Here is a 72,089-nt window from a genome sequence, read left to right as displayed (position 1 = left end):
AAACATTGCCTGCAAAATCCCTCTAAACCATCCTGTCCTGTCGTAGCTATGGTGGAAGTTCCTGAATCATTGCCCAATTACTATCATGCCTTTTGTGATGTGTTTTCTAAAAAAGAGGCTGAGACGTTACCTCCACACCGGATATTTGACTGTCCTATCGAATTGTATTCAGGGGCTCCTCTACCTAAGGGAAGGACCTATCCCCTCTCTCGTCAAGAAAATGTCTCTCTTGAGAAATACATAAAGGACAACTTAGCCAGAGGATTTATTCGTCCTTCCTCTTCACCTGTGGGTGCAGGTTTTTTCTTCATTGGGAAAAAAGATGGAGGTCTTCGTCCCTGTATTGATTATCAAGCCTTGAATCAGATTACTGTCAAAAACAGCTATCCTCTGCCGCTCATTTCTGAGTTATTCGATCGTCTTCAAGGTGCTTCTATTTTTTCCAAGTTAGATCTCCGTGGGGCCTACAATCTGGTCAGAATCCGTAAAGGAGACAAATGGAAGACGGCATTTAACACTAGATTTGGTCACTACGAGTCTAGTAATGCCATTTGGATTGTGCAATGCACCAGCAGTATTTCAGCACTTTGTTAACGAAATCTTCAGAGATTATCTAAATCAATTTGTTATCATTTACCTCGATGACATTCTGATCTATTCGAAAACATTACAGGAACATGTACATCATGTAAGACTGGTTCTTCAGAGGTTACGAGACAATTCCCTGTTTGCTAAATTGGAGAAATGCTCCTTTCATCAGAGTTCCATCCCCTTTTTGGGGTATATCATTTCTGAATCAGGTTTTGAGATGGATCCTGCTAAACTGTCGGCTATCAAGGACTGGCCCAGACCAACTACTCTCAAATCCCTGCAGAGGTTTCTTGGCTTTGCCAATTACTATAGAAAGTTTATAAAGAACTTTGCTGACATCACGTCTCCACTCACTTCTCTTACTAAGAAAGGGCAAAATTGTAAGAACTGGTCCTCTTCGGCAGTACAGGCTTTTGAAATGCTAAAATCAGCATTTTCTTCTGCACCTCTTCTCAGTCATCCAATTCCTGATTTCCAGTTTATTTTGGAGGTTGACGCTTCCTCTATAGCAGCTGGAGCTGTTCTCTCTCAACGTGATCCGACTACCAGCATGATACATCCTGTGGCGTTCTTTTCGAAAAAATAAAATCCTGCCAAGTTAAATTATGATGTGGGCAATAAGGAGCTTTTGGCTATAAAATTAGCTTTGGAGGAATGGAGGCATTGGTTAGAGGGTACCAGTCAACCTTTTTTCATTCTGACAGATCATAAGAATCTTTTATACCTCCAAACAGCTACACGTCTCAATCCTCGTCAGGCTCGGTGGGCCTTGTTCTTCTCCAGGTTTAATTTTGTACTTTCCTATGTTCCTGGTTCAAAACATTCCAAGGCAGATGCTTTATCTAGGCCAGTGGTTCTCAACCTAAGTGACCACAAGGCCCCGTAAATTTTAGCCGGACCTGTCCAGGGCCCGGTAAGCATCGGCGGTGGGTTGGAGTAGGTTTGGAAGAAATTACAGCTAGACATTATGTGACATAAACCTTTATTAATACCAACAAGGCTATAGAAATATTACAATATCAACAGGCATAAAAAGAATAAATATTATGCCTAAATGTATAACAAAAAGGTTAATTAATGTGACTTTTGCTGACACTTTTCCTTTATTAGTTTGTCCAACTGCGGTTTCAGATTAGTAACAGCCAGTCTCAAACAATCCTGAAGATGAAGCCTGTTTCTTTGTTTTGTTTTTAAAAGGGTCATGGCTGAGAAACCAGTTTCACACAAATAAGTAGTAGCAAAACAGAGAAGAAACTTGATGGCTATTTCATGTAAGTGTTTATACTCCTCCTTCACCTTCATCCAAAACTTGGTCAGACTTTTGTTCTGAAAATCTTTTTCAAGTTGTTTGTCACATGAGAGTTCCAATAGAGTTTCTTTGGCTTCATAAGGCAAGCTGCTGTCATGACCAATAAATGGATTGACTATCCACATATTCTCTTTCCTGGGATCTTTTTCTTCAGGAAAATAGCTTTGGAATGCCTTCAAAAGTGCTTCAAGATGTTCTTTTATATGTTTTTTTACAACTTCTAAGTCAAAGCCAGTGTCTTCTTGGTGAAACTCACTGAATGCTGCAAACATTTCAAAATTATTTCTTTCAATCATTTCAACCCACAGAGATAGTTTCTTCTTGAAACCTTCCACTTTTTTTGCTGCTGCGAAAATATTTGTCATTTCTCCTTGCAGACCCAAGTTTAACTCATTTATCTTTGAGAAAATGTCACTCAGGTAAGCAAGTCTAGCCACGCATCCTTCATCTTGAAATAAACCAGCCATTTCATGTTTTCTGCTCAGTAAGAACACTTCTACCTCCTTCCTCATTTCAAAAAGCCTCTTTAACACTCTACCTCTTGATAGCCATCTTACCTCTGTATGGTACAAAAGGTGTTGGTAATCTGATCCCATCTCTTCACAGAGCACAGCCAACAATCTGGAGTTCAGAGCAGAGTTTTTTATATAATTTACAAGTTTTGTGGCTTGTGTAAGAACATCATTGAGTTCAGGGGACAGTTTCTTTGAAGCCAGGTGCTCTTTGTGAATAAAGCAGTGTGTCAGCATTATGTTGGGATGGGACACTTCTTTTATCTTAGCACCCACTCCTGAATGGATACCTGTCATATTAGCAGCGCCATCAGTACATAGGCCTACACAGTATTTCCACTGTAGACCTGCATTCTCAATGTACTCATTTAATATTCTGAATATTTCTGAGCTAGTGGTGTATGTTTGTAATGTACACACACAAAGTATGTCTTCTGCCACATCACCCATGTCATAATCTGCATACCGTACATAGGCTATTAAAACACTGTTGTCTGCAATATCAGTTGACTCATCTAACTGAAGTGAGAACCATGTTGATTTCTTTCATGTAATTAGCAAGAGTCCATGAGCTAGTGACGTATGGGATATACATTCCTACCAGGAGGGGCAAAGTTTCCCAAACCTCAAAATGCCTATAAATACACCCCTCACCACACCCACAATTCAGTTTTACAAACTTTGCCTCCTATGGAGGTGGTGAAGTAAGTTTGTGCTAGATTCTACGTTGATATGCGCTCCGCAGCAAGTTGGAGCCCGGTTTTCCTCTCAGCGTGCAGTGAATGTCAGAGGGATGTGAGGAGAGTATTGCCTATTTGAATGCAGTGATCTCCTTCTACGGGGTCTATTTCATAGGTTCTCTGTTATCGGTCGTAGAGATTCATCTCTTACCTCCCTTTTCAGATCGACGATATACTCTTATTTATATACCATTACCTCTGCTGATTTTCGTTTCAGTACTGGTTTGGCTTTCTACAAACATGTAGATGAGTGTCCTGGGGTAAGTAAATCTTATTTTCTGTGACACTCTAAGCTATGGTTGGGCACTTTATTTATAAAGTTCTAAATATATGTATTCAAACATTTATTTGCCTTGACTCAGAATGTTCAACATTCCTTATTTTCAGACAGTCAGTTTCATATTTGGGATAATGCGTTTGAATCAATCATTTTTTCTTACCTTAAAAATTTGACTTTTTTTCCCTGTGGGCTGTTAGGCTCGCGGGGGCTGAAAATGCTTCATTTTATTGCGTCATTCTTGGCGCGGACTTTTTTGGCGCAAAAAATCTTTTCTGTTTCCGGCGTCATACGTGTCGCCGGAAGTTGCGTCATTTTTTGACGTTCTTTTGCGCCAAAAATGTCGGCGTTCCGGATGTGGCGTCATTTTTGGCGCCAAAAAGCATTTAGGCGCCAAACAATGTGGGCGTATTATTTGGCGCCAAAAAATATGGGCGTCGCTTTTGTCTCCACATTATTTCAGTCTCATTTTTTCTTTGCTTCTGGTTACTAGAAGCTTGTTTATTGGCATTTTTTCCCATTCCTGAAACTGTCATTTAAGGAATTTGATCAATTTTGCTTTATATGTTGTTTTTTCTCTTACATATTGCAAGATGTCTCACGTTGCATCTGAGTCAGAAGATACTTCAGGAAAATCGCTGTCTAGTGCTGGAACTACCAAAGCTAAGTGTATCTGCTGTAAACTTTTGGTAGCTATTCCTCCGGCTGTTGTTTGTATTAATTGTCATGACAAACTTGTTAAAGCAGATAATATTTCCTTTAGTAATGTACCATTGCCTGTTGCAGTTCCCTCAACATCTAAGGTGCAGAATGTTCCTGATAACATAAGAGATTTTGTTTCTGAATCCATCAAGAAGGCTATGTCTGTTATTTCTCCTTCTAGTAAACATAAAAAATCTTTTAAAACTTCTCTCTCTACAGATGAATTTTTAAATGAACATCATCATTCTGATTCTGATGACTCTTCTGGTTCAGAGGATTCTGTCTCAGAGATTGATGCTGATAAATCTTCATATTTATTTAAAATGGAATTTATTCGTTCTTTACTTAAAGAAGTACTAATTGCTTAGAATTAGAGGATTCTGGTCCTCTTGATACTAATTCTAAACGTTTAGATAAGGTGTTTAAATCTCCTGTGGTTATTCCAGAAGTTTTTCCTGTTCCTAATGCTATTTCTGAAGTAATTTCCAGAGAATGGGATAAATTGGGTAATTCATTTACTCCTTCTAAACGTTTTAAGCAATTATATCCTGTGCCGTCTGACAGATTAGAATTTTGGGACAAAATCCCTAAAGTTGATGGGGCTATTTCTACCCTTGCTAAACGTACTACTATTCCTACGTCAGATGGTACTTTGTTTAAAGATCCTTTAGATAGGAAAATTGAATCCTTTCTAAGAAAAGCTTATCTGTGTTCAGGTAATCTTCTTAGACCTGCTATATCTTTGGCTGATGTTGCTGCAGCTTCAACTTTTTGGTTGGAGACTTTAGCACAACAAGTAACAGATCATGATTCTCATAATATTATTATTCTTCTTCAGCATGCTAATAATTTTATCTGTGATGCCATTTTTGATATTATCAGAGTTGATGTCAGGTTTATGTCTCTAGCTATTTTAGCTAGAAGAGCTTTATGGCTTAAAACTTGGAATGCTGATATGGCTTCTAAATCAACTCTACTTTCCATTTCTTTCCAGGGTAACAAATTATTTGGTTCTCAGTTGGATTCCATTATCTCAACTGTTACTGGTGGGAAAGGAACTTTTTTACCACAGGATAAAAAATCTAAGGGTAAAAACAGGGCTAATAATCGTTTTCGTTCCTTTCGTTTCAACAAAGAACAAAAGCCTGATCCTTCATCCTCAGGAGCAGTTTCAGTTTGGAAACCATCTCCAGTCTGGAATAAATCCAAGCCTTCTAGAAAGGCAAAGCCTGCTTCTAAGTCCACATGAAGGTGCGGCCCTCATTCCAGCTCAGCTGGTAGGGGGCAGGTTACGTTTTTTCAAAGAAATTTGGATCAATTCTGTTCACAATCTTTGGATTCAGAACATTGTTTCAGAAGGGTACAGAATTGGTTTCAAGATGAGACCTCCTGCAAAGAGATTTTTTCTTTCCCGTGTCCCAGTAAATCCAGTGAAAGCTCAAGCATTTCTGAATTGTGTTTCAGATCTAGAGTTGGCTGGAGTAATTATGCCAGTTCCAGTTCTGGAACAGGGGATGGGGTTTTATTCAAATCTCTTCATTGTACCAAAGAAGGAGAATTCCTTCAGACCAGTTCTGGATCTAAAAATATTGAATCGTTATGTAAGGATACCAACGTTCAAAATGGTAACTGTAAGGACTATCTTGCCTTTTGTTCAGCAAGGGCATTATATGTCCACTATAGATTTACAGGATGCTTATCTGCATATTCCGATTCATCCAGATCATTATCAGTTCCTGAGATTCTCTTTTCTGGACAAGCATTACCAGTTTGTGGCTCTGCCGTTTGGCCTAGCTACAGCTCCAAGAATTTTTACAAAGGTTCTCGGTGCCCTTCTGTCTGTAATCAGAGAACAGGGTATTGTGGTATTTCCTTATTTGGACGATATCTTGGTACTTGCTCAGTCTTTACATTTAGCAGAATCTCATACGAATCGACTTGTGTTGTTTCTTCAAGATCATGGTTGGAGGATCAATTTACCAAAAAGTTCATTGATTCCTCAGACAAGGGTAACTTTTCTGGGTTTCCAGATAGATTCAGTGTCCATGACTCTGTCTTTAACAGACAAGAGACGTCTAAAATTGATTTCAGCTTGTCGAAACCTTCAGTCACAATCATTCCCTTCGGTAGCCTTATGCATGGAAATTCTAGGTCTTATGACTGCTGCATCGGACGCGATCCCCTTTGCTCGTTTTCACATGCGACCTCTTCAGCTCTGTATGCTGAATCAATGGTGCAGGGATTACACAAAGATATCTCAATTAATATCTTTAAAACCGATTGTACGACACTCTCTAACGTGGTGGACAGATCACCATCGTTTAATTCAGGGGGCTTCTTTTGTGCTTCCGACCTGGACTGTAATTTCAACAGATGCAAGTCTCACAGGTTGGGGAGCTGTGTGGGGATCTCTGACGGCACAAGGAGTTTGGGAATCTCAGGAGGTGAGATTACCGATCAATATTTTGGAACTCCGTGCAATTTTCAGAGCTCTTCAGTCTTGGCCTCTTCTGAAGAGAGAATCGTTCATTTGTTTTCAGACAGACAATGTCACAACTGTGGCATACATCAATCATCAAGGAGGGACTCACAGTCCTCTGGCTATGAAAGAAGTATCTCAAATTCTGGTTTGGGTGGAATCCAGCTCCTGTCTAATCTCTGCGGTTCATATCCCAGGTATAGACAATTGGGAAGCGGATTATCTCAGTCGCCAAACGTTGCATCCGGGCGAATGGTCTCTTCACCCAGAGGTATTTCTTCAGATTGTTCAAATATGGGAGCTTCCAGAAATAGATCTGATGGCGTCTCATCTAAACAAGAAACTTTCCAGGTATCTGTCCAGATCCCGGGATCCTCAGGCGGAAGCAGTGGATGCATTATCACTTCCTTGGAAGTATCATCCTGCTTATATCTTTCCGCCTCTAGTTCTTCTTCCAAGAGTAATCTCCAAGATTCTGAAGGAATGCTCGTTTGTTCTGCTGGTAGCTCCGGCATGGCCTCACAGGTTTTGGTATGCGGATCTTGTCCGGATGGCCTCTTGCCATCCGTGGACTCTTCCGCTACGACCAGACCTTCTGTCGCAAGGTCCTTTTTTCCATCAGGATCTCAAATCCTTAAATTTAAAGGTATGGAGATTGAACGCTTGATTCTTAGTCAAAGAGGTTTCTCTGACTCTGTGATTAATACTATGTTACAGGCTCGTAAATCTGTATCCAGAGAGATATATTATAGAGTCTGGAAGACTTATATTTCTTGGTGTCTTTCTCATCATTTTTCTTGGCATTCTTTTAGAATTCCAAGAATTTTACAGTTTCTTCAGGATGGTTTAGATAAAGGTTTGTCCGCAAGTTCCTTGAAAGGACAAATCTCTGCTCTTTCTGTTCTTTTTCACAGAAAGATTGCTAATCTTCCTGATATTCATTGTTTTGTACAAGCTTTAGTTCGTATAAAACCTGTCATTAAGTCAATTTCTCCTCCTTGGAGTTTGAATTTGGTTCTAGGGGCTCTTCAAGCTCCTCCGTTTGAACCTATGCATTCATTGGAAATTAAATTACTTTCTTGGAAATTTTTGTTCCTTTTGGCAATCTCTTCTGCCAGAAGAGTTTTTGAATTATCTGCTCTTTCTTGTGAGTCTCCTTTTCTGATTTTTCATCAGGATAAGGCAGTGTTGCGAACTTCTTTTGAATTTTTACCTAAAGTTGTGAATTCCAACAACATTAGTAGAGAAATTGTGGTTCCTTCATTATGTCCTAATCTTAAGAATTCTAAGGAGAAATCGTTACATTCTTTGGATGTTGTTAGAGCTTTGAAATATTATGTTGAAGCTACTAAGTCTTTCCGAAAGACTTCTAGTTTATTTGTTATCTTTTCCGGTTCTAGAAAAGGCCAGAAAGCTTCTGCCATTTCTTTGGCATCTTGGTTGAAATCTTTAATTCATCTTGCCTATGTTGAGTCGGGTAAAACTCCGCCTCAAAGGATTACAGCTCATTCTACTAGGTCAGTCTCTACTTCCTGGGCGTTTAGGAATGAAGCTTCGATTGATCAGATTTGCAAAGCAGCAACTTGGTCCTCTTTGCATACTTTTACTAAATTCTACCATTTTGATGTATTTTCTTCTTCTGAAGCAGTTTTTGGTAGAAAAGTACTTCAGGCAGCGGTTTCAGTTTGAATCTTCCGCTTATGTTTTTCATTAACCCCTTAACGACCGAGGACGTGCAGGGTACGTCCTCTAAAAAAATACCCTTAACGACCAAGGACGTACCCTGCACGTCCTCGGTCTGGAAAGCAGCTGGAAGCGATCCTGCTCGCTTCCAGCTGCTTTCTGGTTATTGCAGTGATGCCTCGATATCGAGGCATCCTGCAATAACCTTTTTAAGCCATCCGGTGCAGAGAGAGCCACTCTGTGGCCCTCTCTGCACCAGAGATTGTTGGCTTACCGCGTTGGTGGGTGGGAGGCTGGTGGGAGGCGGGTGGTGGCCATCGATGTCCTTGGTGACGTGCAGGGGGGGCGGGATCGTGGGCGTGGATGATCGGGGGCGTGCACTGACGCGCACGCGTGCACAGAAGGGCGGGGGCGGGCGCGTGCACGGGGAGGGAGCGGGTGGGAACCGCTACACTACAGAAAAAAGTAAAAAAAAAATGCAAAAAACAGGGAATAAAAGTTTTTTTTTATAAATCAATTAAGGTGTTGGGGTTTGTCTGTGGGGGGGAAGCTACACTACAGAATTTCTATTTTTGTTTAAAAAAAAACGTTTTTTTCTTGAAACTGGGTACTGGCAGACAGCTGCCAGTACCCAAGATGGCCCCCAATAATGCAGAGGGGGAGGGTAAGAGAGCTGTTTTGGGGGTGGATCAGGGAGGTTGGGGGCTAAGGGGGGATTCTACAAAGCAGCATATGTAAATATGCTAAAAAAAAAAAAAAGAACAAATTAAAAAAACCTTTTATTTTAGTACTGGCAGACTTTCTGCCAGTACTTAAGATGGTGGGGACAATTGTGGGGTGGGGGAGGGAAGGAAGCTGTTTGGGAGGGATCAGGGGGTGGGATGTGTCAGATGGGAGGCTGATCTCTACACTAAAGCTAAAATTAACCCTGCAAGCTCCCTACAAACTACCTAATTAACCCCTTCACTGCTAGCCATAATACACGTGTGATGCGCAGCAGCATTTAGCGGCCTTCTAATTACCAGAAAGCAACGCCAAAGTCATATATGTCTGCTATTTCTGAACAAAGGGGATCCCAGAGAAGCATTTACAACCATTTTTGCCATAATTGCACAAGCTGTTTGTAAATAATTTCAGTGAGAAACCTAAAATTGTGAAAAATTTAACGTTTTTTTAAATTTGATCGCATATGGTGGTGAAATGGTGGCATGAAATATACCAAAATGGGCCTAGATCAATACTTGGGGTTGTCTACTACACTACACTAAAGCTAAAATTAACCATACAAGCTCCCTACATGCTCCCTAATTAACCCCTTCACTGCTGGGCATAAAACACGTGTGGTGCGCAGTGGCATTTAGCAGCCTTCTAATTACCAAAAAGCAACGCCAAAGCCATATATGTCTGCTATTTATGAACAAAGGGGATCCCAGAGAAGAATTTACAAACATTTATGCTATAATTGCACAAGCTGTTTGTAAATGATTTCAGTGAGAAACCTAAAGTTTGTGAAAAAATTTGTGAAAAAGTGAACAATTTTTTTTATTTGATCGCATTTGGCGGTGAAATGGTGGCATGAAATATACCAAAATGGGCCTAGATCAATTCTTTGGGATGTCTTCTAAAATAAAATATATACATGTCAATGGATATTCAGGGATTCCTGAAAGATATCAGTGTCCCAATGTAACTAGCACTCATTTTGAAAAAAAGTGGTTTGGAAATAGCAAAGTGCTACTTGTATTTATGGACCTATAACTTGCAAAAAAAGCAAAGAACATGTAAACATTGGGTATTTCTAAACTCAGAACAAAATTTAGAAACTATTTAGCATGGGATTTGTTTGGTGGTTGTAGATGTGTAACAGATTTTGGGGGTCAAAGTTAGAAAAAGTGTGTTTTTTTCCATTTTTTCCTCATATTTTATAAAAAAAAATTAGAGTAAATTATAAGATATGATAAAAATAATGGTATCTTTAGAAAGTCCATTTAATGGCGAGAAAAACGGTATATAATATGTGTGGGTACAGTAAATGAGTAAGAGGAAAATTACAGCTAAACACAAACACTGCAAAAATGTAAAAATAGCCTTGGTCCCAAACGGACAGAAGATGGAAAAGTGCTGCATCATTAAGGGGTTAAACTTTATTTTGGGTGTGGATTATTTTCAGCAGGAATTGGCTGTCTTTATTTTATCCCTCCCTTTCTAGTGACTCTTGCGTGGAAGCTCCACATCTTGGGTAATCATTATCCCATACGTCACTAGCTCATGGACTCTTGCTAATTACATGAAAGAAAACATAATTTATGTAAGAACTTACCTGATAAATTCATTTCTTTCATATTAGCAAGAGTCCATGAGGCCCACCCTTTTTTTGTGGTGGTTATGATTTTTGTATAAAGCACAATTGTTCCAATTCCTTATTTTTTATGCTTTCGCACTTTTTTCTTATCACCCCACTTCTTGGCTATTCGTTAAACTGATTTGTGGGTGTGGTGAGGGGTGTATTTATAGGCATTTTGAGGTTTGGGAAACTTTGCCCCTCCTGGTAGGAATGTATATCCCATACGTCACTAGCTCATGGACTCTTGCTAATATGAAAGAAATGAATTTATCAGGTAAGTTCTTACATAAATTATGTTTTTTTAAGTTTTTCAATGAGTTGAGCCTCCACATTTGCTGACATATCACAAACTCGGCGAGCAATGGTGTCATTTGAAAGTGGTATTTGCTTCAGTTTATCTGCTGCAGACTGACCAAAGACTGTGCTAGCTACATCAATGAGACAAGGCTTAATAAGGTTTTCACCATCAGAATATGGTTTTTTACATGTGGCTATTCTTTTGGCAACTAAATAAGAAGACATTAAAAGTGACTTATCAGTAGTACTAGCCTGAACAAGCACACGTTTTTCACTATGAAGTGCTTTCTTTTTTCGAATAAAAAAGTCAACTGACTTATTAATAAACTCTGGATGGTTTGTAGTCAAGTGTCGAGATAATCTTGAAGGCTTCATTGCCTCATTTGCCAGGACTCTGGCACACACAACACACTGGGGTTTTGGTAATTTTCCGGGGACCTCAATAAATCCATATTTTAAATATTCCTCACTGTACATTCGTACAAACAAGCCTTTTTTCTTTACAATTTGTTCTTGTATGGTTTCTCTATCAGAATCATCACTATGGGTCTGAGATAATGATGACTTACTTGTGGAAGGAACTACTTCAACACACTGCTTCTTTGAAACAAAAGATAATAAAGTTCCTTGGCGTTTAGCGCTCATGTTTTTAGTGTTAAATGAGTACTATATATGTACAGCTTTCTAGACCTTCCTCACTTTCTTCTCCAAAGTGTCAGCGGCTATACAGAAGAGTGTCAGCTGAGGCAGAGTTAAGCACTGATGGAAAAAACAAATTTTAAGTTTGGTGCTCAGATTAAAACAACTACTTAAAAGGAGGATTTGAAAACAAAATACTAACACCAATGCAAAGGGGCGATATTTACACAATGCCTTTTATAGTGGTTGACAAAAAAGTTAAACTTTCCTGTTACTTTAGATCCAAAAGAAAGAAAAAAAAAACACTTGAAGCAATTATTAGTTGTTCCTCAAGAAATGAAAAAACATTTTTCTTTTTTACTCCAAAGTGTCATATGTCCTTGAATTTTTATATGCAGTCATATCCTTGTAAGACGCGATTCTTCCAGTATAAAAAAATTGCAGAATTGCACCCTTTCTTCATCATTCAGATGCTCCATTCTTCTTACCAAATTTGACGTCATCTTGCGTAACCCTGTGTTCTCCACAACAAATTTTGACAGCCGATGGCATTATAAAGTAGCCAGGTGGCGGAAATTTAATATTTTCTAATATTATAACATTTCTGCTATCAAAAGCAGAAAATAATTGCATCATTTATTATAAATGTATTTATGATAATTTGAGCAATAAACATTTAAAAATGTTAATATTAGCTCATCATAACTTTTTAATATTTTAGTCAGGTAGCCAGTAAAATCAGCCAGGTAATGCACCCATTAAAAAGGTCCTGGGGACAACACTGTCCCACTTATTTTTAATAACCTCTTTTCATATATATATGCATTGGGGTTGGTATAAATGAATTTCTATCTATCTCTATATATGTATATATATATATGTATATGTACATATGTATATCTATATGCATATACTGTGTATATATATATAAATATATATACAAACACACACACATATATATACTGTACACACACGCAAACACACATACATATATATGAGTATAATATATCTATATATATATATATACATATATATATATATATATATACATACACATATATATATACATATATATACATATATACATATATATATACATATATATATATATATATATATATATACATATACATATATATATACATATACATATATATATACATATACATATATATATATGTGAGTCGAAAGAGAAATTTCTCAATAGTGAATAGGCGCACTGCTATACAATTATGAATATTATAATAATAATATGCTGTAAGGTGTATACATAAAAAAAGTTCAAAACCAATGAGGTGGTACAGGTTAGTTCTTTCCCAGCAAAATTCTGGTATAGGGTAAGTGATAGCGCTTACCAGAGCCAACCTCAATCCTATGAGGTAAGTGATCAGCAATGGGGTATAGATGGTCCCTTGGAAACTGTATGCTCCCTTGGCAATCTCTTGGTATCTGTTTATCCTTGAAAATGGAGATCCTGGACTCTCTTATGAAGGCAAGAATGATCCTTTGGTTCTCTCTATGGTATTTGTTGAAGTACTGCAGTTTTTGGAGGAACTTGTTGGTGAAATGGTAATCTTGGACTCTCTATAGATTTCTTCTTCTTTCAGAAGCTTGGATGTCCAATATTCTCATAGATGTATAGAAATAAAGAGAGAAAACAAAAACATAGAGTAGTACTGCAAAGTGATATAAGCAGAGACTGAATGTTTATCCTGGTATAAAGTAAGTATATTGTGCTTACCAGAGCAAACCTCAATCCTATGAGGTAAGTGATCAGCAAGGGGTTAAAGATGGTTTTTTGGATGTTGAGAGTAATACCTAGTCTTTTTTCCTGTCAGTGGGAATGGCAATCCTGGACTCTCTTACTCCAGCAGGGATGGTCCTTAGGCTCCCTCTGATCAGAGGCACAAGCACTGTTTGTAAAATAGAAGGGGCTGCTTCATTGTAAGAGAGAACAAATACTCAGAGAGCCCAGGATTTCATTGTTACAAAGGTCACCCAAGACATTCTTTAAGATACCAACAAAGAGGGAGCCTAAGGATATATATATGTGACAGGGGGTTAATTATAACAAACAAAATGCATTGGTGTCGGTGGGTTCATAATAATAAAATATAGTCATTGGTGTCAGTGGCCTCCCTATTTGCCTCCCTATTAATCTAATTATGCATTGGTGTCAGTGGCCTCCCTAACTATGGCCTAGATTTGGAGTTTGGCGTTAGCCGTGAAAACCAGCGTTAGAGGCTCCTAACGCTGGTTTTAGGCTACCGCCGGTATTTGGAGTCAGTGATTAAAGGGTCTAACGCTCACTTTTCAGCCGCGACTTTTCCATACCGCAGATCCCCTTACGTCAATTGCGTATCCTATCTTTTCAATGGGATCTTTCTAACGCTGGTATTTAGAGTCGTTTCTGAAGTGAGCGTTAGAGCTCTAACGACAAAACTCCAGCCGCCGGAAAATAGCAGGAGTTAAGAGCTTTCTGGGCTAACGCCGGTTCATAAAGCTCTTAACTACTGTACCCTAAAGTACACTAACACCCATAAACTACCTATGTACCCCTAAACCGAGGTCCCCCCACATCGCCGCCACTCGATTTAAATTTTTTAACCCCTAATCTGCCGACCGCCACCTACGTTATACTTATGTACCCGTAATCTGCTGCCCCTAACACCGCCGACCCCTATATTATATTTATTAACCCCTAATCTGCCGCTCCCGCTATCGCTGACCCCTGCATATTTTTTTTAACCCCTAATCTGCCGCTCCGTAAACCGCCGCAACCTACGTTATCCCTATGTACCCCTAATCTGCTGCCCTAACATCGCCGACCCCTATATTATATTTATTAACCCCTAATCTGCCCCCCACAACGTCGCCGACACCTGCCTACACTTATTAACCCCTAATCTGCCGAGCGGACCTGAGCGCTACTATAATAAAGTTATTAACCCCTAATCCGTCTCACTAACCCTATCATAAATAGTATTAACCCCTAATCTGCCCTCCCTAACATCGCCGACACCTAACTTCAATTATTAACCCCTAATCTGACGACCGGAGCTCACCGCTACTATAATAAATGGATTAACCCCTAAAGCTAAGTCTAACCCTAACACTAACACCCCCCTAAATTAAATATAATTTAAATCTAACGAAATAAATTAACTCTTATTAAATAAATTATTCCTATTTAAAGCTAAATACTTACCTGTAAAATACATCCTAATATAGCTACAATATAAATTATAATTATATTATAGCTATTTTAGGATTTATATTTATTTTACAGGCAACTTGGCAATTATTTTAACCAGGTACAATAGCTATTTAATAGTTACCTAGTTAAAATAATAACAAATTTACCTGTAAAATAAATCCTAACCTAAGATATAATTAAACCTAACACTACCCTATCAATAAATTAATTAAATAAACTACCTACAATTACCTACAATTAACCTAACACTACACTATCAATAAATTAATTAAACACAATTCCTACAAATAAATACAATTAAATAAACTAGCTAAAGTACAAAAAATAAAAAAGAACTAAGTTACAAAAAATAAAAAAATATTTACAAACATAAGAAAAATATTACAACAATTTTAAACTAATTACACCTACTCTAAGCCCCCTAATAAAATAACAAAGCCCCCCAAAATAAAAAATTCCCTACCCTATTCTAAATTAAAAAAGGTAAAAGCTCTTTTACCTTACCAGCCCTGAACAGGGCCCTTTGCGGGGCATGCCCCAAGAATTTCAGCTCTTTTGCCTGTAAAAAAAACATACAATACCCCCCCCCAACATTACAACCCACCACCCACATACCCCTAATCTAACCCAAACCCCCCTTAAATAAACCTAACACTAAGCCCCTGAAGATCTTCCTACCTTGTCTTCACCATCCAGGTTCACCGATCCGTCCTGAAGAGCTCCTCCGATGTCCTGATCCAAGCCCAAGCGGGGGGCTGAAGAGGTCCATGATCCGGTCAAAGTCTTCATCCAAGCGGGGCAGAAGAGGATCTTCCATCCGATTGAAGTCTTCATCCAGGCGGCATCTTCTATGGTCTTCTATCCGGAGCGAAGCGGCAGGATCCTGAAGACCTCCAGCGCGGAACATCCATCTGGCCCGACGACTGAATGACGAATGACTGTTCCTTTAAGGGACGTCATCCAAGATGGCGTCCCTCGAATTCCGATTGGCTGATAGGATTCTATCAGCCAATCGGAATTAAGGTAGGAATTTTCTGATTGGCTGATGGAATCAGCCAATCAGAATCAAGTTCAATCCGATTGGCTGATCCAATCAGCCAATCAGATTGAGCTCGCATTCTATTGGCTGTTCCGATCAGCCAATAGAATGCGAGCTCAATCTGATTGGCTGATTGGATCAGCCAATCGGATTGAACTTGATTCTGATTGGCTGATTCCATCAGCCAATCAGAAAATTCCTACCTTAATTCCGATTGGCTGATAGAATCCTATCAGCCAATCGGAATTCGAGGGACGCCATCTTGGATGACGTCCCTTAAAGGAACAGTCATTCGTCGTTCAGTCGTCGGGCCGGATGGATGTTCCGCGCTGGAGGTCTTCAGGATCCTGCCGCTTCGCTCCGGATAGAAGACCATAGAAGATGCCGCCTGGATGAAGACTTCAATCGGATGGAAGATCCTCTTCTGCCCCGCTTGGATGAAGACTTTGACCGGATCATGGACCTCTTCAGCCCCCCGCTTGGGCTTGGATCAGGACATCGGAGGAGCTCTTCAGGACGGATCGGTGAACCTGGATGGTGAAGACAAGGTAGGAAGATCTTCAGGGGCTTAGTGTTAGGTTTATTTAAGGGGGGTTTGGGTTAGATTAGGGGTATGTGGGTGGTGGGTTGTAATGTTAGGGGGGGGGGGTATTGTATGTTTTTTTTACAGGCAAAAGAGCTGAAATTCTTGGGGCATGCCCCACAAAGGGCCCTGTTAAGGGCTGGTAAGGTAAAAGAGCTTTTACCTTTTTTAATTTAGAATAGGGTAGGGAATTTTTTATTTTGGGGGGCTTTGTTATTTTATTAGGGGGCTTAGAGTAGGTGTAATTAGTTTAAAATTGTTGTAATATTTTTCTTATGTTTGTAAATATTTTTTTATTTTTTGTAACTTAGTTCTTTTTTATTTTTTGTACTTTAGCTAGTTTATTTAATTGTATTTATTTGTAGGAATTGTGTTTAATTAATTTATTGATAGTGTAGTGTTAGGTTAATTGTAGGTAATTGTAGGTAGTTTATTTAATTAATTTATTGATAGGGTAGTGTTAGGTTTAATTATATCTTAGGTTAGGATTTATTTTACAGGTAAATTTGTTATTATTTTAACTAGGTAACTATTAAATAGCTATTGTACCTGGTTAAAATAATTACCAAGTTGCCTGTAAAATAAATATAAATCCTAAAATAGCTATAATATAATTATAATTTATATTGTAGCTATATTAGGATGTATTTTACAGGTAAGTATTTAGCTTTAAATAGGAATAATTTATTTAATAAGAGTTAATTTATTTCGTTAGATTTAAATTATATTTAACTTAGGGGGGTGTTAGTGTTAGGGTTAGACTTAGCTTTAGGGGTTAATCCATTTATTATAGTAGCGGTGAGCTCCGGTCATCAGATTAGGGGTTAATAATTGAAGTTAGGTGTCGGCGATGTTAGGGAGGGCAGATTAGGGGTTAATACTATTTATGATAGGGTTAGTGAGGCGGATTAGGGGTTAATAACTTTATTATAGTAGCGCTCAGGTCCGCTCGGCAGATTAGGGGTTAATAAGTGTAGGCAGGTGTCGGCGACGTTGTGGGGGGCAGATTAGGGGTTAATAAATATAATATAGGGGTCGGCGAAGTTAGGGCAGCAGATTAGGGGTACATAGGGATAACGTAGGTTGCGGCGGTTTACGGAGCGGCAGATTAGGGGTTAAAAAAAATATGCAGGGGTCAGCGATAGCGGGAGCGGCAGATTAGGGGTTAATAAGTGTAAGGGTAGGGGTGTTTAGACTCGGGGTACATGTTAGAGTGTTAGGTGCAGACGTAGGAAGTGTTTCCCCATAGGAAACAATGGGGCTGCGTTAGGAGCTGAACACTGCTTTTTTGCAGGTGTTAGGTTTTTTTTCAGCTCAAACAGCCCCATTGTTTCCTATGGGGATATCGTGCACGAGCACGTTTTTGAGGCTGGCCGCGTCCGTAAGCAACTCTGGTATCGATGAGTTGCATTTGCGGTAAAAATGCTCTACGCTCCTTTTTTGGAGCCTAACGCAGCATTTGTTTGAACTCTCGATACCAGAGTTAAATTTATGGTGCGGCCAGAAAAAAGCCCGCGGAGCGTTAACAGCCCTTCTACCGCCAAACTCCAAATCTAGGCCTATGGAATTATAATGCATTGGTGTCAGTGGGTTACTAACCTGTCAGCTGCCCGTCGCTGAATGCCCGTCCTTCACGCACGCTCCTTCACGCACGCTCCCCGCCGCTACACAGCTACACAGCGCACAAGCGGACATGCGCAGTGGTGCCGCAGTGGGCCTGTCCTGTCAGCGTTAGAGTGGCGGTCGGGTCGCGGCCCGGCTGTTGAGAATCACGGATCTAGGCAGTTCCAATCTTCTGAACCTTCTCCATTGGATTCAGAACCTATACTACGTCCAGTCAAAGTTTTGGCTCAAGTATCCTCTTTTTCCAGTACAGGCTTTACATGCTGCTCAAGTCCGGGTACCATCTTCTTGCAAACTACCTTCTGGTATCCTGTATGTACCCAAAGGATTACGTCTTAAGCTCCTACATTGGGCTCATGACAACATTTCATCCGGGAATAACCAATACATTGTGGAAACTGAAGCAGCATGTTTGGTGGTCCACTATGAGGAGGGATGTTAAGGATTATATTGCTGCTTGTAGTTCTTGTGCTTCGAACAAACAAACTTCTCATCGACCGTTTGGTCTATTACACCCTCTTCCTATTCCTCATTACCCTTGGTCTCACTTATCCATGGACTTTGTTACAGATCTTCCTGTTTCTGCTGGAAATACGACCATTTGGGTAGTGGTGGATCGGTTCTCCAAGTCTGCTCACTTCATACCTCTTCCAGGCTTGCCTTCAGCTCAAAGACTTTCTGAACTCTTTGTTTTACATATATCTCGTTTACATGGTTTTCCTACTGACATAGTCTCAGATCGTGGAGTCCAATTTCTTTCCAAATTTTGGAGGTCTTTTTGTAAGCACTTCGGAATCAACATATCACTTTCTACTGCACACCATCCTCAATCCAACGGACAGACTGAGCGTGTAAATCAAGCCTTGGAATCTTTTCTTAGACATTATGTAGACCATCACCACTCCAACTGGTCTCAGTTATTGCCTTTGGCGGAATTAGCTCACAACTCACGTTATAACGCCTCATTACAGACCTCTCCCTTTAAGGCAGCTTATGGATTTGAACCTAGAACCTTTCCTATGATTACCAGTTCTACTGAAGTCCCTGGAGCAGATCGTATAGTGAAAAATCTCAGTAATCACTGGCAACTCATTCGTCAAAATCTACTCTCTTCTTCCTTAAGACATAAGAAATATGCTGATCGCAGAAGGTGCAAGGCTCCTTTACTTTGTACTGGAGACAGAGTATTTTTATCCACCAGATTCATACGTCTAAAACAACCTTGTACCTTGTACCAAGTTGGGTCCTAAGTACATTGGACCTTTTCGAATTGTTTCCAGAGTTTGTTCTTCTGCATACCGCCTGGCCTTACCCAAGACTCTCAAGATCCATCCAGTGTTTCATGTCTCCCTACTCAAGCCAGTCATCTACAATCAGTACTCTATCAAGAGTAAACCACCTCCTCCACTTTCCGTAGAGGGAACTTCTGAGTTTGAAGTCAGCCAGATTCTCGATTCCAAGCTACGGGACAATCGGCTGTACTACCTGGTCCATTGGAAGGGTTATCCTATCTCTGAACGATCTTGGGAACCGACCTCTCATGTTCATGCTCCAGCTCTTGTCAAGTCTTTTCACAAGAAATACCCTGCCTGGGAAGCTCTGCAGTCCTCTCTGTGTGCTTGATTGACAGGTGTCTGAGCCACCCCTTCCTGATGATGTCACAACCAGGCTTTTTATTCTGAGCTTCCTGTTTCTCCAGTGCCCGTTTGTTTGTTTAACTTTGTGCTTCTGATAGAAATTCGCTGAGGAATCTCTCCAACTGCTGCTTTTCTGTTGCCAATCTCTTCAAGGATTTACTATGCTGGATTAACCTTCAACCTCCTGATTACCTGTCTCCAAACAATGCAAGTACTGTTTGTTTTGTGAAACTTTCAAACTTCCTGTTTACCTGCTGCAAATCTGCAAATACTGACTACTCTGTGAACTGCCAAACTATTCAAATACTGTTATTTCTGTGAAACCTTCAATCTGCATGTTTACCTGTTTCCAAACTCTGCAAATACAATTATTCAGTGTAAACCTTCAAACTGCTTAATATCCTGTTGCCAATCTCAACAAGTACTGATTAATCTGTGTTAACCTTCAAACTACCAGCTTACCTGTTGCTATCTCTGCAAGTTCTGACAACACAGTGTTAACCTTCAAACTACCTGATTACATGTTGTTAATTCTGCAAGTTCTGACTACACAGTGTTTACCCTCAAACTGCCTGATTACCTGTTGCATACTCTGCAAAGACTGTCTACACAGTGTTAACTCTCAAACTGCCTGATTACCTGTTGCATACTCTGCAAAGACTGTCTACACAGTGTTAACCCTCAGACTGCCTGATAACAAATTACCTACTCCTGCATTATTAACTGTTTCCTGTTTTACCCTTCTGTCTGAGTATAAGTGGACTATCCCTGCTCTCCTGATTCTGTGGAAGACATTTCCTGAAACCAGTTCCTTATTCAGAAGTCTATCTGGCTGATATCATGAATTACTTTGGCACAGGCTAACCCTGCTCCATATCGTGAGTACTTTGTTTTTTGGAGGTTGTCGTGGGGTCACGTCCTGGATTAAACTCAGAGTGCAAGGGTGTTGTTTAAGTTCGCCCTAGCATTTGGGTCTTCTTCTGGACATTTCCTAACCTGACAATATCCTCTAAAGAAGTCTCGGTCTTCAGAGACTCTTCTAAGGCGTCAAACCAAAAGGCAGCTGCAGTTGTGACTGGAACAATGCAGGTCGTCGGTTGTAGAAGAAACCCTTGATGGACAAATAAATTTTTCAGAAGACCCTCTAACTTTTTATCCATAGGGTCCTTGAAAGCACAACTGTCCTCAATAGGGATAGTAGTACGCTTAGCCATGGTAGAGATAGCTCCCTCCACCTTAGGGACTGTTTGCCAAGAATCCTGAACGGTGTCAGCTATAGGGTACATTTTCTTAAAAGTAGGGGAAGGAGAAAACGGGATAACCGGTCTTTCCCATTCCCTTGTAATAATTTCCGAAATTCTCTTAGGAACTGGGAAAATATCAGAATAAGAAGGAACCTCTAAATATTTGTCCATCTTACACAAGTTCTCTGGGGGTACTACAATCGAGTCAGCAAAACCTCCCACAACAACAGACGGAGGTGTTCAAGCTTAAATTACATTACGTCCGAATCTGTCTGGGGCAATGCACTTCCTGAATCAGACAATTCCCCTTCAGATAGAATCTCTCTACCTCCCACTTCAGAGCGCTGGGAGAGTATGTCAGAGATCACCATCAAAGAATCAGAAGTCGCCTGGACCATCTGGTCCGCCCTTCTACTATGTTTGCCTTGTAACACTGGCAACTTGGACAAAACCTCTGTAAGAGTAGATGACATAACTGCCGCCATATCCTGCAGAGTAAATGAAGTGGACGCAGTTGATGGCGCTTGAGCAAGTGTTAAAGGCAGTGATACTTGGGGAGAAAGAAGTGGCATACCCTGAGTCTCTTCAAGCTGAGAAACATCCTTAGGGTTATTTGCATGAAAGAAAATTTGTTCTTTAAACTCTAAAGCCCTCTCAGTACAAGAGGGACAAAATGTAAAAGGAGGTTCCACATTGGCATCTAAGCACATAGAACAAGTGTGTTCCAGTAGATCAGTCATGATAAAAAGAAAAACAAGGGGGGCGGAGCTAACTAGCAGAGAGAATGGACGCATCTCTACAGAGCTCCCACAAATAATAGAATTTAGAAGCTATAAGCCTGTAATTAGGGGCGCAGATTGTCTTAAAGATGCAACTGGGACATCAATAGAATTATGATTAGCAAGAATTCTAATAGCTTCGTCTCTCCTGCCACCCTTCTATTGCTGGACCGTGTCCTACAGGGAAAGCAAATCTAAGATGGCGGAGGGCGGATAACAATTGCCACAGTTTAATTTGGACCCCCATACGCTCTAAGGATATTGCAGACTTGCAAATCATTACTCAACAGGAGTGACATATTTCTGATAGAGCCGTGCTGGCTCAGGATTAATGACCAGGTGATAGCGCAAAAACCCTCATTACTGCAGGTGACGTCACAATAATTGGAGGAAACGGCGGCCTACTTTAGCGCAATAGATTACTTTTAGGACCGTAACGCAGATGGAGTACATCACTTTGCTATTAGAAGAACTGTCTGCTCGTCTGGACTGGCACCACGCGGCTTGCATCGATGCTCTACATGACAGAACTGACTCACCTTTTCCTGCTGTGCTCGATCCCAGTACTGATGCCTTTGCTGCCCGGGGAGCTGTAGTAGAGCCTCGTTGTTGTTCCCAGACAGCTGGCATTTTGAACTCTCAGTACGCACAGTGGAGGGAGCCTGAGCCTAGCGTGGCCCACAAAACGAAGTTGGAAGGGCTTGAAGAGACCTCTTCTACTACCGGCATTACAGAGGCGCTAGTGAGAGCAGAAGCAGCTTGCACATTTGGGACAATACAGCAGCCGGATGCTTATTTAACATTGATGGTCGCTGTTGCTAATTTTGGAGGCCTGAAGCCTTATACAATCCCACCGCTATCCCCATGGGCTCTGAGAGATATTTTTTCTCAATTTTCTCAGTGGATTTCTACACTTACAGCTAGATCTGGTGTGGGTTAACCTGTTTCTAATGTCTTGGGGATGTTGACACCATGCTCAGACTCTGACTCACACACAATAGATCTCCCGAATGATGGCTTAAGGGCCTGAGATTAAGGGTCTACCTACCTTCAAATGATTCTATTTTTGGCTCTCTCCCTAGTTAGGAGTAATACTGAACTTTGGCCTTGCATGATTCTATAAATTGTTTTATGGTTTTCCCCCTGCATTTATAGTCCCTGTTTAGTATCTCCCCCTATTGCACACCTTACAAGCAGTACCTCACAGTTTAGAATATAAGATATTACAAGGAAGAAACTAGTGGTACTATTCTAGGGTTTACTCACTTAGGAAGTTTAAATATATATTTGCAATTTTTCTAACTACTGTCAGAAGGTTTGTGATACATAAATTTGCACTGATCATATTGTTGATACTATATTGTTGATACTATATATATCCCTTTTCACAAAATATAGGCATAAAATAGTTTCCAAGCTAAGGTGGTAAAGTATAGGAGGGGACATATTCAAACATATATACTGTTGTTTATTGTGGGCTGTAAATAATTATAGTTTTCCCTACAAACTAACTACATGAGCGGGTTGGTAGATATGTTTTAGATAGGGCACTGGCTTGTCATTTTGTTTTTTTAGCTCATTGTGCATAAGTGACGTGGACCAACTATTAGATCTATATTTATGGAAGCCTCTATTATGCACTATACTTTATTTAAAATATTAGCCTATATAGACATCTGTCTCCCCTGACAACAAGTGTAGATTCACCACCAGCTAGGCTATTGTTCTGTTTATGTGCCTCAAGTTACATAGAGTACTATATGTGGGAGGGTTATATTGGCCCCATAGATCTATAATGGTATTGTATTCTATACATGTTAGTATAAAAGCTTGTTATTGTTTATATACTGCACTAGTAATATATCTTGTTAGATGTTTGAGTATTCAACTGATTTTTACCACATGGACTGAAACCACAAATATGGTAGTCTGAATCACATTTACTGACCTTGGGTAAGGCTTTTATTATAGTCAACCTATTTCAGGAAATATAAGTACTTATTCTACTTGGTTACACCCTATCTCACTGAGCATTACACATTTACCCTTTTTAAGGACACAAAGGGGAAGTAGCATGGTCAATATTACATACTATTTACTCTAATGATTACAAGATCCTACATCTAGTAAGACACATCACAATGTGTTTAGTCCTCGCCAGGACATAGCTCCCAACATTCATTCTACGGGATCCCAGCCATAACTGTAGTTAATATTTTTCATCAGCCTAAGTAGTGCTACATCACTTTACAATCAGTCATATTGACTATTTCAACCTAGCTCACTCGAATCGGCCAAATCTCAGTAGTTTAGACACCTCTTTCTATATATTCCATAAGGCGTGATTTTGTCTCCAATAGAGCAAATGGCATCCCAGTATTCATGGTTAGCTGCCATGGGTGTAACTTCTACTACCCCATGCTGATCCTCTCTTTTACCAGATGATTGATTATGCTCCTATAGGGTGTCTATAAGTATCTTTTTACGGATTTTATTACGCACAACCCACCTCAAGTTTGAAACACGGTACTTTTATCACTTCTATTGCAACATAACCGCTGGAGCATCAAAATTTTGTGTCACACTAAACAAACATTATATATTAATGTTTGTTTAGTGTGACACAAAATTTTGATGCTCCAGCGGTTATGTTGCAATAGAAGTTTAACTGTAAGCTTAGCTTTCAGCTACCATGATGCAATACCATCTACAATCTAGTCCCAGGGAAGCTACTCCTTGTCTAACATCTCCCCTCTTACACCAGGTCTTATGTGATAAGGTGGATATTAGCATAATAGTCTCATATAACCTCAATAATGTTTAGATTGCAAATACTTAACATTTACAATAAGTAACAATTCGCACACTATCCTATTTATATAAACATTATTTGTTCTACACTTGACTGAGTATCCACACTAAGTAGCACACAGTATGTATTGGTTTATCCCCCTATACCTAATCTCTTCAGGAAGTTATACCTAGGGACCCAAAAGCCCCTCCAGATTCTTATCCTACTAGACTCCACCCCCCCTTCTCCCCTCTCTCATTTAGAGTGGCTCTTGCCCGCTGAACTTCCCTTCCCCCAAATAAAACCATCATACTAACCCCCATTTTACTCCAACTTACTTAGAATAGTCAAATTACTATATGATTTCCACAGTAATATGGGGACCATTCTTATCTTCACTCAGACAAAGGTTATAAAAAGAGGTTTCGTTATTATATGTCCCAGCTACACATATTTTCCACACACAAGTCCTTTCTATTATTCTCAATCCTATATGTCATACAGCTTATGTTCTACACTTCAGACATACTCTTATAACTTTCACCAGAAATAATACCCTTACTGGTGATCTTATTATTCCGCCTGGTTAAAGCCGTTTATATATATATATATATATATATATATATATATATATATATATATAATTGAGGCTTTTTGAAAAACAATCACTACTTAGCTGCTAATAACAAAAATAATTTGTATCCCAGGGGAATTTAACCCTTAATAGAGTGGAGATTATATAAACCCCTGCACCAAGCCACAGGTCCGCTGTGGCGCCTTCCTCATACCAGACAGGATACGCAACAATCACAGCCTAGGTCCGCTTGCTATATTTCAATGACTTAGACCAAGCAGACCTAGGAACAGGAACCTTCCGTGCAGGAACCGAAATAGCAAGTGCGCAACAAGATGCGTGAAACGGAAGCCCCGCCCATCGTGGGCGGATACAGTAAAAAATGCGCAGCATAGAAAATACGTCGGACAGACTCGACTTCGCCAATGTGACCCTCAATCCATCCACACATACAAGAATAAAGGATCCTTCATTGCCACATAGTTCCCCAGCGTCAGCCTTAAAAAACATTTGACCCTTATGCAATGCACACCTAAAATTTTGCAAAAAACGGGTCACATAACACCCAGCTTCCTTACTTAACTACTCACTGAGTATTGAAATAGTGTGAGAAAGGAATAAATACAGGGAAATAAACTTATTTTGTGCAAATTAGTTACCCCTACTTGTGTTGCAGCAGTTAACGTCATCATGCTCTGAGTTACATCTCTCCCAGAAATGAAAAAGACTGTACATACCGTAGTGCTGATTTGAATCTGTCCCACACAATTAAGAGGACTCTTTACATCACCTCCTGTAGATCTGTGGGGACAAAGAGGGCCTTATGTGATATTCCTATAAGACCATTAGCAGGACAGAACCAGCATGGGGAGTGAGAATATAGAAAAACTCCTCAGTTCCCCTTGTTGAAACAACTGATGCTCCATCCCTGAGAAAAATAGCACTCACTGGCACTATTTAAAAAAAACAAACTCTTGATTGAAGAAACTAAACTAACACCTCACTTTACCTCTTCCTATCACTAACACAGGCAAAGAGAATGACTGGAGGTGGGAGGGAAGGGAGGAGCTATATATACAGCTCTGCTGTGGTGCTCTTTGCCACTTCCTGCTGACCAGGAGGCGTAATCCCATAAGGATGAAATCCGTGGACTTGTATCTTGTAAAAGAAAGTAATTTAATGTCCAAAGAATGCATAGGCTCAAAAGGAGGAGCCTGTAAAGCCTTCAAAACCAAATTAAGATTTCAAGGAGAGATTGATTTAATGACAGGCTTGATACGAACCAAAGCCTGTACAAAACAGTGAATATCAGTGGCAAGGTTCGCAACTGGACATCCGAACAAGATCTGCATACCAAAACCTGTGAGGCCATGCTGGAGCCACCAGCAACACAAACGATTGTTCCATGATGATTTTGGAGATAACTCTTGGAAGAACTAGATGCAGGAAAATATAAGCAGGTTGATACCACCAAGTGCCAACGCATCCACTGCTTCCGCCTGAGAATCCCTGGACCTGGACAGGTACCTGGGAAGTTTCTTGTATAGATGAGAGGCCATCAGATCCATCTCTGGAAGACCCCACATCTGAACAATCTGAGAAAACACATATCCGGGGGGGGTCCCTCCATCGAGATAAGTCTGACGGCTGAGATAATCCGCCTCCCAATTGTCTACACCTGGGATATGAACCGCAGAATATAGACAGGAGCTGGATTCTGCCCAAGCAAGTATCCACGATACTTCTTTCATAGCTTGGGGACTGTGAGTCCCACCCTGATGATTGACATATGCCACTGTTGTGATATTGTCTGTCTGAAAATAAATGAACGGCTCTCTCTTCAACAGAGGCCAAATCTGAAGAACTCTGAAAATTGCACAGAGTTCTAAAATATTGATTGGTAATCTCGCCTCTTGAGATTTCCAAATCCCTTGTGCTGTCAGAGATCCCCAACCTGAAAGACTCGCATCTGTTGTGATCACAATCCAGGTTGGCCGAACAAAAGAAGCCCCTTGAACTAAACGCTAGTGATCTAACCACCAAGTCAGAGAGTGTCGAACATTGGGATTTAAGGATATTAATTGTGCTATCCTTGTATAATCCCTGCACCATTGATTCAGCATACAAAGCTGGAGAGGTCTCATCTGAAAACGATCAAAGGGGATTGCGTCCGATGCTGCAGTCATGAGACCTAATACTTCCATGCACATAGCTACTGAAGGGAATGACTGAAGGTTCCGACAGGCTGCAACCAATTTTAAACGTCTCTTGTCTGTTAGAGACAGAGTCATGGACACTGAATCTATCTGGAAGCCTAAAAAGGTGATCCTTGTCTGAGGAATCAAGAAACTTTTTGGTAAATTTATCCTCCATGTTTTTGAAGAAACAACACTAGTTGATTCGTGAGAGATTCTGCAGAACGTAAAGACTGAGCTAGTACCAAGATATCGTCCAAATAAGGAAACACCGCAATACCCTGCTCTCTGGTTACAGAGAGCAGGGCACCGAGAACCTTTGAAAAGATACTTGGAGCTGTTGCTAGGCCAAATGGAAGAACAACAAATTGGTAATGCTTGTCTAGAAAAGAGAATCTCAGGAACTGATATTGATCTGGATGAATCAGAATATGAAGGTATGCATCCTGCAAGTCTACTGTGGACATATAATGTCCTTGCTGAACAAAAGGCAGAATAGTCCTTATAGTCACCATCTTGAAAGTTGGTACTCTTACATAACGATTCAAAATTTTCAGATCCAGAACTGGTCTGAATGAATTTTCCTTCTATGGGACAATGAATAGATTTGAATAAAACCCCAGACCGTGTTCCTGAAAAGGCACTGGCATGATTACCCCTGAAAACTCCAGGTCTGAAACACACTTCAGGAAAGCCTGAGCTTTTACTGGATTTGCTGGGATGGATGCGTGAGAGAAAAAAAAAATCTCACAGGAGGTCTTACTCTGAATCCTATTCGATTCCCCTGAGAGACAATACTCTGGACAAATTCTGTCCAAAATCAATGGATTCAAACATTCTTGAAAAACCTTAATCTGCCCCCTACCAGCTGAGCTGGAATGAGGGCCGCACCTTCATGCGGACTTAGGGTTTCTTAAATGGCTTGGATTTATTCCAATTTGAGGAAGGTTTCCAATTGGAAACAGATTCCTTGGGGGGGAAGATTAGGTTTTTGTTCCTTATTCTGATGAAAATGGTTAGAAGCTTTAGATTTACCCTTAGGTCTTTTATCCTGAGTCAAAAAAACTCCCTTCCCCCAGTAACAGTTGAAATAATAGAATCCAACTGAGAACCAAATAATTTATTAGCTTGGAAAGAAAGAGATAGCAATGACTTAGAAGTCATAGCAGCATTCCAAGATTTAAGCCTCAAAGCTCTTCTAGCTAAAATAGCTAAAGACATAGATCTAACATCAATTTTGATGATATCAAAAATGGCATCACAAATAAAATGATTAGCATGTTGCAGTAAGCAAACAATGCTAGATAAATTAAATCCAATTCTTGTTGCGCTAAATTCTCCAACCAAAATGTTGAAGCAGCTGCAACATCAGCCAAAGAAATTGGAGGCCTGAGAAGATGACCTGAATATAAATAAGCTTTCCTTGGATAACAAGCCTGAGCTCGTTTCCTGCAGTATACAATCAGACGATTCTCAGCAGATATATATACTTCATCTATATACCTCCATTTTGTTTGCTATGTCCACAACTGCATAGTATAATCGAATTTAAATTCCCAGCACATTGATGCATATTCATTTTTTTAATTAAATATACTGGGGATATCTAAGTAATCTTCGAATGTTAATAGCAATTAATGGGAACCTCTTTCCAGGGTATAATCACCGGTAATATTGATCAGGTGTATGACACACTAATATCTTATTAAATCCGGTAGAACAGTTTCTTCAGGCAGACCATTGAAGTGATTTGATACATTATATCTACCACAATAATATATTGCTTTAATGTCTTTATGCAGTCACTTATTTCGATGTACACTACCATTACTGGCAAAAGGAAGTTTACATTTGAGCACTCTTATTCTCTCATTCCTCTTTGTTAAACCGGATACATAATATAGAACGATTGTTAGTCCTCTGTTTATTTTAATTGCAGATCCCAGGATTTTAATTTTTAGCGTTTTAAATAAGTTATGTTTTAACTTCCATCCAAGCGTATGATCTCGAAGCCCCATTTATAAATCTATGTATCCAGCAATATCAACTGTATCTGACTGCGCTGAGTGCTACATGTGTATTCTTAAATAAATAGTTCCCTCTCCATTCTTCTGTTGCATAGTTAAAGTACTGCTAAGCAGCTTCAGAAAACCTCCAAGCAGAAAGTACCGCTGACTCGTTTTTGCTTGGGACAGCAGTTATCTACAGGTTCTTGTAGATAAATTTCTACATTGGTAAAGTCATTTATACCGGTTTCAATTTGTCTGACTGCATAACTTTTTTTCTGTAAAGTTTGTTTATACCTACTCCGTTTAATACTGGTCTTGACCATTGCTTTTATGCTAGTATTGTTCTGTCATTGTTTACTTTATATCAAATGATACATTTTGAACTACGTAACGTGTGTATGTATCATTTATGTACAAAAGTGTTCTTATGAATGTGCTATGGTATTTACAGAGCATACCTACCAATCAGCATACCCATATTTGGAGGTTTAAACATGCTGATTATAAAAATTACACCAAATCCCAAATGCATCAATTTCGGATATCGGATCGGATATCATCAGTTAGAATAATAATGCAGTGCCTAATTGCAGATAGTTTGTTTCTCTCTAATACACACACACACACACACATATACTATATCTCTCTCTACAAATTACATGATAGCCAGCATATTCAGTTGTGTTTAGCCAGTTCAAAAACAGTAAAAAAAGATACAAATGCATGAACCCAAAATTATTTTTATTTTAAGTACAGAATAATAAAAAAAATAAAAAATAACCCGTCAACTATCAGGTTTTCTCCCCCGACCTCCCATGGTAAACCCAAACAATAAGAAATATTACAAAGTTAATTAAATTAAAGTTATACAATTTAACAAAAATGTCTAAATTAATTTTATTTAATTACAGAAAATGCCAGGCACATCAGTGCTAATCCTAACTTAATGTAAAATGATAAGAGCCTGCTTATTTACATTTTACTGTGCGCATTCTATAAACGCATTAATGGCTGCAATTGTTTAAAAAAATTGTATCATTTTTTTCTCTCTCTTTTGTTTAACATTCATACTTAAGGTACCTTTTTTACTCAACAGTCCAGAGGCGGAAAATTAAAACAAAAACGAGCAACTATTCCTTACACAACAAAATGTACAGCATAGTTTGGGAAAAAATCCAAACAACAAGAGGTATTTTTGTACAGTCTAAAAAAAGTGTTTTGGTTTCAATATGGCGCCTCCTCAAAGAATAGAATTTTCCTAAAAGGTGGAATATGAAGTAGTCCGGAAGAAAAATAGGTCCAAAATATGATCCCATTAGTTCAGTTACTTGCAATCTTCAAATGATCCCAACGAATGTAAACATTTCATAAAAGCCCATGTGGGTATTTAGGTTAGGTACTGTTAAGTCCAATGAGGTAATGCTTCAGCCAGGTAGAAGTAAGGTTTGTGTAGTACAGCTGCCACAATTAGTCTGTCCAAAGTTCTTTATAAAGAATCCAGCATTAAACTTTGCCAATACTTGCCTCGTTCGCCTTAAGTACAGCAACTGAATCTTTGACAGCATGATATATAACGTTCTTCACCTTAAAAAAAAAAAAAAATGTAAAAAAAAAAATATTAAAATAAAATTCGGTATACATTAATGACTTACTTCAAGGTTATTTAAGTTGTGAATTAAATGCACAGGGTTTCTAAAAGTGTAAAAAACACATACAAAAATAAATCTGTAGATCTATGAAAAAGTTAATTTAATGAAATTTTAAAATAGCTTGTTACACATCATCAAGTCAAGCTCCACCCACCAAACAGGTGTTCAGTAACCCCTGACAACAAAAAAACAAAACAAAAACAAAAAACACAGTATACATGAACAAAGACATGCACCCTGGTGCAATTTATGTAACAGCGAGCATTGGCTCACCCCTCCCCTCAACAAACACCACAGCAACTGGGGAGATGTTTGCCCGCCAACAAAAAAAAAATAACTCTAAACTTATTTTAAACACAAAAATAAAAGGGTACAATATTGTTTTACATATATTCTATTGGTCAGTGATGGCTTCAGATTATCAATCCATTATCTAATAAGACACACACAACCGGTTACCTGCAGTTTGTCTTCATGATTCGTATGGGTATGTGAAAGATAGCGGAATTCCTGAGTCAACCAGAAACAATGCTTCACATGCTCCGGAGAAACAAAATCTTCTGCGACTTTTATACAACTATACAGATTGTGAACCTAATCAAAAACGGAAGAAACTGTTAAATAAAACTCTTCCCATATATAATAATAATCTATCTATATCCATCTCATATTCCAAAAGGGTCATAAAACCACAATTTTGTTTCCTTTCATGATTCAGATAGGACACACACCATTAAAAGGTCTCCAGTTAACTTATATTATCAATCTTGCTTTGTTCTCTTGGTAACCTTTGTTGAAAGCAAGTAGGCAGACACAGGTGCATATAACTGAATTTAGGTATTTTCTTAAAGGGACAGTACACAAAGAGCATACTTACATTTTCCTATAGATTCCCCCTGGACAATCCTCCTGCACCATGCTATCATCAGACGTCTGTACATTAATTTTGACTTTCTCAAACTTTTTCAGCAGCGTCTTGCTGTTTAAAATATGGGCAAGAAGTAGAAGGGAGGGGGAGTGAGGTGGACATTTTAAACAGCAAGACCTCACTTGAAAAATTCGAAAATTGCTGTACAGAAGGATCGTCCTAGGGAATGTCCCTTTAAAGAACAAATACCAGCTGCAGTGTGTGTATATGTGTGTATATATATATATATATATATATATATATATATATATATATATATATATATATATATATATATATATATATATATATATATATATATATATATATACACATACACACACACACATACAGGAGCACTAGAGGGCAGCAGTGCTTTCTTCCTACCATGTAGTCTTCCAAACACACAAACTACCTACCTAAGTATGCTCTTCTAGAAAGAATACTAAAAGAACAAATCAAATAAGCAGATCATGAAAACTTTAATAAAAAAATAAAAATAAATGGTATGCTCTGTCTGAATCACAAAAGAAAAAATGGGGGTTTCATCTCCCTTAAACACTCATGTCACGGTGCCTCATTTGTTTTTCACAATTTTGCATTCATTACCTGATGAGGAGCTCCAGCAGGTATAAAGACCGCATCACCCAAGAACTGCACAATTGCCCAGCCTTGGACACCATATTCCTGAAATAGGCGTTTCCTTAAAGAACGGTCCAAATACCAGCTCTGGTCATGGATAGGATCGTGATCAGGTGGATTCTCTTGTCCCTTTTCTGCCGCCACCTTAAAAACCAGGACAGAATATCAAAACTAAAACATTTAATTACCTTAACGCCCAAACAAATTGAATGCAATTATAGATTTAATAAAAAACAAAAACATTTACAAACGTTTCACTCCAAGAAAGCTCTGTAGTCAATTTCAGTCTTTTTTAAAAGCAAAAACCTAATTCTATATAAAAAATAAAATTAATAAAGGAAGGAACTCTTTTCCGAAAGCTTGTCAACTTATAAATGTATAGTTAGTCCAATAATAAAAAAAAAAAAGTATCATTGCTCAAATCTCTGGACTAACATGGCTACTGCAATCAAATATATACATATACACTATATATATATATATATATATATATATATATATACACACACACATACACAGGATATAAAAAGTCTACACACCCCTGTTCAAATGTCGGGTTTCTGTGATGTAAAAAAAAAAAAAAAAATGAGACAAAGATAAATCATTTCCGAACTTTTTCCACCTTTAATGTGACCTATAAACTGTACAACTCAATTGAAAAATAAACTGAAATCTTTTAGGTAAAGGGAAATAAAAAACTAAAATAATATGGTTGCATAAGTGTGAACACCCTTAAACTAATACTTTATTGAAGCACCTTTTGATTTTATTACAGCACTCAGTCTTTTTGGGTATGAGTTTTTCAGCATGGCACATCTTGACTTGGCAAAATTTGCCCACTCTTCTTTGCAAAAACACTCTAAATCTGTCAGAATGCGAGGGCATCTCCTGTGCACAGCCCTCTTCAGATCACCCCACAGATTTTGAATTGGATTCAGGTCTGGCTGGGCCATCCCAAAACTTTAATCTTCTTCTGGTGAAACCATTCCTTTGTTGATTTGGATGTATGCTTAGGGTCGTTGTCATGCTGAAAGATGAAGTTCCTCTTCATGTTCAGCTTTCTAGCAGAAGCCTGAAGGTTTTGTGCCAATATTGTCTGGTATTTGGAACTGTTCATTATTCCCTCTACCTTGACTAAGGCCCCAGTTCCAGCTGAAGAAAAACAGCCCCAAAGCATGATGCTGACACCACCATGCTTCACTGTGGGTATGGTGTTCTTTTGGTGATATGCAGTGTTGTTTTTGCACCAAACATATCTTTTGGAATTATGGGCAAAAAGTTCAACTTTCGTTTCATCAGACCAGAACACCTTTTGCAACATGCTTTTGGGAAACTTCAGATATTTTTTTGAAAAATTTAGTCAGGCTTGGATGTTTTTTTGTGTAAGAAAAGGCTTCTGTCTTGCCACTCTACCCCATAGCCCAGACATATGAAGAATATGTGCGATTGTTGTCACATGTACCACACAGCCAGTACTTGCCAGATAATCCTGCAGCTCCTTTAATGTTGCTGTAGGCCTCTTGGCAGCCTCCTAGACCAGTTTTCGTCTCGTCTTTTCATAAAATTTGGAGGGACATCCAGTTCTTGGTAATGTCACTGTTGCACCATATTTTCTTCACTTGATGATGACTGTCTTCACTGTGTTCCATGGTATATCTAATGCCTTGGAAATTCTTTTGTACCCTTCTCCTGACTGATACCTTTTAACAATGAGATCCCTCTGATGCTTTAGAAGCTCTCTGCGGACCATGGCTTTTGCTGTAGGATGCGACTAACCCCAACTAAAGTTCAGCTGTTCCAATAGGTCTTTCCTGACATTTTGTTAATCAGAGGCACTTTAAATGATGACAGGTGTGTACTGACTCCTTTTTAACATGATTTTGAATGTGATTGCTTAAATCTGAACACAGCTACATCCCCAGTTATAAAAGAGTGTTCACACTTATGCAACCATATTATTATTATAGTTTTTTATTTCCCTTTACCTAAAAGATTTCAGTTTGTTTTTCAATTGCGTTGTACAGTTTATAGGTCACATTAAAGGTGGAAAAATTTCAGAAATTATTTATCCATTTTAACAGGGGTGTGTAGACTTTTTATATCGTATGTATGTATATATATATATATATATATATATATATATATATATATATATATATATATATATATATATATATATATATATATATATATATATATATATATATATATATATATTTTTTTTTTCTCTTGTTAAGTGTATCCAGTCCACGGATCATCCATTACTTATGGGATATTAACTCCTCCCCAACAGGAAGTGCAAGAGGATTCACCCAGCAGAGCTGCTATATAGCTCCTCCCCTAACTGCCATTACCAGTCATTCTCTTGCACCCAACGACTAGATAGGATGTGTGAGAGGACTGTGGTGATTATATTTAGTTTTATACCTTCAATCAAAAGTTTGTTATTTTATAATAGCACCGGAGTGTGTTATTCCTTCTCTGGTAGAATTTGAAGAAGAATCTACCTGAGTTTTTACTATGATTTTAGCCGGCGTAGTTAAGATCATATTGCTGTTTCTCGGCCATCTGAGGAGAGGTAAACTTCAGATCAGGGGACAGCGGGCAGATTAATCTGCAAAGAGGTATGTAGCAGCTTATTATTTTCTGACAATGGAATTGATGAGAAAATTCTGCCATACCGATATAATGTAAACTCAGCCTTAAATGCAGTAGCAGCAACTGGTATCAGGCTGTCATGTATGTATATTTTACACTTCAGTATTCTGGGGAATGGCACTTCACTGGAATTATACTGTGTGCATAAGACTTTAGCCTAATTTGCAGGGACTGGCAACAGGCTCTTTAATAACACTTAATTTATGTTAAACGTTTTTTGCTGGCATGTAAAATCGTTTCATTTTCTGAGGTACTGGGTGAATAAAATGTTTTGGGCATTATTTTTTCCACTTGGCAGTTGTTTTATTTAATTTATGACAGTTTACTGATCTCTCTCACTGTTGTGTGTGAGGGGGAGGTCAAAAAATTCAGTCAGAAGCTCATTGTATTTCCTGCATGATCCGGTTCATCTCTACAGAACTCAGGGGTCTTCAAAACTTGTTTTGAGGGAGGTAATCATTCACAGCAGAGCTGTGAGATTGTAGTTGACTGTGATAAAAAAACGTTTATTTCTGTAACTTTTTTTTCTGCTATCAGGGTTAGTTATCCTTCGCTAATGGGAACAAGCCTTTGCTAAAATTGTGTTTTTTACAAAGATTTGATGCTATAACCTTTCAGTTTATTAACTTTCAACTGTCATAACTCTTTCTGTACTTCTTATAGGCACAGTACGTTTTCATATTATAGTAAATTACTTGAAAAGTATTTCCAAGTTGCTAGTTTATTTGCTAGTGTGTTAAACATGTCTGATTCAGAGGAAGACATCTGTGCTATATGTGCTAATGCCAAAGTGGAGCCCAATAGAAATTTATGTACTAACTGTATTGATGCTACTTTAAATAAAAGTCAATCTGTACAAATTGAACACATTTCACCAAACAACGAGGGGAGAGTTATGCCGACTAACTCGCCTCACGTGTCAGTACCTGCATCTCCCGCTCGGGGGGTGCGTGATATTGTGGCACCGAGTACATCTGGGCGGCCATTACAAATCACATTACAGGATATGGCTACTGTTATGACTGAAGTTTTGGCTAAATTACCAGAACTAAGAGGTAAGCGTGATCACTCTGGGGTGAGAACAGAGTGCGCTGATAATGTTAGGGCCATGTCAGATACTGCGTCACAACTTGCAGAACATGAGGACGGAGAGCTTCATTCTGCGGCTGACGGTTCTGATCCAAACAGATTGGATTCAGATATTTCAAATTTTAAATTTAAGCTGGAAAACCTCCGTGTATTACTAGGGGAGATGTTAGCGGCTCTGAATGATTGTAACACAGTTGCAATACCAGAAAAAATGTGTAGGTTGGATAAATATTTTGCGGTACCGTCGAGTACTGACGTTTTTCCTATACCTAAGAGACTTACTGAAATTGTTACTAGGAGTGGGATAGACCCGGTGTGCCGTTCTCACCCCCTCCGATATTTAGAAAGATGTTTCCAATAGACACCACCACACGGGACTTATGGCAAACGATCCCTAAGGTGGAGGGAGCAGTTTCTACTTTAGCTAAGCGTACCACTATCCCGGTGGAGGATAGCTGTGCCTTTTCAGATCCAATGGATAAAAAGTTAGAGGGTTACCTTAAGAAAATGTTTGTTCAACAAGGTTTTATATTGCAACCCCTTGCATGCATTGCGCCTGTCACGGCTGCAGCAGCATTTTGGTTTGAGTCTCTGGAAGGGACACTTGAATCAGCTCCATTAGATGAGATTACACACAGGCTTAAAGCTCTTAAGTTAGCTAACTCATTTATTTCAGATGCCGTAGTACATTTAACTAAGCTTACGGCTAAGAATTCCGGATTCGCCATTCAGGCGCGCAGAGCACTGTGGCTAAAATCCTGGTCAGCTGACGTTACTTCTAAGTCTAAATTTCTTAATATACCTTTCAAAGGGCAGACCTTATTCGGGCCCGGATTGAAAGAAATTATCGCTGACATTACAGGAGGTAAAGGCCATGCCCTGCCTCAAGACAGAGCCAAACCTAAGGCTAGACAATCTAATTTTCGTTCCTTTCGGAATTTCAAAGCAGGAGCAGCATCAACTTCCTCTGCTCCAAAACAAGAAGGATCTGTTGCTCGCTACAGACAAGGCTGGAGACCTAACCAGTCCTGGAACAAGGGCAAGCAGGCCAGGAAACCTGCTGGTGCCCCTAAAACAGGATGAATTGAGGGCCCCCGATCCGGGAACGGATCTAGTGGGGGGCAGACTTTCTCTCTTCGCCCAGGCTTGGGCAAGAGATGTCCAGGATCTTTGGGCGCTAGAGATAATATCTCAGGGATACCTTCTGGACTTCAAATACTCTCCCCCAAGAGAGAGATTTCATCTGTCAAGGTTGTCAACAAACCAAATAAAGAAAGAGGCGTTTCTACGCTGCGTACAAGAGCTTTTATTAATGGGAGTAATCCATCCAGTTCCACGGTCGGAACAGGGACAAGGGTTTTACTCAAATCTGTTTGTGGTTCCCAAAAAAGAGGGAACTTTCAGGCCAATCCTGGATTTAAAGATCCTAAACAAATTCCTAAGAGTTCCATCGTTCAAAATGGAGACTATTCGGACAATTTTACCCATGATCCAAAAGGGTCAGTACATGACCACAGTGGATTTAAAGGATGCTTACCTTCACATACCGATTCACAAAGATCATTACCGGTATCTAAGGTTTGCCTTTCTAGACAGGCATTACCAGTTTGTAGCTCTTCCATTCGGATTGGCTACGGCTCCGAGAATCTTCACAAAGGTTCTGGGTGCTCTTCTGGCGGTACTAAGACCGCGAGGAATTGCGGTAGCTCCGTACCTAGACGACATTCTGATACAAGCTTCAAGCTTTCAAACTGCCAAGTCTCATACAGAGTTAGTACTGGCATTTCTAAGGTCGCATGGATGGAAGGTGAACGAAAAGAAGAGTTCTCTCTTTCCACTCACAAGAGTTCCCTTCTTGGGGACTCTTATAGATTCTGTAGAAATGAAGATTTACCTGACAGAAGACAGGTTAACAAAGCTTCAAAATGCATGTTGTGTCCTTCATTCCATTCAACACCCGTCAGTAGCTCAATGCATGGAGGTGATCGGCTTAATGGTAGCAGCAATGGACATAGTACCCTTTGCACGCCTACATCTCAGACCGCTGCAATTGTGCATGCTAAGTCAGTGGAATGGGGATTACTCAGACTTGTCCCCTACTCTGAATCTGGATCAAGAGACCAGAAATTCTCTTCTATGGTGGCTTTCTCGGCCACATCTGTCCAGGGGGATGCCATTCAGCAGGCCGGACTGGACAATTGTAACAACAGACGCCAGCCTACTAGGTTGGGGCGCTGTCTGAATTCTCTGAAGGCTCAGGGACAATGGAATCAGGAGGAGAGTCTCCTACCAATAAACATTCTGGAATTGAGAGCAGTTCTCAATGCCCTTCTGGCTTGGCCCCAGTTAACAACTCGGGGGTGCATCAGGTTTCAGTCGGACAACATCACGACTGTAGCTTACATCAACCATCAGGGAGGGACAAGAAGCTCCCTAGCAATGATGGAAGTATCAAAGATAATTCGCTGGGCAGAGTCTCACTCTTGCCACCTGTCAGCAATCCACATCCCGGGAGTGGAGAACTGGGAGGCGGATTTCTTAAGTCGTCAGACTTTTCATCCGGGGGAGTGGGAACTTCATCCGGAGGTCTTTGCCCAAATACTTCGACATTGGGGCAAACCAGAGATAGATCTCATGGCGTCTCGACAGAACGCCAAGCTTCCTCGTTACGGGTCCAGATCCAGGGATCCGGGAGCGGTTCTGATAGATGCTTTGACAGCACCTTGGACCTTCGGGATGGCTTATGTGTTTCCACCCTTCCCGATGCTTCCTCGATTGATTGCCAGAATCAAACAGGAGAGAGCATCAGTGATTCTAATAGCGCCTGCATGGCCACGCAGGACTTGGTATGCAGATCTAGTGGACATGTCATCCTGTCCACCTTGGTCGCTACCTCTGAAACAGGACCTTCTGATCCAGGGTCCCTTCAAACATCAAAATCTAATTTCTCTGAAGCTGACTGCTTGGAAATTGAACGCTTGATTTTATCAAAACGTGGTTTTTCTGAGTCAGTTATTGATACCTTAATACAGGCTAGGAAGCCTGTTACCAGAAAGATTTACCATAAGATATGGCGCAAATACTTATATTGGTGCGAATCCAAGAGTTACTCATGGAGTAAGGTTAGGATTCCGAGGATATTGTCTTTTCTACAAGAAGGTTTAGAAAAGGGTTTATCCGCTAGTTCCTTAAAGGGACAGATTTCAGCTCTGTCCATTCTTTTACACAAACGTCTGTCAGAAGTTCCGGACGTTCAAGCTTTTTGTCAGGCTTTAGCTAGGATCAAGCCTGTGTTTAAAACTGTTGCTCCACCATGGAGTTTGAACTTAGTTCTTAATGTTTTACAGGGGGTTCCGTTTGAACCCCTTCATTCCATTGATATCAAGTTGTTATCTTGGAAAGTTCTGTTTTTAATGGCGATTTCCTCGGCTCGAAGAGTCTCTGAGTTATCTGCCTTACATTGTGATTCTCCTTATCTGATTTTTCATTCAGACAAGGTAGTTCTGCGTACTAAACCTGGGTTCCTACCTAAGGTGGTCACTAACAGGAATATCAATCAAGAGATTGTGGTTCCATCTTTGTGTCCTAATCCTTCTTCGAAAAAGGAACGTCTGCTACACAATCTAGATGTAGTCCGTGCCCTGAAATTTTATCTACAGGCAACTAAGGATTTTCGACAAACGTCTTCCCTGTTTGTCGTTTATTCTGGTCAGAGGAGAGGTCAAAAAGCTTCGGCTACCTCTCTCTCCTTTTGGCTTCGTAGCATAATACGGTTAGCCTATGAGACTGCTGGACAGCAGCCTCCTGAAAGAATTACAGCACATTCTACTAGAGCTGTGGCTTCCACTTGGGCCTTTAAGAATGAGGCTTCTGTTGAACAGATTTGCAAGGCTGCAACTTGGTCTTCTCTTCATACTTTTTCCAAATTTTACAAATTTGACACTTTTGCTTCTTCGGAGGCTGTTTTTGGGAGAAAGGTTCTTCAGGCAGTGGTTCCTTCCGTATAAAGAGCCTGCCTGTCCCTCCCGTCATCCGTGTACTTTAGCTTTGGTATTGGTATCCCATAAGTAATGGATGATCCGTGGACTGGATACACTTAACAAGAGAAAACATAATTTATGCTTACCTGATAAATTTATTTCTCTTGTAGTGTATCCAGTCCACGGCCCGCCCTGTCACTTTAAGGCAGGTAATTTTTCCATTAAACTACAGTCACCACTGCACCCTATGGTTTTCCTTTCTCTGCATGTTTTCGGTCGAATGACTGGTAATGGCAGTTAGGGGAGGAGCTATATAGCAGCTCTGCTGGGTGAATCCTCTTGCACTTCCTGTTGGGGAGGAGTTAATATCCCATAAGTAATGGATGATCCGTGGACTGGATACACTACAAGAGAAATAAATTTATCAGGTAAGCATAAATTATGTTTATATATATATATATATATATATATATATATATATATATATATATATATATATATATATATATATATATATATATATATATATATATATATATATATATATATATATATATATACATATACACATATTGCACGTGTCTAAATATTTAATAAAACAGGACCAAGGGTTTGATTGATCAAGCGCCATTTCAAAAATATTATTCCATTTGTGCTCTAATCAGAAAGGTTAATACCTTTTTCATGAACTGGCGGATTTTCTCTGTGTCTTTGGCCGCGTATATATGCCACAATGCTCCAGGTTTCTCCTTGAACTCAACAAACCGCTTGATAGTCAGCGCATCCGCATCTCCATCTTGTATGGTCTTAAGTACTCCTGTTCCAAGATTATTAGTTAAATAAATAAGAAATATAAGAAAACAAATATTAAAGCAACGGTGCTTGGAGAGAGAAATATACCTTGCTCATGGTCAGTCTCGCCTTTAGGAATTCCTACATAGACCATCACATTTGCTGCATCAGATACATCCAAATGTAAGTTGGTTGTCCCATACTTTCTGTCCTCGGGTGTTATTAACCCTGTTTATTCAAAGCAAAAAAGATAAAATTGTACCATTATCCAACAGTACAAGTGTAAACACATTACAAAATGCTCAAGGAAACCAGAATTATACCCCCATCCAATATGGTTTGCATATCTGCAAGTTTCTTACCATAGGCATTATACATTTTTGGTCCTAGATCTGGTCTCACAAAGTAGGTCGGAAGCCTAGAAGCAAGATTCAACTTCCCTTCCCTTCTGGTATATTCAGGAAGTGGAATATTATTCATTAGGTCATCAAACCTGCAAGTTTACAAGTGGATTGTTAATATACGTGGCTGCAATCACAACTTTCATAATTTAGATAGAGCATGATGTTTTAAACAACTTTCCAATGTACTTATATCAGATTTGCTATGCACTATTTGAATCCTTTGTTGAAGAGTAAATCTAGGTAGGCACATAGGAACACACAGCTATATACATGGATCATCTAGAAAACATGTATGCAAAGAAAAATCTAGTGTACAATGACCCTTTAAGTACACTGGATGTGCAAAAAAATAAATAAAATAAAATAGAAATTTGTGCTTATAAAATGGCCAGTACATGGGTGTTCCCTAGTCGTGTATGAAATAGTCTCTCAAATCCCAGTGTAATTTATCGTAACATTTCCACTTTACAAGAAAAAGTTCAGATGTAAACAAATGATGGGATCAGGTCAGGGGGAGTGCCTATGATGTTAGGCACGCCCCCAACCAGTTATCCCATAAAGGAAGTGGCTTAGATTTCAGGACAGCCGAACGGTTAGGATGTTCCATACCGTCCTAATGGCACTAAAGCCCAGCCCAGTTAGGACAGCATAGAAGGTCCCAACAGCGGGTATGGTACCGTGGACTATAAACAGAATATTTTGGTTTGTATTAAGCATAATATTAAAGTTTAAACATATGCCGCGTTCTTCCGGTGTACTTTATCCTCCATTGCAAACTTTTAAATAGAAGAGAGCTCTCATTTCTATTGGAGACATCCGTGAGGCTAAAAACTTGGTTATTTGCGTTTTTTTATTGCCAACATTTGATCGATTTGGCCCTGAATCATAATTTAATTTTTTTACTTTACTGTCCCCTTAAAAATCACAAGCCTTATTTTTATGCCAGTGGCATTAAAGGTAAATTAAACAAATTGTAAGTTGCATAACAATGTACCTTCGTATCTGAGAAAAATTTTGCAATGAATAATGCAGCTTTGTTTTCACATATTTCCCTGTCTCACAGAACAAACGAACCCTTGCTAACCAATCACAAACTAATACACAGGTATAGCATGAACTCTTTACATATGCAGAGACTAAGCCCTCTTTTGTCCCTTAGGGTAGTTAATCACCGATTTAGCTTAGTTAATTAGAAAAAAAAAAAAATGTAGTCGTGGGCTGCCGTAGCAGCTAAGAACGGTGATCGGTTGAAACAAATAAAAGGATCTTTCTACATGAAGTGTCGTATACTTCATGAAAGTCCCCTTTGTTTCAATAGTAAATCCTAGCGTTTGTACAATGCTAGGATTGACTTTCACTTTAAATGAGCAATTGAGATTTACTAAAAATGGAGCAACCTGCGTTTGCAACTAGTTCATAGAAGCATACAGTGTTTGCAATTCATTTCAGACTTAGTAAATTATTACAGCAATAGGCAAAAAAACCCTGCATTTTTCACTATAATTTAGGAGTATTGTTTTTTAACATTTCTATTTAGAGGGACACAATTGTAAACTGCTTCACATTCGCTGGTTCCTAAATTTAAATAAAACCATAAAGGTTCCCACAGATTGAGCTGCAAGATAAAGCATCTTACCGAGATGGCATCATGTCTCTAAAGTCTTCTCCTGGGGGCCAGTCCTTCAGTTTCAGTACCATTGGCTGTCCATCAGCAGTTTTAAGGCGACCTATCAAGAAAAGAAAAATGATGTAGAAAAAACAGGAGCTAGAATGTTCTACTATGTTCAGCGTCTCATTGAAAATCGCAATATATCAGCAAACTATAACATCGCTATGTATTCAACACAATTTGGTCAGGAAGTGGCAGATAATCTGGCTCTAGGTGAAATATTTACCCTCGCCATATAGTAAAGTAGTCACAGAAAGTAAATAGGTACAGATTTGGAGATGACTGTTCCTACACCACACTTAAAAGGGACAATCAAGTCAAAATTAAATTTTCATGATTCAGATAGGGCATGCAATTTTAAACAACTTTCCAAATGTGCTTTGTTCTCTTGGTATTCTTTGTTGAAAGCCAAAACATAGGTAGGATCATATGCTAATTTGTAAGCCGTTAAAGGCCGCCACTTATCTCATTGCATTTTGACAATTTTTCACAGCTAGACAGCACTAGTTCATGTGTGCCATAGAGATAACATTGTGCTCACTCCCGTGGAGTTATTTATAAGTCAGCACTGATTGGCTAAAATGCAAGTCTGTCAAAAGAACTGAAATAAGGGGGCAGTCTACAGAGGCTTAGATACCAGGTAATCATAGAGGTTAGTAGTATATTAATATAACCTTGTTGGTTATGCAAAACTGGGAATGGGAACTGAAATTTGTCAAAAAATAAATAAATCTACAACTCGTGAAAATCAAATTGTTTTTGCATTTGCCGATTACCCTATTCTACTGTGTATTTGTGGTCCTTTACCTTCTAGGTCTTCAAAACCATCCCAGAACTCCCCGACGGTTGCTGCAGCAATGATGTCATTAGTTCTACAGTTCACTAGATCAACTTCCTGATCACCAAACTCTCTTCTAAAGGATTCTGGTCGCCAGAGATCACCATTCAACTTGTGATGCACGCCAGATACCATTACAGGCTACACAAAAGTAAACACAGTGCACATTAGTTTATTTTACCCATTTAAATAACGTCTTCAGTGTCCACTAACAAAACACCAAATCTTTTGGAACATATTTCCTTTTGATTAGTAAAACACCTACAATCCCAACATAAACCACAGCTGCCATTATCACCTGCACAGAGGCAGCAGTGATTTCTAATATAAATATTTTTGAAACTGTATTATGGATTATAGTAACACTTTCACATAACCTTGGTAGCTCTCTTTTATTCATAGGACAAACTATTAATCAATTTTCTAAGACTAACATCTGACAAGACTGAGTGCTGTTGTGAGACCTTGCTGTACAAGTGTGATGCAGGTTTAACGGATGTAGGCTAAATAAAATGCACAGGCAAGGATAGAGGTGCTTTAGCACACGCAGCTAACACATGGAAAGAAAGGTTTGTTCAGTGAGGACAGTGGAAGCTAAGTCACTTCCCTTATAGGCAATAATCTACAAGTAACACTGGTTGGTCAATACACAGAAGCATCTAGTTTAGGTTACATTAGCTTCTGTATACGTCTTGCATACAACAAAAACCAGCTTCAGTGGAGTTGCTTTGGTACGACAGTCCCACAATCATCACTATATATAGCAATAAGTGTACATCATTGGGTGGTAGAAATGGTACATTAACCGGGATCACACAGTGGTAGTAACCTCCTTTACTTTGTATATCATCTGCTTAAGTATTGCAGTAGTGGTATCCTAAGGCAATCTCTGCAATGATTGCATGTGCCTTTAGGCCTTACAAGCTTTTTTGTTATGTATGCACCAGAGTTTTCACAACTTTTCAGGAACTCCCTGACAGACTTACGACAAACTGTCAGGTGCTGCAACTATTTAGTGAGCACAAACACAATCCGCCACTAAAAAGTTGTGGCCCAGGTATGTTCTGGTCACTAAAATGCATGCGCTACACCAGAAATTGCATCTACTAAAGGTCTACTAAAACTAGCCAATGGGAGTGCCAGATGCTAATCACATTCCCCAAGGAAGATAAGCAGAAGGAAAAGGATATAGTGGAAGATGTGAAAACTGAGATGTTCTACCTCTTAAAATGGGTAATAGCAAAGAAAAAAAAAAAAAAAAAAAAACTTGCAGTGACTCGCTGTCCTGCTAGTAATTGGGAAACTATATTAACATTTTCACATAAAAGGGACATAATACTCAAAAACTAAATCACTTGAAAGTGATGCAGCATATCTGTAAAAATCTGACAAGAAAAAAAATCACCTGAGCCTCTCTATGAAAAAAAAGGAAGATATTGTACCTCAAAATGTATTCAGCTCACCAGAGTAAGTGTAGGGTATACAGTTATACTTGAGCTGCAAGTTGGAAAAAAACATTTAAAAATATTTTTTTTTTTATAAAAAAAGTCAATCAGCATCACCAGTGCTGAGATAATGCTTTGCCTTTCACGAGATTTCAAAGAACTTAGTTAAACTGAAAAGGAAAATAACAGGACTGTGCATGCACATGACAGATGCACACTCCTTTACAAGTCATGGGACAAGTATCCTGACTGGCTGCTTAAAAAGTCAGAGGTAAAATATCTTCCCTTTTTACATAGAGATGTTTAGGTGATATTTTCTAATCAGATTTTTACAGCTATGCTGCATCACTTTCCATTTGCTTCAACATTTGGGTATCATGTCCCTTTAAGGAATAGACACAATGCACCGTACAATATGCTGCTAAGGAACACCAAGTACTAAAAAGTATGGGTTAGTATGTCATCTACCTGTCCTTGCTTCCAACATTCTCTGAACACATTCCAGTTGCTCTTGTTGGTAGGATCTTGTAGACAGAGCAGTCGGTTATCACACAGCCAGTAATGTGGTGTATTAAACCCCATAAGACTTGGCTGAATAGCGAGACCTTGTGGTTTTTTAGACTGATCAGTAACTGGTTTACTTTGTACCAAGGAAGCAAAGATGTCATCAAGTATTTTAGGAGTGCTCTTTGGACTGTTTTCCTGCTAAAATAAAAAATATTTCTGGGTGAGAAGCTGTGACATAGCACTGAAATCTGCACATAGAAAAAAAGCAACACATATTCGTACCTTAACACTGGAGTTATTGAGAAGATTCCTCAAAAAGCCAGACTTATTGCTGGTCATGGGTGTCAGAATAGAACTACTAAAAGCCTGAAGAGCAGAAACAGGCTTTCCAAAACTAGCAAAGGAAGGTAGTGGCATTGAATCCGGTTTAAGCATGGAAGTAAATATATTATCTGCGGAACATAAATATAATGCTATTTATAAACACAACTCACCCTGACATTAACAGAAACTAAGTTTCTAACATGAATATGAAACAGTTCTATAAAAAAAAGTTACAATAAAGTTATTTAAATTGGGTTTTAAATGAAAAGAATATATTTGTGCACAACCTATCCTTAAGTAAAAGGGCTCCCCCTTAGCTGTTGGTGTAGAGTGGCAAGTCCTGTAAATATTACAAGTATTTTACAGCAGGAATGTTTTCATTATTATTAAATAAACAAAAACAACTACACCTGGCCAATATCCTTATAGCTGGTTCCTGTGTTATAAGGACCAGTACATTTTGATATACTTAATAATCTTTATTTAAAACTTAGTATAGCTTGCTTTCCTGACTTATTATTAGATTATAATTCAGATTCTAAACAAACTAAAACTTAAAGTGATGGTAAACTTTTCAAGTTTTAAAAAATCAGGTCCAGAATCTAAGCATTTTTTTACAGGGATAATAAAGATGCACTGTAACTTACTTTTTAATCTAGCTGTGCCATTCTAATACCTCATGCTCTGGCCGTACACTTTAAAACTAATTTTTTTGTGAGCCATCAGTTTGAACAGTTCTCCAATCAGCACTCTAGCTAAAAAAAAAGTGCTGTACGGCTAGAGTTCAAACCGTTAGCTCACCGAAATAGGAGTTTTGAAGTGGGTGGTCAGAGTGCAGGGTATTAGAATGGTACAACTAAATTAAAACGTTACAGTGCATCTTCATTAGAAGTGATCAATTAAAGTCCCTGTAAAATATCCGATTTCCAAACGTGTAAAAATGCTTACCAACACTTAAATTGAAAGAAAAAAAAAAAAAAAAAAAAATCATCACCAACATTAAATGCACAAATATTTGCAGACTAATATAATTTAGTAGTTACAAAATAAATACCTCAAAGTAACATTGACAATCACTGTGAATAACCACAAATCCTTTAAATGTGACCTAATTGGGGCTATTAGAGCCACAGCCCTCTGTTGGTAACAAATATAAAAAATAATCTTAATAAAAAAAAAAAAAAAAAAGCTTTGTACACAGTATATCCCCACCCAGTGAAAACATATTGAAAGCAAGCATACCTTTATTTTCCTTGTTCACATTTGTGTTTGGCAGGTCTGTCAGCCAACTTAAAGGTCCAGAACCAGATGATAAAGGTGTTTTGCTGCTAAATGCTATTGGTTCCTGTGGAGTTAATGTGCTGGGTTGCAAAAGATTTCCATTAGCAGACTCGGCCCCACAAGGAGTGCTCTAATAAAAGAACAATTACTTGTTAAAAGCACTCAAACCCAGCGCCATCACAAGCCAATCTCAGAACACAAATAAAATGCATACCTGTTTCACTTCTTCCTTCACACAAGGTTTTGATAAAGGCTTTAAGTGCTTATTTGAACATGGACAATTTGATTTAATTCCCCACTTGCCTCTAACGGAGTGGACAACATCCCCAACATCATAAAGAGCTAGGGAAAAGAAAATATTTGTTATAAAACCTTATGAGGGTGTATTAAGGTTCTCTATTTGTGTATTTGTGGTTTATAAAGTCACGTTACCTTTGCCTGGAATAATCTGCGTAGGCATTAGATTTTCTGGTTCATGTAACTGGCCTTTAACACACTTCAGCCATGAGAAAGTTTCAAGCCCTTCCACACCTTGAAAGTATATAATAATAAAAAAAAAATATTTTATATATATATATATATATATATATATATATATATATATATATATATATATATATATATATATATATATATAATGCAATTCTTCAGAGGGAGAAATGTGCTAAAAGGCAAATAAATTACAATAATAAGTAAATGTTCATACAATGATTGAAACAATTTGGAAAACATTGCAGTACAGATCTTAACAGTTATAAAAATGATTACTGCAGAGTCGCAGACCAATATAAAAAAAAGAATTAAAAAAAAAAAAAAATCTTACACTACAGATGTACCTCAAAAACCATTGTTTTATACCTGCACATTTGTGTACAAATAGGTCTTTATATTTTGCATTAAATTCTCCTATAAAATTACCATGACTAGATATGAGGCAAGCAACACTACACAGTGCACCCAAAAGATTTTTAACTCTGACCACATTCCTAATTTAATGCATAGGTCCTTACCAGTACTTAAACTCTTCTTTTTCATCCGGTAGCAGTCAACACAGACGCCAAAGCCACACTTGGGACATACCCAGTGAAGGTTGAAAATTGTTGTGTCACAAACATCACACATTTCACGAACCCCTCTGACTGCCCTCTTCCAGCCTATGGGTTCTAAAAGACAACAAAAGAAAACCCAGAAACTTAAAAATGTATCTGAGGAAGGTTCCAAAAGTAGATTTACATAAAAATAAAACAATTAAATGCAAGATGCACCCTGAGAGGTTGCTTGTATTCAAGTTTAAAAAAGGGGCAGGAAGCACATTGTAAGACTTTTCTGCAGTCTTGCAATAAAATTAACACATTAAAAGAGACAGTCAACACCAAAAGTGTTATTGTATAAAAGATATAACGCCTTTTCTACCCATTCCCCAGCTTTGTACAACCAACATTAGTTTACATCAATATTATGTACTTTATAACATTTAAACCTTGAAATTTCTACCCTTTTCTAAGCCACTAAAGACAGCCTCTTAGCACATGATTTTTTTTATTTGCCTTTCACAACAGGATACTACTAGTTCATGTGGGCCATATAGATAACATTGTGCATGACACTGCACTAATTAGCTAAAAAGCAAGTCAATAGATAAATAGCCATGTGATCAGGGGCTGTCAAGAGGCTTAGAAACTTGGTTATCACAGAGTTTAAAAGTATATTAATATAACTATGTTGGCTGTGCAAAACAGGGGAATAAAGGGGATTATCTATCTTTTTAAACAACAACTTTGGAGTAAACTGTCCCTTAAAGGGCCCAAATTCCCTCATCAGTACTTTAAGTGCTCTCAAAATATTTTATCAAGGCTATTTAAGGGAATGATGATCAAAAACTCACAGGAAAGGAGAGAAATCATTCAATTTGTTTTAAATCTTATAGTGTAATGTAGAAGTCACTTCTTCAAACAGAACCCTGCATCTCTCAATGTAAAATTTGCAAGCCCTTGCTATACTTAGATCATCTCGCCTGAGCAAAGAACTTCAATAGATATATTTTTTTTATTAACTCCTATTACCCTTAACACTAAGATGTTCTCACCTGCTAATATTTTTATCTCAACATAATTCATAATGTATTACACTTCTGAAGGCCAAAACTTAATTCTATGTAAAATATTAAACTCTATAATATTGGCAATAACACACACACAACACATCATGTCAGATCTTACTTTGAGTGTCTACTGATGCCATGACTTCCTTTTCAGACATTACTAGCGTGCAGAAGTGGTCCCCAATGTTAGCCAGGATATATTTTGCGGTGTCCAGATCGAGGCCCACAACATTACTCATTACTGGTAGCCATAAGCTTATTGCTCCTGCATCATACTTGTTAGGCGTTAAGAAGCCACCTTCCTTAAGCAATCCATGTTTGTTGAAATGTAACCTTGAAAAAGAAAAATCAATAAATAAAAATCTGATTTTGACCGACTATAAACAAGCATGAAAACACTAAGTTCAGCTTTGATAAACCAAGTTTTAAAATAGTAACTTATCCTTCATTCAGCCCTGATTATCTATAAAGCGCACACACAAGAATACAGACCCTTTTAGAACTTGCAAAAGAAACTATAAAAAAAAACGCACCTCCTAAAGTGGAAGAACCTGCAGAAGACGGCAGAATCTCTCTGTTCCTTGCTTCTCCCAAAACGGTCCAGACGGCATTCTCTGCACTTATGAAGATGAGGAGCAATGTGATTACAGGAGCCGTCCTGCACAAAGATCTCTCCACTCTGCTGTAACCTTTTCAGCTTTTGTGCATCTGACAAGACAGACCTAGGATACGTAACTGGGGAAACAAGATATCCCAGGATTAGAGGCTTCTATACACGATCAATATTGTACTGCATAGGTTTATGTTTACTTGTGAGGTTTTGAAACATTAGTGCTCTAGTAAGCCTCAAGGTTAACAACAATTTGGGAACAAACAAAATTATCTAACATTAAAGCTATAGAAAGAGGAAGTGCATGTATGTTTTCCCCTTCCCATGTCCCTTTCAGCATTTGTTATTTTAGAAGGAGCATGACTGAGCTTGTGCACATATAGAACATTGCTGAGTGAGTGCCTCACATTTCAACTTAAAATTACACAAGCAAATTTAGCCTCCAATCAGCAAGCACTATCCAGGGTGCTGAACCTAAAATGGTCTGGCTCCTAAGCTTTCATTCCTGCTTTTTTTTTTTTTTTTTTTTTAAAAACCCCAAGTGAATGAAGAAAAATGAACAGGAGCAAATTAGAAAGTTGCTTAAAATTCCATGATCCGAATCATGGAAAAAAAAAAAAAAAAAAAAAAAAAGTGGGTTTAGTATCCCTTTAAATTACAGGAAAAGGGGGGCAAAATAAACTAAGTATATTGTATATTTTTACTATGCAAAATTAAAACTTAATACAATAACATATTTACTGTCCCTTAAAACATCAAGTTTGTGGATTGCTGGAGGGGAACTATTTCTATCACAAAGTTGGTTCATGACCAATCAGGTAGATCCCAGAAACAGGTTCAGCTATAGAATTAAAACACATGTAGAAAAAAAAAAAAAAAAAAAAAAAAAAAAGAGAATATATATATATATATATATATATATATATATATATATCTATATCTATCTAATATATATGTTTGTACTTACCAGCATCATTTTTACTGGGGCCCCTAGAAGATGCGTTTACAGAGCGTGGCCTTCCACGGGTTTCCTTTTTGACAACAGCTGGAGGCGCCACTAATGGCGATTCCTTTGGGGGCATTGATGCACTGCAGACTTTGGAATCTTGCGCAGGCTGTTGCCAAGTCATGTTGCAAACCTCGCTTGTTACAGGTTTTGGAGAGTCTGTCACAGGTTTTGGAGAGTCTGTGACAGCAAGAGTTTTTCTCTCTGGAAAAGTCTCCACAGAAAATTCAAAACCTTTAGGAAACACTGTGGATGGTTTTGTAAACGCCTGAAAAAGATTTTCTGATTTGACGCCATTTTCACTATTTGTTTGGCTTGACCAGGAAGGAAAACTGGCTGACGCAGAGGAAAAAGGATTTCCTGCAAGGCCGAAACCCAAACTCCTTTTATCACCATAAGACATTGCAGCACTAAGGAACAAGTTTGTCTCTTCTTTTATTTCACTGTTAAATATGGATGTTGTTTCTCGAGGTAAATTTTGATCGCTTTTTCTAAAAAATAATAAGATTAAGAGTCAGATAATTTATTTATTTTTTACTTATCTATATATTAAATAAAAATAAATCAAATTGACTTCTCTTTCTTGGTTTCCTTTGTTGAAAAGCATATAGGTAGGCACAGAAGTGTGCACGTGTCTGGAGCCCTATATGGCAGCAGTTTTGCAAGAATGCTTTTAACAATGTTATACATTCACAACAGCACACACACTGCTGCATTTAGTTTTCCGGGCATGTGCACACTACTTCAACAAAAAAAAAACCATAAAAGAAGCACATTTCATAATACAAAATGAAAACTAACCACCAATAAAAAGCATGCTCCAGGGAACACAGCTGCAAAATAAATCTCTTACTAGATTGGGAACATACAATATGGATGTTCCAACAAAGGCCTTTTGCTTTTAAAGGAAACTTTAAGACTCAGAAATTATCTACCCTCAAAAATGGCGCTTCTTCCCAAGAGAATGGCGCACGTATACAACTTATCTATCCCTGCATGGTGACCATTACCTTATTGTATTTCAAGTTAAAGATGCAAAACACACCTCAGAGTGATAGGAATTACTATTAAAACTGAAAAATCTTGGGCTCCTAAATGAGTACAATTAGAAGGACCACTAAATACACTAAAACTGCATAACCAACAACAGCAAAATATAAAAAACTAATGACTTTCAATTGCAAAATAAGACTTTTGTAAGTTACTTACATTTACCTCAGCCCAGTATCATGTGCCAGCCATCAGCCAATCACAGAATGGCATGCTCAGTTTAATTAAAGTTTAATGTTGGCTATAGAGTCCTATTAACAGTTCTTACCCATGAGGAGTAGCTGCACCAAACGTTGGAGGTGAATTAGCTTGTGGAGGAGTAGCAAGAGATGCAAAGCTTTGACTGGCAGGAGTCATGGCAGCACAGCCGAGTAATGCTTCTCCAAACCCAACTGGAACAGACTGTTTAGAGAAAAGGCCAGGTGCCACCTAGACAAAAAAACATCAATATAAAACCTGAACGAGAAGCAACCAACACTTATGCAAGATTCCTGCATTCGATAAATCGGGTTGAAAGTTAGACATTGTTTTGTAAAGCTGGAAAAATGACTTTCTGCAAGGAGTTGAAGAAAAGCAAGGTTTTTAAATTGTCCAACGTGATGCACAATATTTAAAAGAATTGATCAATCCGTATATGTATGCAAACATCTGAGTTCATATGGGGCAGATAGAGAAATTAAATATTAACAATATCATTTACACTAACCATTTGTTGGCTGGCGTTTTCTGCTGGCTTTTTCACAAAACTGAATGCAGAGCTCCCTGGGGATTTGGGGCTATCAACCACAACTAACGTTTTTCCATCATCTCTGGAATAGGTAAGGAAACTTGTTTTCTGATTGGAATCTTTTCCAGGTACCTAAAGTTGGGAGAAAAAAAAAAAAAAAATAACACACGACATGTAATAGAACATAATTTAACAAACAGATGCCCACTGTACTTAAACATTTTTCAGGAAGTTATAAATAAAATGTGTAATTTTACGTAAGTATGCGTGTGAGCACATAATCATAGCAGATTTTGTACATCACATATGCATTTTAATTAATTAACTTACCTGTTCTGTGCGGCTTTGCTTCGCTTCAGTTTTGTCTCCCGAGTCCTGCAACACTCTTTTTGGTGCTCGAGATTTTCTGGATTTTCCTGAAGTAAATTACATTTAATAAGTTTTCTGCTTGACAAAAAAAAAAAAAACCCGAACATGCGCAATCATAAATTCAGCTAAGCTTACCGTTCTTGTCACTGCTGTTCTGCACAAGTTCTACATTTATCAATGCAGGATCAATGTTTTTCAAAGCTGGAACCTTCATGAAAAATAAGTTGTATATATAAATATTAACAACAAAATATATATAGAATATCAAAGTGCAGCAATTGCATAGCCTTAAAAGGGACACTGAACCCAAATTTTTTCTTTCGTTAATCAGACAGAGCATTACATTTTAAGCAACTTTCTAATTTAATCCTATAATCAAATTATATTCATTCTCTTGGTATCTTTATTTGAAATGCAAGAATGTAAGTTTAGATGCCGGCCCATTTTTGGTGAACAACCTGGGTTGTTCATGCTGATTGGTGGATAAATTCATCCACCAATAAAAAAAGTGCTCTCCAGGGCCCTATTTTTCAAATAAAGATAGCAAAATAATGAAGAAAATTTGATAATAGTAAATTAGAAAGTTGCTTAAAATTGCATGCTCCATCTGAATCACAAAAGAAAAAAATTTGGGTTCCGTGTCCCTTTATAAAATGTATTTATTTCTAAACCCTTAGTCTTGTTCCCAACTATATTTCTTCACTTATCTCCAAAATATCAACTGGCCTGCCTTCTTCGATCATTCCTGACCCATGTCTCTCCACTATTATTTCTACATCCCTCTCTCGCCTCTAAAACTTTTTACTCAATGCTCCTGCCCTCTGAACCCTCGAACATACACCATCAGACGGTCTTCAACCTTATATAGCTTCAGGCGCTCTATGAAAACAACTATTCAGAAAGGCTTACCAGCTCTCCTCTAACGGTTTTTCACCCTAACCAAAACACATCTTCAACTGCCTTGACTCGCAGATGCAACTACAAATGACCCTAAACCTAATGTCTCTACACCCTTAACCTGTAGGTTAAGCTCTTTTGAGCAGGAACCTACTCCTCCTTTACTAGTTTTGTTTAGTCTGCTATGTATTCGTATCTTACCACAAATCTTTGTCATTGTATAGCAAACCTTTGTACCTAGCACTAAAGAATTTCGCAACACTACACAAATGAAAACTAAAACTGACACTGCAGTATTATAGCTCACTTGCTAACAGCAATATCACAAGTTCAAGCCTCCACAGACCTGACAAGAAAAACTGAGTTTATTCAGTACTTCAGATTCTGCTACCCACATGACAACAAGCTCATGACAAAAGCTTATACATGACTCACCTGGTCACACTTAACTTCCAGAGTTCTCGTCTGAGTATTTGTGTTTACTATAGATGCAGTGAACCACTGAGCTGAGGGGTCCATGCTATAAACTCTTATTGATCTTCCAATTAAACTTGTTGCCCCTTAAAGAAAGGATGAAAAAAAAAAAAAAAAAAAAAAAAGTTAATAGAAGTATAAACACCATTAAAGTATCTTGTATTTTACACACACGAGTGGGAAAACAAAATAAACACAGAACAATTAAAGAGAACGTAAATCAATAAAGTGTTTTGATGTGTTACAGTATTTTATTATTCACTACCGTTAGCAGAGAACTGGGCGTTTAACACCAAAATTGCACAGCAGCAATGCATTACTAGTCTGGCGATAACACACCTAGTGACTGAGCATGTCTGAACCTATGACTGGGCCAGCTCTGCAAAGGGATCTTCATAAAAATACACAACTGTCTTAGCAAATAGAGAATTTATGGTTTTGATTGACTTTTTTATACTGTAAGAGAATTCTCTCATTGACTTCCGTAAAGTAACTTACATACCTTGTAATATACGATTTTCATCTAGATTTCTTCTGAGCAATTCTTGAAATTCTCTATTTAAATTTTGGTTCTGTGTCAAGAATTCCTTCAAGCATTCGCGATCCTGAAAATACAAAATAGTAAGTCTGGTATACATTCAACAAGTACGTTTAGATCCAAACACCAGTACTGTAATCAAAAGAATTCTAAGCAAATAAGGATAGACTGAATGAAAGAGAGAAGATCAACAAGATTAAAATAAATCTAATATTAAATTTACAACCTTTAAACAAATCCCATAAAACAAAAAATTGGAGTAAAAGACTAAAAGATTACCCGTGCAGGTTTCACCAATTCATTAGATAGAAATACTTTGTTTTTATCTCCAAGAAACTGTACGCAAGCCACTGATTCCACCAAAGCTTTGCCCACAAAGCATTTATAATTCTGTGGAAAAGAACATATAAAAGTTAGGTACAAGAAGTCCCCTACAGGTCAGAAAAAAACAAAACAAAAACACAAGTTCAACATCAAAGAACTAAAGCATTGAGCTTTTGTTTAACTGAGAAAAAAAAAAAGTTTATTTTAAGATTTTTACATTTAAAATGACTCATTGACTCATCACTGGCTAACAGGGCCAACTCCCAATAATAAAATACAAAACATAGAATATATATTAATATATAAATAAACATATATGCACACACACGCACAATTTTTCCATGCCAACTTTTAGAAAATCCGACTGTCACAAAGAAGAGAAATATCTGCAAATCAAAGCCATAGTAAGAGCATCTGGAAGTGTGCAAACAGAGCAGATTCCTTTATTGTTGTATAAACATAACCAGTCACACAGAATGTCAATCGTAAACTGCTAAAATGTATACTAAGTACTTTTTAAATATTTAAAAGCACTACATTTCTCTGTACATAACCGGCATAAAAAAAAAAGTGCTCACCAAAGCGGGCCACTGAACTGTGACATCAGGATTACTTGGAGACTGCCGATCAACAAAAACTAAACTTTGTTCCAACAGAAAAACCTGAACTTTAGTGTTGTACAAGTCTATCCATGATCTCTCCTCCCAAGACTCGACATCAAACTCAACACAAATCTGCAAATAGAAGAAGGACACTTATTACAATTCCGTATAAAAAGAAAAAACTATTTTTATTACTTTTACTAAAAATGAGCCACAAGTTAAAAAAAAAAAAAAAAAGAAGGTCCATGATTTTATCCCTACAATATTATAAAAAAAATAATTAAAACAAAAACACCAACAACATGCAGGTCTTACTTTATGATGTGCATCTTTAGTTTTACTAGCAATGCATCATTATCAAAATGTATAAAAGTAATTTGCACAAAACCTTCCCCCATCCCACACTGTCTAGTGAAGCGCACAGCTGCCAGGCTAATCTTAGGCAACGTGTTTTCTTTTCAGCAATCACAAAGCCTGTCTGTCCCATTTATAGTATTCAATTTGCACTGAAGGAATTTCTCCCTACTCCTCCTTGTAACAGAGGCTAGAGATAAGAGCTCAAGTTGAAACCAAACAGGAAGCCACTCATACAAATGGTAGTTGTGCACAATGTTTTTATCGTCATTTGTATTATCTTCTAGGTAATCAAAGTGATCATAAAAGACAAATGTCAGTGTGAACCGTTTTCTTTTTTCTACAATATATCAGATTCAAAATTTCAGTTCATACAAATGAGTAGCGTATATTTATTATCAGATAGGCAAGGTTGCTGTGCATGGTCAGCAAGTCACACATTGTGCAGAAATAAGACCCTTCCCACTTCCCCTTGTTTCACCCAATAGAAGCAGAGCTCAAAATGAAAGGGAATCAATGTATCGCTGGCAGCACTTGAGGGAGGAGCTAATGGACAGAGGAACACAACAAAGTATATAAGAAACCTATCTACCTATTCTGTGCATATATCTGAAGTTTTAAATAGAATACCATTGGTTTAAAGGGAATAGTATTATTCTAGAGAATCTATCATTTAAAAAGGATTGGTGCGTGCATTTGACCTTGGCATAATGAGTATAAAAGCTCTGCAATACTTTGTTCCAAGAATGATTCCAATGGTATGCAAGAGCCCATCTTAGAAATCATGTTGCAAAGAAATAACAATTGATATCTTAAATGTTATCCCCCAAAAGTAACTGAAGTAAAGTGCAACAGGCAATATGAACAATTATTTAGCCATTCTCAAAAACACTACAAATGAACAAAAAGTTCCAGCTTTATGTTTTTTTTTTTTATAGAATGTACCTTTATTCTGGCTTCATTTAATTAGGGTCTCAAAGAACAAACAAGAAGCCTTCCATAGGCTGCTAGTCTTGTCTGTCTGAATAAATGTGTAATCAGATAGATATAACAGCCAATGAAAGGCGTCTGAAAGCCAATGAAACGTCTTGTCTGTTCTTTGGGACCCTAATTAAATGAAGTTGAAATAAAAAGGTCTGTTTAAAAAAACATAACCTGGAACTTTATTTTCAAGAGTTTGTTGGGGTGTGGCAGCTCCACTGTTCAGTGCCTTGTTTGGGAGTGCTGACTTTGATCAATAAATATTGGATAGACAGAATAACTTACAATAGGCTAGACATGAAGCTATTCTTCCTAACATTGTAGTTGTGGCTCCGACCTCTAAAAATTCTTCTTTATATACCCTGTACAGATTATTTAAAATAAAAAACACACACAAAACAAGCCTAACAGCGGACTCAAAAATATTGTTGTGAAGAAAAAAAGAAAGGATTACCAATCATAACCCTAATGACTAAGTGAAGGTACTATCAATCAAATGACATTGTCTAATTTTATTCGTAAAGGGGATCACATAACTAGCTATGCCAGGATCCGTGCACTTTGCAGAGGTTAAACGTGTCACTAGTGATAAAATTACCTGTTATCACTGTTATAATGGCCATAAAGGAGTAGTGCCACCATTTTTGGAGTGAACAAAAATGTAGTAGCAAAAAAAAAAAAAAAGTTAAAGAATGCAGGGAAGGATTTTATAGGCAAAGCCAAGAACACACATAAAAACTGGCGCCAATGAAGTGTCCAGCCATATAGTGTAATAACTCAAAATGTATTTCCGATATACATGATATGTAGTGATAAACAAATAAAAATATCCTGTTAGACATATCACTCGATATAACTTCAAGGAGATTAGAAAAACAGAAGTATCATTTAAAACCTAAGCAGGTTACTGGAGGTCTGACACTAAAATGTTGTCAAATGTAATTGTCTGAAAGGCTTGCGACACAAATGCCCCCAAGTAACAAAATAGGAAGATTTAATACCCAAGGCTAAAAGAGGAAAAGAGCACTCAAGTTGAAATGAAAAGTGGAGAAAAAAAAAAAAAAAGGGACTAGTTTATTTAAAATATAATTCCACATAAAATGTTTAGCAATATGCAGGTAAGTAAATGCATCCTGTTTTTAGATCAGTGCAGGAGCTCATTTAAAGCTATCCCTACCAGGCCACAAAAGATGAGATGAACATACTTAAAGGGGACATGAAACCCAATTTTTTTCTTTTGTAATTTTCTTTCCAACTTACTTCTATTATCCAATTGTATTTGTTCTTTTTGTATCCTTTTCTTAAAGTCATACCCAGGTAGGCTCAGGAATTGGGAGGTATCTGATAATTGTGTATCTGCTGCACATAATTGCCTGTTTTCATTGGCTTACTGATGTGTGTAGCTGCTCCCTCAAAGAATACCAGGAGAATGAAGCAAAATTGAAAAAACTAAAATTGAAAAGTTATTTAAAAATGTATGCTCTATCTGAATCATAATAGAAAATGTGGGAATTCATGTCCCTTTTATGGAATGAGTTTTTTTTTTTAAAAAAAAAACATGCTAGGATTTACCATCACTAAAAATAAACAGTAGTTTAATTCATCACTTACTAAAAAAGGTGCTAAACTCCGGCCACCCATGGAACATGACTCTCTACCAATAAGGTGATGTTTCCACCGCTCAACCAAACCAATAGCCGTGCTAGGATGTCAGTTGACACGCACTGCTATTGGTTTAGAGGTGGAAATGTCACCTCATTGAAGAAGTGCATTGTGCCGTGGGCGGCTGGAGCCGCTGACTTTAGCAAGCTGCCGGGGCACAGAAAGAGTGAGTTAAGCACCCTTTTTTCTGTAAGTCATGAATTAAACTACTGTTTATTTTTATTGATGGTAAATCCTAGCATATTTTATACACTTGGATTTACCATCACTTTAACTTGCTGGGTGACAAAGGGGACGAGTTACGATTGGCTACAGGTGAATTTTTAATTTCACATAGAAAAAGAATATGTGTTGCAGACGAAATAAACAGCGGAATGTATAAGAAAATGAAAGGGCGATTTATATATTTTAGCATCTACAATCATCTTGATTAATGAAAGTGCCCATCATTTACTTTTTTTATTACAAATATTGTTGCGAGTAGAGCTTAAGTTTACAATCACAAAAAAAAAAAAAAGGGACAGCTTCCATTTGAATGGAAATCTAAGCAAGATCGTTATCAAACTGACCCGTAATGACAACTGAAATCAAGCACTCTTCTTAGCTTACTTTTTAAAGGGACGGTGTACTGTAAAATTGGTTTCTACCAATCACTTGTTATACCAGCTGCAGATTATAAAATCTATGGCAAATTGCTCCTTTATGTATATGTTTGTATATGAAATAGCTGCTTCTGCTACATGATGCCACAACCCAAAACAATGCCCTGATCTTATACAGAGAGAATACCTCATCATCTTATCAGTCTAATGAATTACTTCTTTTTTAATGTTTACACAAAGGCCAATACTTTTCCATGGTTCTCCAACATTTTAGTACTTCTCTGACACAGCCCCCACCTTGAGCATTATTTTATCAGAAATGGTCAGTATAGCTTGGGTGAAAGAGCTAATTGTAAACAATTGAATACACTTCAGTAGGTGGATAATTCAATAGATAATTGGGAACACATTAAAGGGTAGAAAATATTAGTGTACTCTTTCCCTTTAATTTGAGATTTTCACATCAAAAAATATACCGATGTGGGCAATTATGGGAACATACCTTCAAGTCAGAGCTGGTAATATCTTTATGGGAAGCAGCCCTAATGATGCCACTTTTCCACGGCCACTCTGACACATGACCCGCTTCAAGATGTAAATCAGTCCCAAACAAAGCGAGAAACTTCTGGCCAACCAGTTTGTGCAGACTTTCAGAGTGCGTTAGCACCATTTTCACTGGCTGCTAACTGTAAAGAAAACGGATAGACTTGGCTCAACTAAAACACGAGTTGTGCTAAACAACTTTTGATTTTTAAAAAGGGACACTCTAGCTAAAATAAAACCTGTGTACTCGTCATGCAGCCCCAGATGAGGACATGGAGATATACACATTTGATCAACCAACCATATCATCATAAGGAGCGGACATTTGATCAACCAACCATATCATCATAAAAGGAGCGGCAAGGGAGCACAGCAGGTGTGACGTTCACTATTTCACATAAAGGGTTACACAGTGAAAGACGACAAAAATAAACTGCTCTCATTTTTTCTTTTTTTGGCTAAAATGTCCCATCACTAAAATAAAAGCAGGCTTAGAATAAAAGATGTTATAGAACGGAAACTACACATTTCCAATATGCATATTTCAAAAAGGTATGTTTACAACATACAGATATTGAACAAACATTATCTGTTCCCAATATACATATGAAACGAATGCTGGCTGCAAGTCCATCAAAACTCTGGATGCCAATTGGCTACACACATGTAAACAATGTCAGATGGAGGGGGCGTGGACAACTGGTGGTGCAGGATCCTGAAGCCACAGTTTACACCATATCTTTATATTTAAAAAAAAAATGACTTGGGAAAACTCCAAATCCTCAACAAGAGAATATATATATATTTTTTTTATATAAAACATTTTCTGTTGCTAATGCTTTTTGGTTCCGCCCACTCGGGACTGATAGTTTAATACCTTAACTGTCACTTGCTTTACATTTAAGCCCATTAAAGTCAATATACGCTCTTTTCAATTGGTAACTGTCATGTGACAATACAATGTCCTCACATTAACACCACAAAACTTCTACAACGTAATTAAACAATAACACATTATTCAGGTAGAGGTTTTTTTTTTTTTTTTTTACAACCACCCAACCTTAGTAGAAACGATCACATAGTATAAGAGTACACAATACAATTACATGTATGTATGTATGTATGTACAAACACACGACATATACAGGATATATATATATTATATATACACACACATATATAACATTAATGGGCCACTACACTAAAAAGCTGCATGTATTGATCAATGAGACAATAGCACTTCTCTCTACTAAATAGCTGAGGGTCTGACCCAGCAAGCTATAGTCCAGCATGACCCTATAGGACAGCAGTCAAGAAATATCACACTTATTTTAACATAATTATAATAAACATAGTCATACAGAAGTGAAGTTGATACTGTGCATACAGCTCTCACATACACACAAGTACAGATAAATGAATGACTGGAAACACAACTAGACATTGTCACTGGCACCAATGTCACTTGTACACACTGTCACGATGAAGTCACCCCATACCTTACGGTACCGTACTCACCAATCACTTGTTTATCCCAGGCTGCTTGAAAACATCTGCAAAGTACCCAGAGAAGCTGTGCAATCCGTGACACTGTATGCAAAGTCGTTAACTGTTTCTGTATAATAAACGGTTCAATTCGGTTTGCTCTTTTGTGATCTCTCGATGAACGAACAGCTGCTCTGCCTCAGTTTACAACACTACTATGCAGAATGGGTGGACAAACATTGCACGCGCACCAACAAAGCCACGCCTTCCATCTTCCTATTGGTTTAGAGAGGACAGAAGGTGGGGCGTAGTATATAGGCCTGCCGTGTAATTAGCTGAGAAAGCTGTCAGTTAAGATAGTTGTTGCCTAGTAAAATAAGACCGCCCAACGCTCACGCCTCCCACTTGGTTCACCCCCTTCACTGGGGATTCCGGTGCAGATTTGTTTACTCATCCATGTATGTATCCTGCCACAGTTAACCATTGGTCTGCACGTACTATTCAGAAAATAGTTCCTCATCTGACCTAAACTTCGCTATATTCACCATCTGGTATACTGGCTTTAAAATATTACGCAGTGCTGTTTGTATGACTTATATGACACTTACGTTTTTAAAGAACACGAATAACAGTATATATTTTCGTAGGCAATGCGACAGAAAGTAATATAGTACCGGCTCGCGTAGTAAGCAGCGCGTGTTATGCGGTTCAGTATACGTGCAGCTTTAAGCGTCCGCAGCAGGCAAAACCTCAAGTACAGGGGGTGGGGCAGGAAGGCAGCTGTTAGTGGGAAAGCGGCCATTACTTATGTCAACTTCAGAACGAGGCTGAAGTTGGGTTAGTTTGGTTGCCATTTTGGTTTCTGTTCAATCGAAGTGCAAAGACAACTGTCGATTATTAACCACTTTGTTGTATTAATTGATGCGGCCTTGAACAGAACCCATTGAATTCGCCCAACAGACTGTAAAAGCCATGAACCTGAGTGGTATTTAATGGCGTTGCGTTGTTAGACAGAGGATAGACTTGGCGGCCATTTTGTTGAGTTGACTTGTAATAGTTGTCACGTTGACCAAAGCCAGCCATTTTGAACTATTTAGATGGTTGTGTGATGTTATTTGTATAGAGTTTTTTTCTATAATTTTTAAGGTTTTTATGGCATTTTTTTAAAAAATATTTATCAATACATTTTATACTAATTTTATAATAGTCATGTTTTGAAATGTATTTTTTTCACTGGTGAACTATTAATTGGAATGTATATTAAGTTATCTGATTGCTAATTAATGGTAAGGTACTTACTATTTTTGGATGCGCAAGCGTTGTATGGGAGTTTTTTGTTTGTATCAAACTATTGTGTTATGGTTTTAATGTACATGCTTCTAATTGTTGACGTTGCCTTTAAAATTGTTGTTTTTGTGTTTATGTATTTAACAATTTTATATATTTAACAATTTACATATTGTGTAAAGAAGGTAATGCAAATGTCTTGTATTTTAGATGCTCAATATGCGCAGGAAACTCTTTAGCTAATATATAACAATTTTATAGTATTTGTAAAGTTAAATATATTGGCTCAACCATAGAATCACTCTTTAATGAAGATTGGAACATTTAAGAGGGGCCTGATAAAAGTGCAAAGATGGAAACTTGACATTTTGGATGGGGGAAAGACTCCTACCCTTCTTGCCACATCCTTGGACAGAATAGACGGTTACCCATTGCTCTCCAATGCTCTGCTATGGGAGCCTGGACATTTCTATTAGGCACTTTCCTTCTTGGGAATCAATGTTTTATATATAGCACATTCATTGGGTTAATTGTTCATACCCTCTTTCTGTGTTGCAATTATATATTCCCCCCCCCCATGGTCACCCAAACAATATTTTGTTCATGCCAGCTGGTTAACCTGCTTTCTTTATTCTGATATTGTTGCCCTCATTTTTTTGCAATTTTAATCTCTCTGTTGAAAACCTCTCATTCTGGAGTGTCAAATATTCACTAGTTTACGTTCTAGTCTGCCTTCTGACAGTGGATGGATCTTCCCTCTCACCAAAATGACAACTTGCTTGATGTAATCTTTAGCCACTTTCTGACCATATCTTATACAAATAAAGAAATAATAATAAGAAAAAAACTCTTATTAAAGGAGTAAATGAGAAAGTTACTTAAAATTGCATGCTCTATCTGAATCACAAAAGAAAAATTATTGGGTTCAGTGTCCCTTTAAGAAAACAACTTTACCAATCCCCCCTGCAATGAACACCCAATCTTTATACGTTCACGTCCCTCAAAGCTTTTTGAAAGTCTTATATTTAAATTATTTAATTTACATAAAACTCTTTAGTTAATGCATTATAGCTTTTGTCTAAAAACACTCAACAGATGCTGTAATGGTAAAGGTGATAAATTATGTTTACAGCCAAGTGTAGATCTAATTTATAGTGGAGTGCACCTAGCGCCTACTAAATAAGACCTCTGGCTTTGATAATTTGACACCTAGTTGTCAAAATGGAAAGATGAAACTAATATGGTATACCAAAGCGCCAACTATACGAAGGCTGGGTCTGGACCAAATGCAATATTATCAAACGATTACAATAAACTATTTAGTACACAAATAAGTTAAAAACATGGATCCATGTATAAACAATCAAATTTATACAACAATAATAGCTAAATGAATAGTTAAAACAAATAGTTATGTAACAGATATAGCATTTAAAATTTTGCCAACATTGCTCTTAAAAATATTCCTAAAAAATTCAAAATTTACTATAAGGCTCACAACAAAAATTCATCTTTGTGTTTACCACATACACAAATTTATACAGCAATAATAGCTAAACGAATAGTTAAAACAAATAGTTATATAGCAGATATGGCATTTAAAATAATGCAAACGTTGCTCTTAAAAAAATATTCATAAAAAATTCCAAATTAAGTATAAGGCTCACAACAAAAATTCAACTTTGTGTTTACCACATACACATAATAGGTGAAATATATTAGTTATATAATATCTAACCAATAATGTTCTCGATTCTATGCAATGCTCCTAAATATTGCCAATAGTAACTAATGTGTAAGGCTCTGAGTAAGACCTTTAACTCTGTTTAACACATACGCATTGTCAAGTAAAAAATATTGTGACAGCAATATGCCAATGTAAAAAATGTGTATCAAAAAAGTTGTGTGCAAAAATTAGTGTACAAGACTTATTAATGGTCCAAAAGATTAGTTTGATCTTCAAAAAACATGAATTATGAACAAAGGTTGTGAAAAATGAAAAAACAAAAATTTACGAAAACATTGTGGTGTGTTCAAATAGTCACTTATATAAATGTAAATAATAGTCCAAAAAATAGTCCAACAGTGAAAACTTAATAGAAAAAATAATCCAACAATAATTTATAATAAGTAGTGTGTCTCTTTAAGAAAGATATGATGGTATAGATCAATAGAAAATGAAATTGTGCTTACCAGTCAACGCGTTTCGGTCACAAAGAGACCTTTCTCAAGATTAAGTCTAAGACCATCATATGTTTCTTTTACAGAAGGATCATCCAGGGATTATAGCAAAATATTTGCCAAGAAGATAGAATTTTGGGTTGGAAAACGGCTAGCAAGTACTGACACTGCTATTCAGTATAAAACACTTGGAAAATCACCATAACTATTGCTGTTAGGATTCACAACACTTTAAGGATTATTGTTTTTTCTTAAAGAGACACATTACTTATTATAATTTATTGCTGGATTATTTTTTCTATTAAGTTTTCACTGTTGGACTATTTTTTGGACTATTATTTACATTTATATAAGTCACTATTTGAACACACCACAGTGTTTTTGTAAATTTTTGGTTTTTCATTTTTCACAATCTTTGTTCTTCACGTTTTTTGAAGATCAACCTAATTTTTTTGACCATTAATAAGTCTTGTACACTAATTTTTGCACACAACTTTTTTTGATACACATTTTTTACATTGGCATATTGCTGTCACAATATGTTTTACTTGACAATGCGTATGTGTTAAACACAGAGTTAAAGGTCTTACTCAGAGCCTTACACATTAGTTACTATTGGCAATATTTAGGAGCATTGCATAGAATCGAGAACATTATTGGTTAGATAATATTATATAACTGACTAATATATTTCACCTATTATGTGTATGTGGTAAACACAAAGTTTATTTTTTGTTGTGAGCCTTATACTTAATTTGGAATTTTTTATGAATATTTTTTAAGAGCAATGTTTGCACAATTTTAAATGCCATATCTGCTATATAACTATTTGTTTTAAAATGTCAGTAAACTTTAAAAATAATGTTATATAATTCTGCACATAGTGCAGAATTAAATAACATTATTTTAGCCAAACATTTATAAAACATAATTTCCCCTATTAATTAATTAAAAAAAAAAAAAAACGCTTTTTCACAGACCCGCTCTCTGCTGAGCGGGTCTGTTATATTTACTCAGCGCATCGGGCCAGTCTTATGGCGCGGCCGGGCTGTGACTATACAGCTGGCCCGATGCGCTGAGTAAATATAACATACCCGCTCAGCAGAGAGCGGGTCTGTGAAACAGCGGTTTTTTTTTTAAATTAATAGGGGAAATTATGTTTTATAAATGTTTGGCTAATATAATGTTATATAATTCTGCACTATGTGCAGAATTATATAACATTATTTTTAACTTTTTTTTTTTTTTTTAACATTATTTTTAAGGTTTACTGTCCCTTTAACTATTCATTTAGCTATTATTGCTGTATAAATTTGTATGTGGTAAACACAAAGTTGAATTTCTGTTGTGAGCCTTATACTAAATTTGGAATTTTTTAGGAATATTTTTAAGAGCAATGTTTGCAAATTTTTAAATGCTATATCTGTGACATAACTATTTGTTTTAACTATTCATTTAGCTATTAGTGTAGATCTAATTTATTTGATTAGTGTAACTAATTTATTGGTTAATCCTTCTTGCATGTTTGCAGCCTTTGACACAGTTGACCACCCAATCATTCTCCAAATTCTGCATTCCTTTGGAATTTGACACATCTTTCATATAGATCTCTTACTAACGCTCTAACTGTACCTTTTAGTCTATACTTCTTTGGCTCTTTTTCTTCCATTTACTACTTAAAGGGACACTGAACCCTAATTTTTTCTTTTGTAATTCAGAAAGAGCATGCAATTTTAAGCAACTTTCTAATTTACTCCTATTATCAATTTTTCTTCGTTCTCTTGCTATCATTATTTGAAAAAGAAGGCATCTAAGCTTTTTTTTTTTTCGTTTCAATACTCCGGACAGCACTTTTTTATTGGTGGATGAATTTATCCACCAATCAGCAAGGACAACCCAGGTTGTTCACCAAAAATGGGCCGGCATCTAAACTTACATTCTTGCATTTCAAATAAAGATATCAAGAGAATGAAGAAAATTTGATAATAGGAGTAAATTAGAAAGTTGCTGAAAATTTCATGCTCAATCTGAATCACGAAATAATTTTTTTGGGTACAGTGTCCCTTTAATTTTGAAGTGCCACATGGGTCGGTTCTATATCCCCTTCTCTTTTCAATCTTCTCATATCCAATAAAATTTTGTAGTAAGAACGGCAAAAGAACAGATATTTTAGTACATTTTTAAGAGAGTCAAAGTTTGTCTTAAAAACAGTAGTTGAAGAATGGGTAGGAAATATCACAAATCTGTTTTTTTTCTTTTTTTTCTTCCAGTAGATTGTATTTTAAGGGGGCAATTTTGCAAACGCCTATAAGAATTTTGATTTGTTGACGGTCATCTATAAAACACCATGTTTATGAAGTTTGAAAACAAACTCTAATAATGACTGAAGGGTAGATCATAGAGTTATCACTAGATGTAACAACACATTTGAAACAATGTTGTATAACTATATCTACAAGGAGTGACTTGCAATCTATTATACCCAGTATACAGCAACTGGGCAGTGACAGTTTGCACAAAGCAGTGACGTACTAATTAGCTATACTTTGGGAAGCATAAAACACTGTAGCATCAGTATCTTAAGGATGTTGCATACTATTAAAGTCTATAGGTAGTTAATAAAGATTATTTTACCTTATGATATCCTTCCAATTAAATACAATTGGAGATTTCTTTGTGTAACATTTGTCCCATTTATTATTGACGATTTTATGAGGAAAGTCTACTGAAAATTATAATTATATACATATGTAAGTTTTGGATGTGCCTTGTTTACTCTGTAGTTGTGTTTAATACAAAAAAATACTGAAAATATGAAGCAACATTTGACTAAAAGGATGCTCAACATTCTTTTTACTTTTCTGAAGGCAAGGAATCCAATTGTTCTTATTTATTTGTAAAGCGCCTGCAAATTCTGTAGCTAGGCGACAGAATCTGATGTTCAACAAAATCTTCTTCCCTCTATGCCCTGCTTTAGGGGTAGCAGTACTTTGGCTCCCTTTTGTACTCGCTGGTAACAAACCATTGGAAATTTCCTGGGGCTCTTGTGTAATTTGGTTATTAAACATGTGTGACGTGTAAGATCTTTATTTGGAAGAAATCAGAAACTACTGACTAAAAGCATGCACATATATTTTTTATATATATATATATATATATATATATATATATATATATATATATATATATATATATATATATATATATGGGACGTGCACTCATAGGAGGCAGTGGAGTCAGTGCCTACCCTGCCATATGGGGCCAAATCTTAATTAAATTTTAATTAAAAAAAAGTCCAAAAAAAAATATTTTTTTCCCCAACATTTCCCCCCCTCATGTAATGCTATGGAGAGATAGGTACAGGAACGCTTCTCTCCATTGCAGTGGAAGAAATCACACACCTGTGCTGATTTCCAACATTATAAATTCACCCTTAAGTCCTACAACTCCGTGCTCAGCCTGGCCAAACAAGTCTATTTCTCCTCCCTTGTGTCATCTCACGCATCCAACCCCAGAAAACTGTTCTCAACCTCTAATTCCCTTCTACGTCCCTCCGACCCCTATCAACCTCACTGCTCAAATTTATTGCTGATCACTTCAAAAATAAGATTGACACCATTAGAAAAGAGATCTGCACCTCGCACCCCGCAAACCCAGCAATGCTACTCACCCCTTCTATTAACAAAAATCTATGCTACTTCCCTCCTGTAACAGAGGAAGAAGTCTCTGCACTCCTATCCTTGGCTCATCTCACAACCTGCCCACTTGACCCTATTCCTTCACGACTTATTCCCTCTCTCTCTGCTTCACTAACCCCTACCCTAACTCATCTCTTTAACCAATCTCTCACTGCTGGCACATTTCCTGACACATTCAAGCATGCGTCAATCATACCAATCCTTCGCTTGACCCCTCCACGCCTTCTAACTATCGACCGGTCTCCTTACTTCCCTTTGCTTCAAAATTATTGGAACGACTAGTCTATAATCGGCTAACTCAATTTCTCACAACTAACTCCTTACTTGAGCCACTACAATCTGGTTTCCGCACTAAACACTCAACAGAAACCGCTCTTGCTAAAGTAACAAATGACCTGTTATCAGCTAAAGGCCATTACTCTTTACTAATTCTTCTTGACCTGTCTGCAGCTTTTGACACAGTTGACCATCCTCTCCTCCTAAAAATACTACATTCATTTGGCATCCGAGACCCAGCCCTCTCCTGGTTTGCATCATATCTTTCAAACCTCTCGTTTTCAGTTTCCTTTAACAGCATATCTTGTGATCCTATGCCTCATTTGGAGTACCGCAAGGCTCTGTCTTGGGCCCCTTGCTTTTCTCTCTTTACACATCCTGCCTTGGAAAACTTATAGCCTCCTTGGATTCCAGTACCACCTATATGCTGATGATACCCAAATCTATCTTTCCTCTCCTGATATCTCTCCCTCTTTACTCAACCAGATTTCTAACTGCCTCTCTGCAATTTACTCTTGGATGTCTTCACACTACCTCCAACTCAATCTGTACAAAACTGAGCTGCTTCTTATCCCCCCCCTCTTCGAGACATCCAACACCTGACATTTCTCTGATGGTTGGAGACTCTATTCTCAACACCTCACCCCAGGTCCGCTGCCTTGGAGTCACACTTGACTCAGAACTCACATTCAACCCACATATACAAGCGCTTACTAAATCCTGCCGTTCACACCTACGCAACATTTCCAGAATTCGTCCCTTCCTTACTCAAAAAACTACAAAATACTTATTCATTCCTTCATTTTGTCACACATTAATTATTGCAATCTACTCCTAAATGGCCTTCCAAAACACCGCCTCTCCTCCCTCCAATCTATTATGAATGCTTCTGCTAGACTCATCCACCTAAGTCGACGATCTACATCAGCTGCTCCGCTCTGCCAGTCTCTACACTGGCTCCCCATACACTCCAGAATACAATTTAAAGTATTAGCCTTAACCTACAAAGCACTCAACAGTCTAACTCCCAACTATTACAATAAATAAAGAACAAAAAAGATATCTCACAACAGCACTTTTAATCCAATATGTTTTACTTAGTAGATAATAGTTTACAGACTTAATAAACTACCTACTGTGCACAGTTAACATTAAACTAAATGTGGCATAGAACGTGCTAACAGGTATGATAAACCAAGTACCTGTCAATAACACATAACAGAAGAAAAAGGAAGGAGAAAATCAAAATCAAACTGAGCTAGTGCCTCCTATTATCAATATGTAAACAATTGAAGTGTTATACAATTCCAACTCTTCTGTTGCAGTTATAACAATTAATAATTAGTATTAAGCATCATAATAAACAATTAAACCCATCTATGCTGATCAGTATTATGGTACTACTATAAGCAATATAGATGCTATTATATAGTTAAAAACTGGCTCATTTAAAGTGACAGTGATATATAATTCAAAGCTACTTTAAGCTACTTAAAGTGAATGTAAATTTTGATGTTTAAGTGCCCGGTTTTTAAAACTTTGATTAAAAACAGGGGCACTTTAATTCATCAAAATTTACATTTCACTCCTGTTGTGACAAAAAACTTACCTTTTAAACTTCACAGCAGCTGCTGCTTCCTCCGGTCTCACAAGCCATTTCTGATGTCAGAAATGATTGATAGGTCATCCTCCAATCACAGATTCCCCCCCGGAGGATTCAGTGTCTGATTCACTGCTGTGATTGGAGGAAGCCAGATACCTCATTTTAGACCCAGGAAGAGGCTTTGAAACAGGTGGAGGAAGCAGCAGCTGCTGTGAAGATTAAAAAGTAAGTTTATTTTCACAACAGGAGTGAAATGAAAATATTGATGAATTAAAGTGCCCCTGTTTTTAATCAAAGTTTTAAAAACCGGGCACTTTAGCATCAAAATTTACATTCACTTGAATTCTCTTAAAGGGACACTTGTATGCTTAAGTTTAATTCCTTTTAACTACACTAATATATATTTAAAGAAAATCACCTAAAGTGTTCTCTTCATTAAGGCCTTGGGGTGTAAGGGTTCCCAAATTGAAGATCCACTTACTTTCTCGTAGCAGTATTTTATCTATATTGCCACCACGAATACCCAAATTGACTTTGTCAATGCCAATTAGTCTGAAACAGTTAGGAGAGGAGTTATGGTATTCTGTAAAGTGTCTTGCCACACTTGAGGTAATGACATAATGTTCAATGTCTCTTATGTGTTCAAGTGTGCGATCTCGTAGGGCCCTTGTGGTTTTACCCACATAATACAGGGGACAATTACACTTGGCTAGATTTTTATTATTATTATCATCATTTATTTATAAAGCGCCAGCAGGTTACGCAGCGCTATACAAAGAAAAACATTACAGGGATGCATTAATACACAAACAAGTACAATATTGGGGTACATTACAGTTGTAGGTGCAATAATGAGTTATACAAAAGGAGAGGAATGCCCTGCCCTTGAGCACAATCAGTAATAGTTCACTTTAAATACAAAGTGGCCTACAGGTAGAGAGGCTCTCAAGCTTACAATCTAAAGGAGAGGGAATGGACACAGAAGGTGAGGGAGAATAGAAATAAGTCTGATATAAGGCAGAGTGAATTGAGAGTGAGTGATGACATAGGGAAAAAGTGTTTGGTGACTGAGCAAAAGAGGTTTTGAAAAGTGTAAAAGAATGTGGTAAAATGTCAGTACAGAGGCTGTGAGTCTGAATTGGTTTCTCTATTCTGGATTATTAGTGACAGCTGCACATAATTACTGTTAGAAGGTGTGTGTATATATTAAAGTGAACACTAGGGTGGGTTGGTGGTGGGAAGGGACTGGAGGGCTAGTGAGTGCAAATCT

At 37.7% G+C, this 72,089-nt stretch overlaps 1 protein-coding gene across 3 annotated transcripts; it reads right to left on the bottom strand.

Moving 5' to 3' along the window:
* Window positions 1–29,988: 29,988 nt before the first annotated feature.
* On the bottom strand, window positions 29,989–62,006 carry KDM3A (lysine demethylase 3A). Of its 3 annotated transcripts, none has more exons than XM_053704274.1 (27): window positions 61,808–62,006; window positions 60,249–60,432; window positions 56,124–56,279; window positions 55,501–55,611; window positions 55,186–55,288; window positions 54,645–54,769; window positions 53,448–53,520; window positions 53,274–53,359; window positions 52,923–53,075; window positions 52,485–52,645; window positions 51,128–51,657; window positions 50,084–50,285; window positions 49,669–49,883; window positions 48,460–48,612; window positions 47,882–47,989; window positions 47,664–47,791; window positions 47,411–47,579; window positions 46,127–46,296; window positions 45,806–46,042; window positions 43,862–44,033; window positions 43,022–43,112; window positions 41,344–41,474; window positions 41,090–41,209; window positions 40,867–41,006; window positions 32,430–32,606; window positions 31,373–31,507; window positions 29,989–30,848 (listed from the first exon to the last, which is right to left on the bottom strand). In XM_053704274.1, the coding sequence occupies exons 2-27, from the start codon at window positions 60,414–60,416 to the stop codon at window positions 30,768–30,770; spliced, it is 4,095 nt and encodes a 1,364-aa protein (XP_053560249.1). In that variant the 5' UTR covers window positions 60,417–60,432; window positions 61,808–62,006; the 3' UTR covers window positions 29,989–30,767. The 3 variants fall into 3 exon arrangements, with proteins under 3 accessions (XP_053560249.1, XP_053560250.1, XP_053560252.1); XM_053704275.1 differs by having other exon boundaries at window positions 45,806–46,039; XM_053704277.1 differs by having other exon boundaries at window positions 47,882–47,980.
* Window positions 62,007–72,089: the final 10,083 nt, after the last annotated feature.

Source organism: Bombina bombina, chromosome 2, assembly GCF_027579735.1.
Source record: "Bombina bombina isolate aBomBom1 chromosome 2, aBomBom1.pri, whole genome shotgun sequence".
NCBI lineage: Eukaryota > Metazoa > Chordata > Amphibia > Anura > Bombinatoridae > Bombina > Bombina bombina.
The sequence above is the reverse complement of the archived record's forward strand: the minus strand, read 5'-3'. Positions and strand labels throughout refer to the sequence as shown.

Excerpts from the sequence above, each read along its gene's own strand:
- KDM3A (XM_053704274.1), bottom strand. The coding sequence starts at position 60,416 with ATGGTGCTAACGCACTCTGAAAGTCTGCACAAACTGGTTGGCCAGAAG. Across the intron at positions 55,289-55,500 it reads AATTGGTGAAACCTGCACGG|GATCGCGAATGCTTGAAGGA; the intron begins GTAATCTTTTAG and ends TTGTATTTTCAG. Across the intron at positions 44,034-45,805 it reads AATGTTGGAAGCAAGGACAG|CCTGTAATGGTATCTGGCGT; the intron begins GTAGATGACATA and ends ACTTTTGTGTAG.